Genomic DNA, 72,089 nt, shown 5'->3' with positions numbered 1-72,089 from the left:
ACCGAAAGTAAATAAGCGCTCGGGCGCTAAATAATAATACGGTAATAATAACATCGTTTATGTTAATATTGAGCTACTGTCCTGTGTTATTTAAATGTCGCTACTTAATTTTATCTTACTCGTGAATTACCTTACTTTCTTGATAACTGGTTTTTTTGTGTGTGATTTGTTGATTTTTTTTCTTCTAATTGGTATCCAAAGACTAGTGACATCAGTATTATTTAAAATGTAAATACAACAATGCAACCTCCCCGCCGCCTTAAATAAAAATATCCCTACTCCCATCATATAGAAAATTCTGTTCCCGAGGACTTGAGTTCCCAAGACCAAGGGTACAGTTTTTCCCATACGGACCGACGTAGACTGGTGATTAACCAATCCATTTTTCTATGCTCGTCTGCCTTTTCTGCTTTCCTGTAAATGGTAAGGAAAAAAATCCGTACCGTGATCCGTATCATAAAAAGTTGGACTAGCTACGAGAACATGATTAGCCAATCAGAGCTGAGAATTTAAGATTCCGGCCCGCTCAGATGCTTCTCTTGTTCTGGCTTTTATTATTTGCTATACTTTTAGCATTGAGAATTAACATTTAAGAAAATGTGAGCAAGAGCCCTCGTCAAAGATACCTTGTGTAGACAAAGTTGGCGAGTTTCATTCCAATACCAAGGCCGTTGTCATCTATTTTGCATTTGGATGATACTCCATACTTTTTAAACTCCTGCACTTTTCCATCACTTGTTGTGAAACACTTATTTCTGTTCTGTACAACAGACAGAGAAGAAGAGTAAAAGTGGTTGGCAATCAAGATTACAGTCTACCTTGTGAGTTAAAATCGCATCTGCAACGTTTTGAAAGCGATCACTACAAACCAAGCATAAAAAAATAGGCCGTTAAGACTACATATGGCTACTGATATAGCACAATTTATTGTAGCATCGAAAAGAACCAGGGGTTGAAAGGTGATGAGATAGCGTTGCAGAAGATTTGTTTCGCATGCAAAACAGAAAACGTGCAGCATCCCACATCCTTATGAGAGCCTTGTTCCACAAGAGAAAGATGATTCAAGAATATAGGGAATAATTGATACTCAACTACTAATGAAATGGTAACAAGTTATCATATTAATAATAAAATTATAAAAATTATAATAATGATGATGATGATAACAAAAGTAATAGTAATAATAACTTATAGGGGCTAGCTCAAGAACCTGACTATTCCTCTGTCGGTCTATCCCTTGGCTCCTATAATGATTAAACTAACCTTCTTTCAAGATTGATTTGCCAGTTAATTATAAATCATTTTCTCATTTCATTGCAATTCTATTTTTTGTGCGACTTTTGTTTCATACAATAAGGCATTCCGTGTTGTAGAATATTCCGCCATTCCACTATTCCATCATTCCATCGAATGGCGTCATCCTGATGAACTTAACGTGTCCTATTTCGAACCTTGCTCGCTTCGCAACTTTAGCTGCTCTTTTGAGCATTTGTCGCTGATTGAAATGGTAAATTGATCTCTTTCTTTCGGGTAAGTACAGTTTTCGTATTCAAAGTTTCCACGATGTGTAGATCAAACCTATTTAGATATTTCTGCAAGGAAAAATTCTTTTCTTTTTTTTTTCAATTACGTGCCGGAGACGCCACTGTGAAATTATTTTGAGGTGTTTATCATCTTTTGTGGTGTCACAGTTAGAACTGGAAAAATTCAGATCTACTGGTAATAATTCGCTGATTCAAACAGTAAAATTTTCTCTCTTTATAGAAAAAAGTTTTCCTCTTAATTTTCATGATGCGCCGATCAGTCCTTTTTGGACATTTCTGCAAGGTAAAGCTTTCTTTTCTCACGTGCCATCCTGAAATGATTGTGAGATGTTTATCGTCTTCTGTAGTACACTACGAGACAAACAATAACTTGGTACCGAAAAACAGTATGATCACCCGATAATATTCCGTGTAACATTCGAAGCGATTCGAAGAAATCGTCACAAGGAGTTGAACGATCGAAGATGTTCCGAAACAAACAAAAGTCAAGAGCGAGGAATATCAGGTAAAATTCGGCAGACTTCGTTACCCACACTCACTCAACAGGAAAACAATATGGCTTCGCCTCCATAGGAGGCAGTAGCCATAAAAAGTGTAATGCATTTTGGTTATGCCCATACAACCGAGTGTTTCTTTCGACTGAGTCGGATATCTCACACAACTACTACCAAGCGTTGATCAGCATTTTTCTCTATCATCACTTAATATCTTTTGGTATAATCGTTAAGTATTTAGAAGAATGTTCTAGTACATTCCAGACAGCTCCATTTTTCCCTTGTTATAGGATATGAAGTAATAATGTAGAATGTTCTAGGCTGCTGCGCCTGTTCATATATTGTATTAGTGAACCAGGTGCTTGGCTGTTGTTGCTGTGTTTTCTCGGTCAGCTTTCAATAAAGGTGTCTTGCAGAAAACAATAGAGCACGACATGGTGTGAGACAATAGGTATTAAAGCACGAACTTAAATTAACCCTTGTCAAGTTGGATTTCCGAGCTGGGAAACGTTATGGGAAGAGGCTAGAGCGAAGCACACCGTGAGAACATAAATTTTGGGGAAGTCTTGGGCCACTTAAATAGTCCTATGAATGTTAGGCTACGTTAAAAAAATCTTTTGTACTCACCCGAATACCAAAAATCTTCAAACCTTTCTTCTCCGCTGCACTTTTGCACTCATCAAATACATCCTGAATGCTTAGTTTCTTTCCACCAACGGTAGCGATTTTTCTTTTGAGGACCATTTTCGCTTTCTTCTTGTGCTCCGTGAAACATCCTTCAGATTTCCAGGCGACTACAAAAAAAGAATTTGGAAGAAGTCAATGGGCCAAAATGTTGAGCTCGAATTTGATGGAAAAAACAAACAAAGATATGGATGAAAACATCTGTAAATTGAAAAGTCTGACTTTTGAAGTCTATGTTTGGCTATGCATTGTTCAAAATTTCCACCTCAGGTCCCGGTAGAAACATATAGGACTGAAAAAAAAATATTGGTGAATCCTCAACTCTTGGGGAAAAACTTGAGTCCGGGTCTGGTAGAAAAAACAAACAAACAGATGGATGAAAGCATCTGTCCAACGAGAAGTCTGACTTTTTTAGTACATGTATGGCTATATATTGTTAAAAATTTCCACCCAAGGTCTCAGCAGAAACATAAGGACTGAAAAAAATTAATCTGGGTGAATCCATGATTCTTGTGGAAATACTCCGAATCCTACTTTGAAGGCAAACGGGATTAAACGATGCATGGTTAGAAGAGGATTTGATCTGTGGTAAAAATGTATCTGAGGTTTGTCAGCCGAGAGATTCCAAAATGAATTTAACAGTTGTTAAAGTAAGTAAAAAACTTGTCGGCATCCTGTTTGCTTTGGTGAAAGATACGTTTTGAGGGCTATTAAGTGCGATAGTCTGTAACCTTCGAACTTTCGTCGGCCACTTCATTTCATCGATTTGGCTGAAATTTGGCGTGAAGTCTTGCTTTAGGGTCCTAATCACGGAATGGATATCAAAAACTTCCAGTTATTTTTGCATGGCAAAAAAACGGGAAAGTGCACTTGGTTTGCCCATACATGCCCACCAATATAGCGCATCGAAAGTGATCTTTTAAATTCAACTCGAGTCCTATCGTAAAGATTTCTTGAAATCTCGTGACATTTATAAAACGATCTTTCCTTCCTCATAAAATTTATTTTAAAACATATGGCAAATGTCTGGTTTTACTAACAGATGATTCCAACATTTTAGGGTGGCTTTAGGCCACCTTGAACAGTGAAAAATTTACCCCAACTTAGTAACCTAACATCTCCAGTGTTACCTCGATCCAGGGGTTACCATTTACTTTAAACAACGTTTGTCTATAGATGAACAGATTTCATTAATAAAAAAATTGGGGAAATGAAACAGTGAAGGAAAAAAATTATCAACCCGTAATGACCTGGCTATGTTTGGGCCTGGTCCTAACAGCTCTTAGATCAATTCAACGTTCAGAAGAAAACAGTTTAAGTACATTTATCATCCAAAAAGTTTCCTAATATATTGGAAATATGTTTTAATTTACTATATTGTAATGATGTTCAAGCAAAATTGTTGCAATGGGATGACTTTTGGTAACAAATTAAACGTTTTGAGAACAAAGGATTTTGGAAAAGAAGCATTCTTATTCTGATATATTGATGATTGGTGATAGCAGCTGGTCATTTATTTGACTTAAATCGCAGCAAACTTAAGATTAACAATACCGTACTTACTTGTCGCACAAATGCGAATTAATCATGTTTGAAACAGGGGTATTTTGCCATTTCCTCAAGTTTACAGCATAAGAAAAACCCCAACCTTTTGGCAAGTCCGTTAGAATAATTTGCATTTATACCAAAAGTAAGCCTTAAATGCCAACGTAATACACTCTGGCACTGGCCGCACACACGAAATGGAATTTGGTTGGGGATAGACATCGACTTGAACTGGTGGGAATGTACAGGCAATCAAGTTTATTCTTGAGCCTGAAAATGGAAATTTATTGCTTTATCTGAGGATCCTGTTTGGACAAGGTAATTTTTTTTGTATTATTTTACTGTCCTTCATGCTTCGTTTACAATGTTGCCCACAACAAGTGCGAAAATTGAAATTTGTTTTGATTTTGTAGCAAAAACTGTTGGTATCATTGAGCTACAATATTGGAAATGTTTGTCGTTTTTAACAGATAGCCAAACTTATTATTTTAGTGATCAATTTTCCTCTTTACTTCAGTTTATTTCCTAGCTCTTTGCGAAGAGAATGCTCTAGAATAATGTTGGTCAAGTGTGGTTTCTCGAGGTTTGCTGAAGATAGTTTCGGACATACCATCGCCTCGAGCGATTGTAAATCCCTTCATAACATAGCTAGTAAATTTGTCTACTCAAATTCAATTGCGTGAGCGTGCTTCATATTCCTATTGTGCACGCTCATGACGTCAGCAAACAAATCCCTCGAGAAAAAAAATTTCTCCGCGATTTTTTACTTTAGGATTTTACTAAAAAAGAAATTAGTTTAGACGCTGGAGTTGCTCTCGGCTACGCCTCGAGCAACTCTTACACATCTTTCGTGCTCTCCAAACTTCCCGCGTGCTTCATATCTCGATGAACGCACGCTGACGTATGAACCAATTGTTAATTTACGGTATACTCGAGACATAAAGCCCGAACGTCGTTGATGCTCCTTTGAGAAGCGAAATTCAATTTCATTTTGGCTAGAGTAGGCACTGAGACAAATTTCATGCTTATGCGTCGATCAATTCAAAACTTCAACTCCCTTTCCCCCCTTTAAATCCTTGAAATTAGTTCCTTCAAATTCCCGTCCTCGGGGCCAAAATTATGTTCAAATGCCCTACCCAAGCTCATTTTTTTCAAAAAGGAAAACTCAGTGACCGTGACTTTCTACTTATTTACCAAGCTTAAGAACTCTAGACCTTGTAGACCTTTACTTCTGAGACATTCGCTCGCGAAAATGAAGTCTTTAACTCTCTTCACATTTTACGACAAAACACGTGTATTCCGCTGTAAATACTTGACATTTCCGGCTCAAATTCGCCACCCCAGTCAGGAAAGGTTCAAATTTCCTATCCCTGGGCACCGACGACAGTAAAATACCCGTCGGTTGCCCGGGGAAGGGGATGTTGAAGCTTCGAATTTATATGATGCGTTACTTTTTGGTCTTGGTCTACATATACTCCCTTTTTGAAAACGTCTGTGTCAGGGGTTGGTATTTGTTACTAAAATGAGATGCAAAACACGGCACTCAGTAAAACTTAAAGTCATGATTGGACTGACCGATTTAAAGAGAACACATTACGAACTTGTTACCATTATCAAGCTAAAAAAACGACATGCATCGTACCTATGCCACTTCTTTACCTCTCTCTTTACCACCAAAAAATAAATGAAATATGGTTTCTTAGTTTCTGTGTCATAGATGTCTTCGTTTTCGCTACAACCGACAGTTCAGTGATGAATGAGGATTTAATTCGAATTCGTTGTTCCGTTTTTCACATAGACTAGGTGTTAAGCTAGTTTAGACCCATGGAAAGGAGTTTTAGAAAATATCCTTCACGAATAGTCTCTCAAAGTAAAATAGATCTTAGAGTAAACTGAAGTAGCGATTACGTGCGCATTCCAACAAGGTGATGTTTATTTCAAACAACACTCAATTCATGTCATTGTCCTTCGTGAGAGCGCTCATGTACTCATTTTGCGCTCATCTTTAGTGAAAAAAAGAAAAATAATTGCAAGGAAGCATCCCGAAAGGTTGGATTTTCTTTATACCGATAAAAATATCTAAACATACCATAACAACATAAACGAAATTAAGACCCACTCAAAAACATGATGTAATTTACCAAATATCTAAACCGTTGGCGTGACAAGTAGGATCAACTGCAAAGTGTAGCTTACAGGCATCAGATTTGAGTAAATCACCAATCACCACCAAATGAACTTGGTTGGAATTCATGGGAATCTTTCCTTTTTCAAAAATTTTCGTTCTCAAAACGGTAGGCGAAATCAACCATTCCGAGCGTTAATGCCTGATCGAGTTTTTACATTCATTGGGTAATCAATATTTATCCCATTGCGGTAATGCCGCGCAGAGATATTTGCTTTTGCCTAAAATCAACAGTTACCTCCATAATATTCGGAAAACTTCCGGAATTTGATCTCATTCGGGACGAAATAAGTACTGTGAACAAACATTGTCACAGTACAGTAAATGGCACTTCTGGATCGAGGTATCGAGGTAACATTGGAAATACCAAGCAGAAACAACAAGAACGTTTTAATGCCCATTTCGTGGTTAGGACTGTAAAATCAGGCCAAATTTCAGCCAAATCGGCGAGGTTAAGGGGCCGCAATTTTTTGGAAAAGCTCGAAAGTTACACTCCATTGCTTTATTCCGAAACGCTATGATTGGCAGAGTAGTAGTCCATTATGATTGGCAAATTAGTAGTCTCTGCGCAAAAAATGTCTTAAACTACCGTTTTTATCGTGCCTGTACCTTGTTCACAATTTTGTCCATCATATCCGTCGGCACATTCGCAGCTGTAAGAGTCATCTCCAGTTACAGTGCAGACTCCCCCATTTTGGCAAGGGTTGTCTGTGCATGGGTTCACTAAGGTTCATAAGAAAACTTTTCATTAGGCGGCCTCGATTATTCATTTGTTGAGGTAACTGGATTTGTTTCTCAAAGGGAAAATTACCTTAAACATGAAAGGCTTTATCTCAGTAAATGAAATATGCAAAGGTATTTAAGTGCTGTTGACACATCAAAGTTAATGATTGGTGTCTAGAGAAAATTTTGTTTTTCGCTGGGGTAGACCAAACACACTTAGTTGACTATCAACTAAAACTGCGAATAGATTATTTTGAAATATTGGCATATGAACAAATCCCAACCTAAATCTTTAAAAACAGTATTTCTGGTAGTTGGCATTTTTTACTTTCTCCTTCAAACTCGTCAGTGCAAGTGCATGACAATGAATCAAGACCCGTCATTGTACATGTTCCACTACCTTTACATGGATGCGATTTACAGGGGCTCACTAAGGAAATGAAACATTATGACTGGCAGCGCAAAAGATGTCTAAATCGACCATTTTTATCGTGCCTGTACCTTGTTCACAATTTTGTCCAACATATCCGTCAGCACATTCACAGCTGTAAGAGTCATCTCCAGTTACAGTGCAGACTCCCCCATTTTGGCAAGGGTTGTCTGTGCATGGGTTCACTAAGATCCATAACAAAACTTTGCATTAGGCGGCCTTGGTTATTCATTTGGTTAGGTAAATGGATTAGTTTTCCAAACATAAAATTACCTTAAACATGAAAGGCTTTATCTCAGTAAATGAAATATGCAAAGGTATTTAAGTACTAGTGCTGTTGACACATCAAAGTTAATGATTGGTGTCTAGAGAAAACTTTGTTTTTCGCTGGGGGAAACCAAACACACTTAGTTGACTATCAACTAAAACTGCAAATAGATTATTTTGAAATATTGGCATATGAACAAATCCCAACCTAAATCTTTAAAAACAGTATTTCTGGTAGTTGGCATTTTTTACTTTCTCCTTCAAACTCGTCAGTGCAAGTGCATGACAATGAATCAAGACCCGTCATTGTACATGTTCCACTACTTTTACATGGATGCGATTTACAGGGGCTCACTAAGGAAATGAAACATTATGACTGGCAGCGCAAAAGATGTCTAAATCGACCATTTTTATCGTGCCTGTACCTTGTTCACAATTTTGTCCAACATATCCGTCAGCACATTCACAGCTGTAAGAGTCATCTCCAGTTACAGTGCAGACTCCCCCATTTTGGCAAGGGTTGTCTGTGCATGGGTTCACTAAGATCCATAACAAAACTTTGCATTAGGCGGCCTTGGTTATTCATTTGGTTAGGTAAATGGATTAGTTTTCCAAACATAAAATTACCTTAAACATGAAAGGCTTTATCTCAGTAAATGAAATATGCAAAGGTATTTAAGTACTAGTGATGTTGACACATCAAAGTAAATGATTGGTGTCTAGAGAAAACTTTGTTTTTCGCTGGGGGAAACCAAACACACTTAGTTGCCTATCAATTAAAACTGCCAATAGATTATTTTGAAATATTGGCATATGAACAAATCCCAACCTAAATCTTTAAAAACAGTATTTCTGGTAGTTGGCATTTTTTACTTTCTCCTTCAAACTCGTCAGTGCAAGTGCATGACAATGCATCAAGACCCGTCATTGTACATGTTCCACTACTTTTACATGGATGCAATTTACAGGGACTCACTAAGGAAATGAAACATTATGACTGGCAGCGCAAAAGATGTCTAAAACGACCATTTTTACCGTGACTGTACCTTGTTCACAATGTTGTCCATCATATCCGTCGGCACAGTCACAGCTGTAAGAGTCATCTCCAGTTACAGTGCAGACTCCCCCATTTTGGCAAGGGTTGTCTGATGTGCACGGGTTCACTAAGGTTAATAACAAAACTTTTCATTAGGCGGCCTCGGTTTTTCATTTGTTAAGGTAAGTGGATTTGTTTTCCAAACAGAAAATTACCTTAAACATGAAGGGCTTCATCTCAGGAAATGAATTATGCAAAGATATTTAGGTGCTGTTGACACATCAAAGGTAATGATTGGTGTCTAGAGAAAATTTTGTTTTTCGCTGGGGGAAACCAAACACACCTAGTGGACTATCAAGTAAAACTGCCAATAGATTATTTTGAAATATTGGCATATGAACAAATCACAAACTAAAGCTCTTAAAAAAGTATTTTTCTGGTATTTGGCATTTGTACTTCCCCTTGCAGGTCTTACTGAAGAGGGTAAGCAAAATCCACTCAATAAATGTTTTTTAAGTCAACACAAACTCGGTGAGTAGCAGAGAGAATTGATAGCCAGTTCTAAACCAGTTCTCGTTTAACTCTCCATATCAGCACAATCAGAAACTTCGCTTGTTTTTATGATCAGTGGCCTAGATTTTATGAGAAAAACAAACTCTTTCATAATGCTGAAAAGAGATTGTCGATGTTGTGAAAGGTTAGCGTCGAATGCTGTTTTGTTTCTTACAGCTACCCAATCTTGATAACAATCGTCTCCTAAAAACCCCTCTAGGTATTCAAAATTGCTCAGTTTTTGTAATTTTTATTCCTTACCGCAGTTAGCCCATTGTCCTTTGTACTCTCCTTCGTCTAATGAACACCACAATCTGTGATAACCGACCTTGGTACAAGATTGGTAAGTTATCCCTTTATACACAAAGGGAAAACCACAGCAACGACTTTTAGGATCGTCCGTCATCTTGGCAGGTGGACAAGGGAGCACTGTAGAGGAATCACAATAATTGTGTCACGTTCTTTTTAAATCAATCTACACGTGCACAAAAGCATTAGCTTAACATAGCTGATGCACTGTTAAAATTCCTTCACGCTTTTTGCAGGCGTCTCCTTTAAACTCGTCAGTACAAGTGTCTGAGAATGAATCAAGACCCGTCATTGTGGATGTTCTACTATTTTTACATCATCTGATTTGCAGGAGCTCACTATGCGAATGAAAAATTATGATTGGCAGAGTAGTAGTTCATTACGATTGGAAAAGTAGTAGTCTCTATTCGCAAAAAATGTCTGAAACGACTATACTTATCGTGCCTATACCTTCTTCACAATTTTGTCCTTCATATCCGTCGGTACATTCACAGCAGTAAGAGTCATCTCCAGTTACAGTGCAGACTCCCCCATTTTGGCAAGGGTTGTCTGTGCACGGGTTCACTAAGGTTCATAACAAAACTTTGCATTAGGGGGGCCTCGGTTATTCATTTGTTGAGGTAAGTAGAACTTTTTCCAAACAGAAAATTACCTTAAACATGAAGGGCTTTATCTCAATAAATGAAATATGCAAAGGTATTTAAGTGCTGTTGACACATCAAAGGTAATGATTGGTGTCTAGAGAACATTTTGTTTTTCGCTGAGGGAAACCAAACACACTTAGTTGACTGTCAACTATTGATATGTTGTTGATGTTGCGATGTTGTGAAAGGTTAGCGTTGAATGCTATTTTATTTCCTACAACTGGCCAATTTTGACAACAATTATTTCCAAAAAACCTCTCTGGGTATTCAAAACTGCTTTCGTCTAATGAACACCACAATCTCTGATAAACGACCTTGGTACAAGATTGGTAAGTTATCCCTGTATACACAAAAGGAAAACCACAGCAACGACCTTGAGGATCGTCCATCTTCTTGGCAGGTGGACAAGGGAGCACTGTGGAGGAAACAGAAGCATGAGAAAGAATCAAGATCCGTCATTGTGGATGTTCTACTATTTTTACATCTATGTGATTTGCAGGAGCTCACTATGCGAATGAAAAATTATGATTGGCAGAGTAGTAGTCCATTACGATTGGCAAAGTAGTAGTCTCTATGCGCAAAAAATGTCTGAAACGACTATACTTATCGTGCCTATACCTTCTTCACAATTTTGTCCTTCATATCCGTCGGTACATTCACGGCAGTAAGAGTCATCTCCATGAGGAAACAGAAGCATTTCATAATGCTTTGTTAAAATTTATACACGCTTTACGTAGGTGTCTCCATCAAACTCGTCAGTGAAAGTGCATGCGAATGAATCGAGACCCGTCTTTGTGCATAATCAGAAACTATGCCTGTTTTTATTAACGGTGGCTTAGATTTCATGGGAAAAAAAAAACTCTCGTAATCCTGAAAGGAGGTTGTCGGTGTTGTGAAGGGTCACCGTTGAATGCTATTTTGTTTCTTACAGCCGGCCAATTTTAATGGTTATCCTACGATAACTGAAGCACTGATCACCCCACTGATCAAATTGACTAGTGTTTTTTTGGAGATGTGTTCTTCAAACTCACAATGCATATGCAATTGAATGAATCAGGACCAAGGCAGTGTATCTGGTACTTTTCGAGTATATAATCTTGAGTTTGAGCACTTACCACAAAAAATATTCACACTCAAAACGATTAGTGTGAAGATATATGTTGGCGATGACTTCATAATTTCTTGTTGTACGCTCTGAAACCTGAAATTATGAGGGGATAAATTGCGTCAGCTCTTTTGCTGTTTTTTGTTTTGTTTTTGTTTTTTCATATAAAAAGCTGAATTCCTAGTCGACAATGGTATCGTTATTTTGTAAGTAAAGTAAAACTGTTTGCAGATCTTGCAATCCTGCTACCATATATCAGCAGATGATTTTTGCCTTTAGACAGCAAATTACCAGAGCAGCTGCGTATTTCGTTTAAATCATGAATAAATATCAGCAGAGCTCAAGCGCACAGAACAGGAAACCCCATGTGAAAGAAAACTTGGTGCCACATGAACTCGGTGAAAGACCGATTTGGATGATGGGAAGCATTCAAGTGCGAAGTTGTTCATTTGTTAGATTTTTGTAAAAGCGTGAGGGTTATAGTGTTCCGCCAACAAATGTTTAATCTTCCAAAATCAGTAAGCCATCATGCTCACTGATGCCTTCCAATAGCGAATATGTAAGTATTTAAAATAAAGTTTACCTCGTGAGAATCAGTGAGCGAGAAAGAGCGAGGAAGGGAACAGAGTTACGGAGACGAACAGAGTTAACCAGATTGAAATGAGTTTGTTGTAAGTAAGCTCGTTTTACAGAAAAGATACGTACGAAGACCGAGAAAAGACAGGTCGAGAGTCCTTAGTGCTTTTCGTAAAAGCGTACTCAAAATACTTTACCATCTGCTAGTACAACTTGTACAATACTGTTGTTGTTACTTTTAATGTCTCTTCTCTACTCCCGATAGGGTTTTGCAAGGCGTTTAATTGATACTGTTCATCACGGAAAAACATTTTCTATAAGATGCTTTAAAAGCGTTTGGTTGATAACCTTTGGTAATTCAGTCTCACTCTCTCATAGTTTTAATGTAAAAATAACAATTGAAGGGCTCGTAGGGTGACATTGAATGAAACTTACCTGCCTTTCTTTGCTTATCGGACTGTTACTAGCGGTATTACTAAAATGAGAGCCAGTTACTATATTGCCTAACGTATTGATGCACTACATATATTTGCATAACAAAATTTTGATAATTGCAGTAGTTTGTCATACACATGGGTCTGTTTGTTCGTGCCAGAATATGTTCCTTCAATTTCATTCTAACTACAAATAAATGTTCTAGTTATGGTTATGTTACTCACGGAGTGTTTTCGTTGTACAATTTGGCGAGCAAGAAACTCACATTTAGGATGCTTACCATTAGTCGGTACTAAGTTCTTTAGAAAGTTGATTTAAACAAAACAAATAGAATTTCGTATGAATTATTATTGAACCATTTCATCAGATTACTTGATTTAACCTAGTAATTGAATACGCTAGGCGGAGAGTTCAAATAAACAAAACCTTTTCATGAACGTGCCAGTCTAATTTTACAACTATTCAAATAAATTTCAGAAATTTTGATTGCAATTGATTTACTGTTCTAGGGCAATTATTTATCATTATGTAGCTTAAAAACGTCATTCAAAAATGAGATCAGAAAAAAAGCGAAATAAATTTGAAATGTAGAAGGGGGGGTTTTCAAAAATGAAAAAATACGTCAGACATGGGCTAAGAATTAGGTCAAAGAGAGGCAGGCTCAAAGAGGGAGAGAGCATGTCAGTTAGCATTGCCAACCTGTTGATCAAATTGAATACTGTCAAAAAGGGAGTATTACATTGATCTACACTTCATTGAGGAAAACTTAGAAATTTAACTCGAAAAGAGGAGTATCGCGGATTCCTTTATCATCTGGTCAGTACGAAATCTGCCTCATAAGACAGTTAACGGGCCAGTTATTTACACGACCACGGTGTTACCTAGTCAGCGCGCCTCACGCTTTCTCTATGAGAGGGTTGAATTAAATATATTTCCTTCCACTGTTAGCTTTCAGCCCTCTTGACACTGTTCACAAAAACAAATGTTCAGATAAAAGGCCCAGCTAAATTGAGGATTGTTGAGGACGCGGTTTCGTCAAACAGCGGCTAAATTTTGTTTCGATAACCGGCCATTAATATCTACCCACACTGACAAATACCTCGCTTTCGACTCTCACGCCTATTTGCCATGAAAAGGTTTGTAGTTAAAACGTTACTAAGGAGAGCTGAGAGGCGAGAAGCCCAAGTCTGCGCACTCCATTTCCGAACGCCCGATCCGAGAAGCAAAAAATCCAAGGTCAAAATAAGAGGGCGGCAACAAATCCAATGCAGAATCCAAGCACATACACCGTAGTCTCATTTCAATTCACTATAAACTCAATCTTTCCCGTGAAACATTAAGAGTGGTCGGAAAGATTCTCATCCAAACTAGTATGATTTCACAATGACTCTTATTTAGCAAGATAATCATCTCACAGCTGGAGCTTGGGCTGCCTGTGGCTCAACACGGTGTAAAGTATTTACATTACGAGATGTAAACAATTTTGTTATTTATACGTTATTAGGAGCCGTGTACAGATACAGAAACAAATGGCATAGAGAGGAAATATCTGAAAAAAGGAGATAAAAATGGACGAAATATCTTTTTCACTTAAAATAGTTCTGAATTGTGATGGTTGAACGGGCCCTTATCATCATCATTAGGCGTGGTTTCACCTCCTACTCATATCGCCAATAAAGGACGTAAATAAGCAGTTTTAGTTTGTCATATAACAGTTAGGATTGTTTGTACATGCCAGAATATATTCCTTCAATTCCGGTTTCATTAGGAACAAAGATCTTGGTTAAGATTTTGTCTTAAACACATTCAAGAGGCTTTCCTGGGTATCATGTTCTCTACAGGGTTAATTTTAACAGAACGAAACAACAAATGTAATGGAAGTTCTTACCAATTGTAAATTAAATATTTCATCAGAATGATAGATTTAACTTAAGAATTGACTGAGCCAGCCGGAGAGCTCTGGTTGATAAACGAACCTTTTCATCAGACCGGTGTGATTTTACGGCCACTCATATTCTTTAAAACAATTGATATAGGGATGACCCAAGGTAAATTAATTGCAACAAAAGCTAAGCAGAGCGAAATTGTTTTAACTTGGTTTGAAAAGAGCTTTTTGATTTGATCTAAAAAATTCATTGATTCCAATGGATGCTTTTTTGAAGTTTCAATATTTCTTTTCACTTTGCTTTGACTGAATATTTTCATGTGAATTCAACAACCTCAGTCAGGCTCAATTGATTCACGGCGGAAGCAGCCGAGACCCGACAAAAAATTACAAATTTTATCCATTTCATTCGCATTTCCCATTATTGTTTTGTTTTGTAGTTTCTAATCCAAGGCAAAACTTTACCAGACCCTCTACCCGCCAAATCCTCTTTTAAACATTAGCATTTTTTTTTGCACAGTTTTTATCGCGTAAAACATAAACTCCTAGATCAGTCAGGTTTAGCAAATACGCTAAAGAGTTCTCGATTCTCCATAAGGCTACATCAGTTTCCAAAGCTTTGTGTGATGAGATCTCGAGTTTACGAAGCTTAAAAACATTTGTAATCTCAACTTGGGAGTGAATACGGTCAAGTAAATAAAGGTAAAGAATGTTTACAGCAAGGAGAGTTTATACAGTCACCCATCTACGTACAAATCTTGTCCAACACTGCGTGAGTTGATCAAAGCTCTTCAAATCGTTTTCTAGAAGAGAGGTAGCCCGAAACTCTCGTGGTTTTAGGAGAGACTCAGGGGGACGATTATTTTTTAATTAAGCGAAAAGGATAATATATCTAAACAGTTAATAGGAAATCAACAGCAAAGCTTCAGTTAAACTTACCGAATAGTCTATCCTCAGCATGGGGTTTCTTGGAATACTTCTAAAATTCTCGCTGCAATTTTTTTATTGTAACTATCTTATTGTATTCATCATGTCCGTTTTATTTTGGCAGACATAAATCAAAATATTGCTATTACCAAATCACATTTTATATGTGATACATCTGTTGCCATAAAAACAAATATCACGGAGGATGAACTGCAGAAATAAAAAATAAATTTATAAAGTGGAGATTAAAAATAAAGGGAAAGTTATCTTTTTTACTTCCAAGGTTCTATTTTGTAATAATGTCATTAAAAGATCTTGCAATTTTCCGCAACAATCTTTTACGCTTAATGAATTATTGAGTGAATTAGCAGATCTGTACATCTGACCACTCAGTTTCATTTTATTTGTACATGCCAAGGTGTTCTCTTTCAAGAGAAGTTCTAATACTACTTAAATTTAAATGAATTTCCGGACTGCCACTGAGAATTCTGTATAGATGGTATCGTAACCGAGAAACAGAAGCTAAAACGAGTGACCGCCATTTTGGCTAAGTCGAGCCCTCTCTCCGATATGAGGGACCGGACGGCATTATCATTCCTTTTAGTTTACTCAACCTACTCAGTATCTCATGTTCTTAGATTTTTATCGTATTAAGGCGGCGAAGAATCATTAATTTTATCATGTATGAAACGATAACAAGAGGTAGCGATGAAACATGAAGCTCCCGTAAGGGGGGGTAGGTACCTCTCTAGGAAATTAGTTAAATTTTGGAAATGGCGACCAAAACAAATGCTTAATTATTTGATTCCTTAACTAAAGTTTAGATAGTAATAGCTAATCTTTTAAATCCTGTTTGACTTTTCGTCATCAATTAAAAAAAAAAGCTGTCTAAAGGCATCACCGAGGACTCGGTCTGTCAAGGCGACTTTCCAGAACCAAATCATTGCATACACCAAGAAAGCTAAAAATAAAAGGAAAGTTATCTTTTTCACTTCCAAGGTTCTATTTTCTATTCAGTTTCTTCAATGCAATTATCTAAATGTATTCATCGTGTCCGTTGTGTTTTGGCAGACATAAATCAAAGTATTTCTATTACCAAATTACATTTTATATGTGCTACACCTGTTGCCATAAAAACAAATATCACGGAGGAGGAACTGCAGAAATAAAAAGGAAATTTATAAAGCGGAGATTAAAAATAAAAAGAAAGTTATCTTTTTCACTTCTAAGGTTCTATTTTCTATTCAGTTTTTTTAATGCAATTATCTAAATGTATTCATCATGTCCGTTGTTTTTGGCAGACATAAATCAAAGTATTTCTATTACCAAATTACATTTTATATGTGAAACATCCATAAAAACGAACATCACAGAGGATGAATTGCAGAAATAAAAAGGAAATTTATGAAGCTGAGATCAAAAATAAAAAGAAAGTTATCTTTTTGACTTCCAAGGTTCTATTTTGTAATAGTGTCATTAAAAGATCATGCAATTTTCCGCGAGAATCCTCACCTATTTATACACTTAATGAATTATTGAATGAATTAGCATATCTGTATATTTGACCACCCAGTTTCATTTTATTTGCTCATACCAATATATTCTCTTTCAAGAGAAGTTTTAAAAAAAAGATTCTTTTCTAGAAGGTATGGTAACCAAGAAACAGAGGCTAAAACGAGTGATTTTTAGTCTCTAATAACCGGCATTTTGACTAAGTTCGATATGACGGACCGAAAGCATTTTCATTTGTTTCAATTCAACGTAACCAACTCCGTATCTTATGTTCCCAGATTACTATTGCTATTTACACGGCGAAGAATCATTAATTTTATCAAGTATGAAACGACAAGAAGACGTAGTGGTGAACATGAAGCTCCCGTTAGGGGGCAGGTACCTCTCTTGAAAATTTGTTAAATTTTGGGAACTGTAGCCAAACTCAACTATTTGATTCCTTAACCAGAGGTTAGATGGTAATAAACCACCTTTATAAAACCTGTTGAATTTTCGTCATCGACAAAAGCTGTAGAGAACATAGAATTCAGCAGATCATCAAATTTTAAGATAATTCTCGTGAAATGGTAAGTCAGAAAAAAATTATAAAGCAGTAGATTTTTTTTGTTTTATAAATAAAATGGTTGTTCTAAAAATTATTGTAGATTCAAATGATCACACAGTTCGCTTCAAAGAGCTGCTATGCAGCGAAAAATAGCAATATATCAGGCTATTAAGCTGTTCTTTTTTTCAACATTTGGTATAATTTAGGTCGTTGGTTGAGTCCCTGTAATGAATGCACAAGGCACTCCAACTAGAAAAAAAAAATTCCTGAATTAAGGCGATTATTCAATCAAAACCCATACTCCTTCGCTCTTCAAGATACATTGAAGAGTGAAGGAGTGAAGGATGAAGGTTGAAATGAATAGTCTGAAAGGAGTATTGGAAATCCTCAATCCTCAAAATAAGCATATCCTTCTTGACAATGATCTGGCTGATCTTCTTGAAATTAAACGACGTCGAAATAGTGGAACCATTAACAACCTCGAACAACCAGATAGTAAAGGAAGTGAAAGTAAATTATATCTCTATCTGTAACTCTAACGAGATTTCCAACGCCTTTAACGAATTTTCTTCAACTATCGGACCCAAAATAGTCCGCGAAATACCTTTAACTTCGGACGAAGGGTGTATTTATTTAAACAATATTCCTGAAAATTGCAACAAATTCTCAGGTTTTCGTCCAACTACTTCTGTGTTTTCTTGACTCAATCAATTTTCTGATTGAACAAGTTTCCTCTGTGAAATCCCTCGGCGGGAATACATATCGATGAAAATTTAACGTGGCATTCCCACATTGATGAACTGCGTAAAAAGATCGCTTGCGCTATTGGAGCCATAAAGCGAGTTAAGCCATTTATGCCTCGATCCACCCTTCTCAATGCATACAACTCGCTAGTTCAATCTCACTTTGATTACTACAGCCAAGTCTGGGGTATTTGTGGCAAACCATTATCTAACAAGCTACAAAAACTACAAAACCGTGCTGCACATGCAATAACTTCACTAAACTTTGACGTAAATGTCTATTCCTTGTTTCACAAACTCAGTTGGAAAGACTTGAAATCTCAGCGTCAAATTTAGAACGCCTTAATGGTTTTCAAGTCTTTTTCTGGTCTAGTTCCCGAATATCTCGCGTCGAATTTATAGAGCGAAATGAATCAAACTATTCTCTGAGGCACTCCGTAAACAACCTAATGTAACAATAGAGAGTCTGGTTCATTAAACCAATTTAAACACCTTCTCTATCATAATTTTTAAACACGACATTCATGGAAATCAGGTGTTTAAGTGGCACATTGCTGTTAGTTAATATAATGTAAGGATTAGAATTTTTAGGTTCTTAGGATATTAATCATTGTATTGGAATTTTTTTCCCGGTGAATTTTTTTACCTTGCATGAATAATGATTAAATAAAAAATAAATAATTACATGATCGTATTTGATGATCGTATATCGTATATTATACGATCGTGCATGATCGTATTTGAAGAGTACAAGAAAATTTTGGGAATGGAGAGAACCCGAAGGAGATTGGAAATGAAGATGGAGAGAAGTGATGAAACTAGGACTTTGAAAGGGGAATTAAAGAAGAAGCGTCAACAAAGGAGGACAGCAAGCAAACCATATTCAAAGAAGGGGAAAAAACAAAGAAACCGAACAGTAATGGTTCGTGTAAGGAAGTATCACATTCTGAATACGACTGATTATAAAGATAAACGAAAAATAAGTGAAATTAAACTCAGATAAATTTTTTAAGATGCGAGAAAATCTGTTTAAAACCGTTTAATCAAAAGTGAGCGCGCACTAAAATCCTGTCGATGATTCATAAGCCATGAGCGGCTGACATCAGGATATTTATTGTCAAAGATTTTACGGCACATTTCCTCTTTAATAAATTATTGAGAAATACTCTGCTAATAAAGTAGAAAAAGTCATTCAAAGCTGAGGGTAATAAACTAAGAGAAAAACAGCCGTCTCGCTCAATCGACATTGTCGACCGCACACAATTTGTTGCTGATGAATCAGTAACTGGGTGGAGAGGTTTTACAAGGCAATTTCGAATTGAAGGTGTTGAAGATCTTTTGGATCCAGACGGCGGAGCAGTAGGATTTGGATGGAGAGTGTCTATGAAAAACAGCCAAACCAGAAGTCTCAAGGATAATGAGAGACAACCGTCAGACTAAAATCAAGTTGACCCTGTCGTCTGAGATGGTAAGGGAAAATGATAATGGATTATTCTATCTTCAAGATAAATTTTTCCGCATCGAGGTTATCAAAAGTCTTAGGGCAACAGATGAATCCCAAGTATTGGATGTTTTATGCAAACCTTTGACAAAAGAATTCAGAATTTTAATCAAAGAGGAAGCAACTGGAGATATCAAAGAGTGAAATCACTTGACATCAATCCTGTGGAATACAGATCGTTGAACGGCAGCTCTTACATCAAACTCCCAATTTATCCAAAGGAAGAAAGCAGTATAAAGATCAAGAACAAGGATAATCAATGCTTCAAGTAGTGTATAGCAAGAGCACTTAATCCTCTCAAGTCACACCCTGACAGGATTTCAGACTTGAGAGGAAAGACAAGCCAATTGAATTTCACAGGGATCGAATTCCCAGTAAAATTGCGAGATATTGATAGGTTTGACAAACAGAATGAGGATATCGCAGTCGATGTGTTTGGTCTTAAAGGTACAAAAGTCTATCCTCTCAGGATCAGTGAGAAGAAGAACAGAGAATAGGAAGGAAAACTAATCATCGATCTTCTTATGATAAAAGAAGAAGGTAATCAGCATTATTGCTTGATCAAAATCAGTTGAAGGTTATTCTCGAGACAAGTCACAAAGCAAGATGGTTCATTGTCCTTCTGTCGAAGAGGTTTGAGTCACTTTCCAAGTAAAGAAAAATTAGCAATTCACGATCTATGCTGCTCAAATAATGAAGCAGGACGTATTGTGATGCCGGAAGTAAATGATGAAGGCATAAGACCGTATATCAAATTCAAGAATCACAATCGTTTTGTAAGAGTTCCATTCCTAATTTACGATGACTTTGAATAATTAACAGAATCGATAAACACATGCGAGCTCAGGAGTGATAAGAGCTTCACTAATCAGTATCAAAAGCAGAAACCATGTGGGTTCTGTTATCACATCGTTAGTCTGGATGATAAGCTTTTTTCACAAGAGCCAGTCATCTTCAAAGTAAAGAAGCCTTCGGTCGGCCCCTGCAGGGGCAGTGAAGATGAAGATGTTGGTCGGATCCTTTTAGAAAAGCTTGAAGAAAACATCAAGGAGATTTCTAAGTAATTGGACTTTGCCGAGAAGATGACCTCCACAGATGAAGATCGGCGTGATTTCAACGATCCAACGCACTGCTGGATTTGCTAGTGTTTATTTGACAATGACAATGACAGAGTGAGCCACCACTGCCATTTCACAGGGAGGTATCGTGGAGCAGCTCACTAAAAATGCAACCTACTATTCAAGAAGCCGAAGTTCACTCCTGTCATCATTCACAACTTGGCTGGCTATGACTCTCATCTATTCGTTAAAAATCTCGGCAAATCCGAAGAAAACATCAAATGCATTCCAAATAATGAGGAAAAATACATCAGTTTCAGTAAAGATATCGTTGTTGACTCTTTCGTCAACAAAGAAGGTAAAACAGTTGACGTAAAAAACCAGCTTTGCTTTCTCGACAGCTTTGGGTTCATGGCTTCTTCCTCGATAGTTTAGTCGAAAAACTGAGTTTTTAAAAAGGAAAGTCTTCCTAGACAAAATCGAGTTGGTCTCGCGGAAAGGTGTGTCCCTATATGACAACATGGATACTACCACTAAGTTTAATGAAACAGAACTGCCACCCAAAGAAGAGTTCTACTCTAAGCTTAACGACAGTGATATCTCACATGAAGACTACAAGAATGCAAAGAAGGTCTGGAAAGAGTTCAAAATGAAGACTATGGGTGATTACCATGACCTTTATCTCAAAACGGATGTTCTCCTACTGGCAAATATGTTTGAAGAATCCAGAAACGGTTGTCATAAGCTTGACCCTGCTTGGTATTTCCCCGCTCCTGGATTGGCTTGGGATGCTACCTTAAAGGAGAGTGATGTAGAGCTTGAATCACTCACTGATTCTGACATGCTGCTGATGACTGAAAAAGGAAATCGGGGAGGAATCTCTATGATCTCAAATCGTTTTGCACGGGTAAACAAGAAATACTTGGGTGAAGCTCATGATTAAACAAAGCCAACGAAATACATCACCTCAATACATCTCGATGCAGACAACCTTCATGGATGGGCAATGTGCCAGCCTCCTCTTGTTGGAAATTTCAAGTGGATAATATAACTGACTTTGACAACTGGAGAAATATTCATTGCATCCTCGAGGTGGATCTTGAGTATCCTAAAGTGCTCCATGAATTGTAAAACGATTATCCGCTTGCTCCTGAGATACTGAGGATAAATAAGGTGAAAAAATGATTCCAAATCTGAATGATAAGGATAGATACATAGTTCATCAGAAGACACTGAAACAATATCTTGATCTCGATTTGAGAATCAAAAAGATTCATAGAGGTACAAGTTTCGAAAAAGAAACTTGGCTTAAGAGCTATATCGAGCTCAATACTAATTTACGGGAGAGCGCGAAGAATGACTTCGAGAAAGATTTCTTCAAGTTGATGAACAACTCTGTCTTCGCAAAAACTGTGGAAAACATCAAGAATTGAGTAGGTGTGAGATTAGTCAATGATAGAAAGATAGCACTAGAACTTACAGCGAAACCAAACTACAAGAATTGCACGATATTCAATAAAGATTTGGTAGCGATTCATGTAAAGAAGACAAAACTTAAGTTGATAAGCCAGTATATAGTGGAATGAGCATCCTTGATATCAGCAGGACTCTGATGTATGACTTCTTTTATAACTACATCAAGAAGAAGAATGGCAGCTCTGCGGCCTGGCCGAAGGCTGGAGATCGTGCAAAGCTTCTCTTCACAGACACTGACAGCTTGCTGTATGAGATTGCGACTGAAGACTTCTATAAGGATATAAGAGGTGATGTTGAAGACAAGCTTGACATTAGTAATTACCCCGAAGATCGCGTGTCAGGGATCCCAAATGGTCGCAACAAGAAGGTCGTGAGAATGATGAAGGATGAAGCTGGTGGAAAGGTCGTTAAAGACTTTGTTGGATTGAGAGCAAACACTATAGCTACAAGATGTTTGAGGCAAAAGAGGAGAAAAAGTGAAAAGGTATTAAGAAGGTCGTAATAAAGAAGAATATAACTTATAAAGACTACAAGACTGCTTATTTCGCGGAAACATGGAAATGAGGAAAATGAATGTAATCGGATCACTTAAGCACGAGGTCTTCTCTGAGACGATAGACAAGATTTCTTTGAGTGCTAATAATGATAAGAGAATAATAAGAGAAGATAGGATATCAACTTTTACTCATGGTCACTACAACTCCGCGGCCCGGCTCGAAGAGCTTATCAATTAAATCGATAAGAAATATGAATATTGATAACATTCCATTCTAGCAAGTCATAAGGAAATCAGCGTTTGGGTCCTCACACAACAGATGACAAGCATCGCAAAATCATTTGGAGAGAACACTGCTGCCTTAGTTCTCTCCTACACACCATCTGCTAAGGAAATGAAGATCATTTTCAACAATTACGCGGGTGAGTTGATGAAAGATGAGCAGAATTAATTGATAGCAAAGCTCAAGAATGAAAAGTATTCACGTCTCAGATTCTCAGTTCGCCATCTTTCAGAATAAATTTTGACTTTTAACATATAAAATGGATATGAATGAAAAAGACGCTATTAATGATGTTCTCAACATTCTCGAGGTTGAACCAGAAAGTGAGCCGGGTCGCCTAGCAACTATCATCGAGAGCAACTCGCTGTTCTCATTGCAAGTAGAAAAGCGGAGGAGATGATTTGTGTATTTCTCACTAGGATCAATTTTTCAAACAAAACGTCATTACATAAGACATCTTAACGACAACTTGTTCTACCAACTGAGGTTTCAATGTAGCCCACTGAAGTTTGGTGGAATGTTATGCTCGTATTTTAAGACTTGTATTTATATAGTCACATCACACCGCTTAGGAATAAACGTACAAAATTGGCAGAAACAAAATAATGCTCTTAGAAGTTCCATACGGCTAAACAGCTCAAGGAACCAGCCGACAGACAAATGAGCATCACTGACAAAACTTAAGGCACAACTCTTCCAGTTTCCCGATTGACTACCATAACTGTTTAAACCAGTACGTGTATTGAAATCAGAAATTATGTAGAGTAGATTTGCAATTCAAAGGGGACGTTTTCAACTTGAATTTCAAAAAAATGCAATCAATACAGTACCCAAATAAAAAACCGATTCATTTTAGAGCAAACGAAGCTTGGGGGTGAATTTTCCAGTATTTGACATCACCATTCATGAGAGATATTCTGTTTGTGTCGTTATTTTTAATTGTATGACATGTTATGATTATCTGCGTGATCCCCTCGCGATTGAGGCGAGAAAAAGAGCTTTTGTCTGATGATAATGGTGGTAACCGCAAAACGTCATACTAGTTAAAACGGCGCTTTTCAGGAAATTAAAATATTAATAGTGCTTGAGTTTGATTGCAGTTTTCCTACATTTCGGCTCTCCGTTCACAATTTTTCAAAAGAATCGTCATCATAAAACACATCTTAACGTCAACTTCTTCTATTATTGGAGGTTTCTGTGGCCGTATTTCAAGATTTGTATTTTCGTAATCATGTTAAACCGCGTTAAATAGACGTATGCAATTGGCAAAAAATGGTAATAATGCTTTTTTACGTTCCCTCTTAATCAAGATAAACATGACAGAGCTGCTACTCAAACGCAAATACATGCGCCATATTTCGCATTGTCGTTTAGTTCCCGCCGTTAGCTCGCATGGCATGACGCATTGTGCACGTTGTGGTTTAGTCTGTTTTATTATATACTCAACAAAATATTGCGTTTCTGATTGGTCAATGATGAATGCATAAATAAGTTATAGAGTGCAATAGAGGTTATAGAGTGCAATACGGAGAAGTTGCCATGGAAACACCTCGGAAGCGCCAAATTTGAACACCAAATTATAAAAAAATCGAGAATATAATAAATAAAAAATCGTATGAACCTGCTCGTGCATTTCGTGATTTATGGTCACTCGTGATGTTTTGAAAGTTCTCAAATTGCACTCGCCTACGGCTCGTGCAATTTTGAGAACTATCAAAATATCACTCGTGCCCATAAATCACGCAATGCACTCGCGTTCATACGATTTCCTAGACATATTGTTCCGTCTCGTATGCACACTGTTGTTTAGTTAGCCTCATTGTCACACGGTTGGCGCATAATTAGCGCGGCTCCTTTGTTACCTTTTTTTGCCTGCTCGTTCGTTTTATATATGCTTCTTGTCTTCGGTCAATAAACGTCTTCTCTTGCTCAGAGTTTCGGCTCAACTTATTGGCGATGAACGAATACTCATATCTTCATTAATCGACATCAAAGTAGATCCGATAGATGCCAATTTAGGGTGTCGATATGTGTTTGAATAAAGGTTTTATTGCTTGGACGATGGTAATGGAAAATTTAAAATTTGACCGCATTAGCCATGAGGGGAACTTCATGAAAGGATGTGGGTGTTTGCCCAAGTGATAAATCGCCTTTAAACCACAGTTTAACGAAACATTGTACTCTCATTCAAAAAAACTTTGAAGAAAGGTTCGAAATCTGTCCTGGCCCAATTTTTTTTAAGCTTTTTACCCGCAATTACTCTAATACTTCTAACTGCCGCTCAACTACGAGGATCATTTCCTCACGTGAATGTTATGTAGTTTATTTTAAGATTTTCTGAGAACTTTGAAAATTTGAGGCGCAATTCACTCGCGGAGAAAGGAAAATGAAACAGTGTGGCTAAACCAAAGCGGTATGCGGCTGTCGAAACATAATTTCCTGAGAACAGTTACAAACTGTTCTTTCAATACTGTACTAAATGATTAAAATTTTTGATAATTATTATAATTGAAGATCTTAAGTTTATTTAAATTACTAAGGAAATTTTAAATGAGATTGAGTTACAGTAAAGCTTAAGCAAAGTAAATTCCGGCTTCCGATGGCTCTTCCCGCAATAATTTTGAGTATTCCATGGTAAAGAGAAAAAAATTACTGTTCATATTCCCTAGCCCATGGTCTACTGGGTGTAAGTTGTTATTTATTTATCTGTGGTTTTACTGAACATTTTATATCAATTTGAAAAAACTCAAGAGATGATTTTGTGATTTTTTTGGCGTGTTCATTTAGGGCTCTACGGAATTGATCGATTAGTCTCGCTGACGTTGTTGATTCTGACGTTTCTTCAATTCCTGCCCACGCACCTGCTTTTTTCTTTCTACTAATATTGGCGAATAATTGTGCGTTTCTGCGTTTCCAGGCGATGGATGGGACGCTTGTCACCGAACTATGTTTGCTGATAAGAAGGGGTACTGGCCGGGTCGGAATTACCACTCCGCAAAGAAGGGGCACAGGCCGAATCGGAATTACTACTCCGCTTGTTGGCGGTCTTCGTTAAATGTTGCTAGTTGCCATTTTTGGAGGCCACGTTGTTTTCATACCTAAAAGTACCTTAGTTTTGCAATTTTAATGAGTAAAGTCTAATGTTTTGTTTATCGTTCTCGTTTTGTGGCATTTTTTTGACGCAGACGAAAGTTTTTACTAGTTCGCGTGAAGCTCCACGAAGAGGATCTTATTTTTACATTTAAAAGATCTAAGGTGGACTCTACAGCGAAGAAATACGGGAAAGAGATTTTAGGTTTATAGTCTGGTGTGCGACTCGTGCCTCCTTTACCCGTTGCTCCCGTAGTCGCGAATATTTTAAGAGAGATTGCTAAAGTTGCACAGACTGCAAAAGTTACAAGTCGTCAATGATATCTGTTTTCTATCTGTTTTCTATAGGTTTACAAGAAACTTGGCCGCTGAGTTTGTAGAAATCCGATTATAACTTTCTAGCTTTATACTAATTACTTACTACTATTTGAACTTAAATGCGAAATAAAAGTCAGTTTGGTTCACCTGAGCATCCAACCATTAAGGTGCGTGGTTTTACATTTGCGGTATTTAAGGGAAAAATAATTTACTTCCGTCTGAGCATGGCGAACTAGAACTATAAACGTTTCTAAGTAGAAGTATTCAGATTTCCTGAGTCTTAATTCTTTTATGCTAACCATCTTGTGGGAGACTTCAATCGTCATATGATCACCCGTTCTATTGCCTGAAAACACCAACTATACTACGACATTAATCTTGACGACAACGTCAAAAGTCCCAATCATAAGCAACAAACAGATACAGAAAAAAAGTAGGTTCGCCCTTTGCGTCCAAAGAACTTATGGCCTGAGAATTCCTCTCAAGGAAAACAAGTTAATGTAGAAGGCTGCAATAGTTTCAATAAAAGATGACAAAAACTCTTCCCATTTGTGCCGCGTTTTTTATTTAGTTCAGATTAACCTTTTAATGAATTAAAACCCTTAACCCAACAAGATTTTTAATTTACTCAGGTAGAACTTCTAATTCCATCCAATCCATTTTGTGCATTGCTGCATTTCTGCATTGAGTCTATCTTTACAGCCTAAGGAAAAGATTAGAAAAGATGATTTAAAATAAAAACTCGATTTATCATGTTAACAATAGAAGTTTTATGTTCATGGCTGTGTGATAAATAATCGTAATACTGTAATAATTAGATTTACCGCTCTCGCTATAATAAGCGCACCCTCTCGCACCCTCTCTAATAAGCTCTCTCATCTATTAAATGTATCTCTCATTTTAAAATTTTGTGACAATTTCTTGGCTGCCGCTGGTCGTTCTATCCAGGAAGGTTCATGAAGGATCCAGGGGGAACCAGTCTGTTTTTATGCTTTTTAAAATAAATGTCAAAGCTTTGTTTTGAACAATATGCTGTTCCTCAAAAGATGAAATAACGTCCTGTCCCTAATAAGCCCCCTGTGTCCGATGGGCGCCCTCCCTTGTGGTATCAAAAGTAAATAAGCGTCCAGGAGCTAAATCGAATCATTACGGTAATAAAAATATCGTTTATGTTAATATTGAGCTACTGTGCCGTGTCATTTAAATGTCGCTACTTAAATTTGATCTTACTTGTGACTTGCCTTATATTCTTGATCATTGTTTTTTCTGTAGTGTTTTGTTAATTTTTTTCTTCTAATTTTCTAGAATTTAAATGCGACAGTGCAAACCCTTTCCCCTCCCCTTACAGCTTTTTTCCTATAAGGACTGACCTAGACTGGTGATTAACTAATCCAATTTTTTTCTCTGCTGGTCTGCCTTTTCTGCTTTGCTGTAAATGGTACGGAAGAAGTTCCATTACGTAGTCCTTATCATAAAAAAACTGGACCAGCTACGAGGACATGATTAGCCAATCAGATCTGAGAATTTAAGATTCCGGCCCGCTCAGATGCTTCAGTGAAAATAAATAGTTGTTACTTCTGTTGTTCTGGCTTTTATTCTTTGCTATATTTTTAGCATTGACAATTAAGATTGAAGAGAATGTGAGCAAGAGCCCCTATCCAGGTTACCTGGTGTAGACAAAGTTGGCGAGTTTCATTCCAACACCAAGACCGTTGTCATCTATCTTGCATTTGGATGATACTCCATACTTTTTAAACTCCTGCACTTTTCCATCACTTGTTGAGAAACACCTGTTCCTGTTCTGTACAACAAATAGAGAAGAAGATAAAAAAAATGGTTGGGAATCAAGATTACAGTCTACCTTGTGAGTTACCTTAGGAAAATCGCTTTTGCAACGTTTTTAAAGCGATCAATACAAACCAAGCCTAAAGGGGTGTATTGCAAATTTTGGTTATGTTTATACAACCGAGTGTTTCGTTCGACTGAGTCGGATATCTCACAAATTTGCTCATGGAAAATAATTTAATAGTCTTATGAATGTTAGGCGAAGTTAAAAAAATATTTTTCACTCACTCGAATACCAAAAATCTTGAAACCTTTCTTTTCCGCTGCAATTTTGCACTTATCAAATATGTCCTGAATGCTTAGTTTCTTTCCAGGGATGGTAGCGATTTTACGTCCGAGAACCATTTTCGCTTTCCTCTTGTGCTCTTTGAAACATCCTTCAGATTTCCACGCGACTGCAACAAAAGAATTGGAAGAAGTCATTGGGCCAAAATGTTGAGTTCGAATTTGGTGAAAAAAAACCCAAACATATGAATTAAAACATCTGTCAAGTGATAAGTCTGACTTTTGTAGTCTATATGTTTGACTAAACATTGTTCAAAATTTCCACCTAAGGTCTCACTAGGAACATAAAGGACTGAAAAAAAAATCTTGGTGAACCCTCAATTCTTGGGGAAAAACTTGAGTTCGAGTCTGGTGGAAAAAAAAATAAGTAAACAAATGAATGAAAGCATCTGTGCAGTGAGAAGTCTGACTTTTTTTGGTCCATGTTTGACTATAAATTGTTCAAAATTTCAACCTTATGTCTCGGCAGAAACACAAAGGACTGAAAAAAAACTAATCTTGGTGAATCCTTGATTCTTGTGAAAATACTCCGAATCTTACTTTGAAGGCAAACTGGATGAAACGATGCATGGTCAGAAGAGGATTTGATCTGTGGCGAAAATGTATCTGAGGTTTGTCAGCCGAGGGATTGCAAAATGTATTTAATGTTAAAGTAGGTGAAGTACTTGTCGGCATCCCGTTTGCTTTGGTGAAAGCTACTTTTTGAGGGTTATTTAGTGTCGTGTGGGTAGCAATGTTTTATGTATTAATCGTTAATGTACACTCTGTGCTTTATTTTTACGCTCAGACTTGATGAGACAGCGACTTACACTTGGAGACAAAACACGGAGAATCTTTAGGCTCCTATTCGAAACCCTTTATTTGTTCCATGAGATGGATAACTCAGACGTCGTTAATTGTAATGACTATAAAAGTTAATTGGCTTCGCCTAGAAAGCGTATAGATTTGAAGTATTAAGACATTTAAAATGAGAACGTAGTCTCACCAATTAGTTGGAAGGATGAAAAAGTTGGAAGTAATGGTAACTTCCGATGGCTCTACACCATTTACTGTTGAAATCCGACGCGCATATCAACGTTGCTTTCGCTCATGGAGTGTCTCTTAGTGCACATGGCAGTACAAATTACCCACAAAAAGATTTTAGGGGTAAAAAGGGGACTAAGCTCCTGGCCGTAAGTGATTTCCCAAGACCAAAAAGATAGTTAATTCAAAGACGCATCAAACCTTCATCACAGTTTTTCCCATCCCATCCTGCAGGACATGGCTGACAACTGTAACCATCTTGAGTAATCTTACAACTGGCTCCATTCTTACAAGGAGATGACTCACATTCATCAACTGTTGCAAAAGAATGTCAACAATAATCCATGATCACAAAATAACCCATCAAATCATAGCATCACAATGAGCTGTGAAAGACTAAATAAAAGAAACTCCTCAAATAGGATTCGGAAGAGTAGCAAAACGCAAAAGAGTTTTTGCTTAGGGTCATTTTCCGTTGACAGGAAGATAGACAACAACTATTATTTACTCGAATTGGTGGAAGAAAACCGAGCCTGCATTGGAAGGGGAACCTTTTGCGCTTTGCCATAAATCATTGAAGACATTACATTATCAAGTAAAGCATGAGCAAAAAATGTGAAATGAAAGTTGCACTTAAGCCTCTCTGGTACCAAAGATGAAATTCATATCCCTAACCGGAAAAGTGTATCCCATACGATCATGCCCGTGATACCAACTGCGTTCGTCGAGGATGCAGCTGGGGCTACACTAGTAGGATGGCTTATTGGTAAGACAGAATATGACTTTTGTCTCTCGTTAAGACATGATTTGTTCGAATGTTCATTTTTTAAAATATATATTGTGTGTTTTGTCCAAATGTTTATTCAGGGTTTCTCAGTATCACCTCATGAAATGTTCTCTAAAAAACTTTTTGAAAGACTTCCCTAAAATTTCCTACCTCTAAACAGTAGCATCTACATTTTTTAGTTCCAATAACAAACAGTACATTTTATGAAAAAAATGGCTATTCTAGCAGATGATCCCACAATAAGTTTTGTTTTGTATTCAAATTGGGGATGCTTATTTCTTACCGCAGTTAGCCCATTGTCCTTTGTAAACTTTGTCAAATGAACACCACAATCTGTGATGAGCTACCTTGGTACAAGATTGGTAAGTTTTTCCTCCATACTCAAAAGGAAAAACACAGCAACGGCCTTGAGGATCTTCCGTCTTTTTCCCAGGTGGGCAAGGGAGTCCTGTGGAAGAATCAGAATAAATGCGTCACGTTCTTTACAAAATTAATCTACACATGCAAAAAAGCATTAGCTTAACATAAATGATGTACTGTCAAAACGTTACTCACGCTTTTCGCAAGTGTCTCCTTCAAAGTCATCAGTGCATTGGCATGAGAATGAATCAAGACCCGTCACTGTGCATGTTCCGCCGTTTTTACATGGATGTGATTTACAGGGGCTCACTGAGGAAATGAAACATTATGATTGGCAGAGTAGTAGTCCATTATGGTTAGCAAATTTATAGCCTCTATCTGCAAAAAAAGTCTAAAACGATCATATTTATCGTGCTTGTACCTTTTTCACAGGTTTGTCCATAATATCCGTCAGCACATTTACAGCTGTAAGAGTCGCCTCCAGTTACTGTGCAGACTCCTCCATTTTGGCAAGGGTTGTTTGTGCACGGGTTTACTAGGGTCATAACAAAACTTTTCATTAGGCGACCTCTGCTATTTATTTGTTGAGGTAAGTGGATTTGTTTTCCACACAGAAAATTACCTTAAACATGAAAGGCTTCATCTCAGGAAATGAAATCTGCAAAGGTATTTAAGTGCCATTGACACATCGAAGGTAATGATTTGTGTCTAGGGAAAATTTTGTGGTTCGCTGAGGGAAACCAAACACACTTCGTTGACTATCAACTAAAACTTCGAATAGAATATTTTATTTTGAAAAATTGGCACATGAACAAATCACAACCTAACGCTCTCAAAACAATATTTAGCATTTTCACGTCCCTCTACAGGTCTTGGGGAAGAGGGTCACCAATATCCACTCCATTAATGTTTTTGAGGCAACACAAGCAGAGAAGTTGTTAAATAGCAGAGAGAATTGATAGCTAGCTCTGAACCAGTGTTCGTTTAACTCTCCATGTCAGCATAATCAGAAACTTCGCCTGTTTTTATCATCAGTGGATGTGGAGATTTTAAGGAAAAACAACTCTTCTGTAATGGCGAAAGGAGATTGTCGATATTGTGAAGGGTTAGCGTTGAATGCTCTTTGGTATCTTACAGGCGGTCAATAAAAGTGAGAATGGTTTCAAAAAAACTTCTTCACTGAATTTAAAATTGCCAAATTTGTAATATTTATTTCTTACCGCAGTTAGCCCATTGTCCTTTGTAAACTTCGTCAAATGAACACCACAATCTGTGATGAGCTACCTTGGTACAAGATTGGTAAGTTTTTCCTCCATACTCAAAAGGAAAAACACAGCAACGGCCTTGAGGATCGTCCGTCTTTTTCCCAGGTGGGCAAGGGAGCCCTGTGGAAGAATCAGAATAAAATGTCTTACGTTCGTCACAAAATAAATATACTCATGGGCAAAAGCATAAGTTTAACATTACTGATGTACTGTCAAAACGTTACTCACGCTTTTCGCAGGTGTCTCCTTCAAAGTCATCGGTACATTTGCAGGAGAATGAATCAAGACTCGTCATTGTGCATGTTCCACCATTTTTACATGGATGTGATTTACAGGGGCTCACTGAGGAAATGAAACATTATGATTGGCAGAGTAGTAGTCCATTATGGTTGGCAAATTAGTAGCCGAAAATTGTGCGGCTAAATTTGTAAAACTTGGCAGGGAAAAATTGGTTTGGAAGTCAGCGATGATACAGTTGACAGAGCTAACCGGGTAGGTAAGAAAGAGGAAGGAGCTAATAGAGCAATCTTTGTTTGCTTGAAAAGGCACAAGGATAAACTCACAATAATGAAGAACGGGAAAAATCTTAAGGATTCTGGCTTTTACATCAATGAAGACATAACCAAAAGTAACCAGAAACTATTTTATACTGCTCGAGTTAAGTGTGTTAATGCTGATGCCTCCTGGACCTCGGACGGGAAGATTCTTTAAAACCGAAGTCAGATGGTCGAAGATTTCATGTAGTTAATTAATTAGGCTTAACGTAAGTAACGACGAACCACAGGATTCACTTCAGGATTCAAAGAATGTTACCAGATTTATCATATTGCCTTAGTGCTAGTTTGTACCTTTCGTAAGTTTATGCTGCCCTCTAACTATGTGGTATTTAGTCTAATATATATTTTCAATTTGTCCCTGTTTATTGAAATCTTCGCTCTAATGTTTGTTTTTACTTTTATTGTGGCATGCAGGTAGAGGTAAGGTTCCATTTTCTGTTGATATACGATAATGGAGGTTAGTTTGGAGGCATATAGAGCGGCTATTGGGCTATTCAACTGTTTTCGGATGCGGTGTTTAAAGTTTGTTTATTCTTTGAACCACGCGGGCGCTACCTTGACTTTTTTATGGATTGCATTCTGTATCGTTCTTAGAATAGTTTTGTCTAATGATGTTGAACTAAATCCGGAATCTTTTTTCAAGTTCGATCACTTAAATGCCAGAAGTTTGAACGTGGGTGACAAGTTTGAAGAGATTTCTTTGCTGGTGAGAGATGATGAGTTTGATGTTTTTGCAGTCACGGAAACCTGGCTCAACAATCGCGTGTGCAGTGATTGTTTACAAATTGCAGGGTACAACCCTATTATCCGACTTGACAGGCACAACAGAATGGGTGGTGGAGTTGCATTCTTCACGGTTAGTACCCTCGTGGCTAAGCGTAGGTTAAATTTGGAATTTGCCGCCATAGAATTCCTTTGGATTGAATTCCGCATCACACCTTGATGTTCCCTGTGGTGTTGTTACAGGCCGCCCGACGATGACGATAGTGTTTTCCTTGCTAATTTCTTCGAATATTTTCAGCTGTTTCTTGATAAAATTCGTCAACCACCGAAACAATATAGGGTTGTTGTATTGGGAGATTTCAATGCTCATTACGACTCTACAAATCCATCAGGGAATAATGATGTAGGTAAAAAAATTATACAGTTTCTTAGAAAATAACAACTTGGCACAGCTGATAGCGGAGCCAACTCGTGTCACTTGTCACAGTTTGACGATATTGGATTTAGTTACCACAACTTTTCCAGGGCGTTTTAGTACTTCTGGGACTTTAAATCCCCCTTCCAGTTGTGACCATTCTGTTATCTTCTCAAATATGAATATCTTCGCTTACAGAAGTCGATCTTACAAAAGGCGGGTGTGGAATTTTAATAACGTTGACACTACAAATATGAATGGGGAATCAGACTGGATCTCTTTGTATGGCTACTTTCGTTTGATTATTGAGAAGTACATTCCACTGAAAACGGTAACACTACTTGCTAGGAATTAAACATGGATGTATAGTAAAGTGCGCCTGTCAATTAAGAGGCGGGACCGCCTGCTCCGATTCACAATAAACGCCCATTTCTAGCCGAACGTGGGAACTGGGGCTCAACGTAATCTTAGTATCTCACTTGTACGATTTGCCAAAAAAGCCTTTTATGAAAGAGTCAACAAGGATCTGAGCAACCCTGACATTAACAGTAAAAAATGGTGGTCAGTCGTTAGGAGAGTATGTGGTCGGGGAAATTCCTCATCTATTCCAACCATTGTCGAAAACATACGGCCCATATTTGATCCCAAGGAAAAAGCGTGTATCTTAAACGACTTCTTTGTGTTTCAGACTGAGCTTGCAGGCGCCAACACCATTTCTCCTGTTATCTCGCCCTATCAGACTCAACAGTTTTTATCTAGCTTCATCGCTACAGAAGAGCAAGTACTTCAACGAATTAGGGGCGTTGATACCTCTAAAGTATATGGTTATGATGGAGTTGGCAACAGGATTATTAAGATGTGCAGTGATGGTTTTATGTCTATTTCACTCGTTTTATCAATATGTCTTTTTCACTTCCCTGGGGTCAGTTCCCCAGTGAGCGGAAGCTTGCAAATGTTATTCCTATATAAGTGAATTCAGTAAATGGTTTGAACCCGGGGGTAACATGTAATAGTGTAGTTTGATCGTCCGGGTGAGTGTAGTCCTGAGAAGGACTGTTGTCGGTAGTGGTGACTGACGTTTCGACAACCTGAGCGGAAGTCATCATCAGAGTCAAGTGAAAGGTTGTTGTCAGTCAAATGTACTTAGTCCGGTTTGTGTACACTGATTGGTCAGTTTTGCCGTGATGTTATTGGCTGTAAGACTCAAGTGGCGTAGGTCAGTCGTGATTGGTCGGTTTGGATCCGTTAGTGAAGTTAGGTCGTTCTGTTCGGTTCTTTTGTAATGTTAATGTCGTGGATGAGTCGTTTGTATGGTGCCGGTAGTGTTTGACACCTGTTGAGGGGAGTCTGTTCCAAGTTAGTAAACCAGTTTTTCAGGGTCAGTCGTTGAAAGTAGTTGGTGCTGTAGTTTAGGCATTGCGCAGAGTCCCAGTCAATAGTGTGGTTCGTAAGTCGGTGATTTTCAGCAATGAGATTGTTGACATCGCCTTTCTTCGGCGCTCGTTTGTGTGCGGTCAGTCTAGTTGCGAGGTTTCTGCCAGTCTCGCCGACGTAGGAGGCGTGGCAGTCGGAGCAATTGATCTTATATACTGCTCCTTGTCTGTTCCTCGGTTCGTCTCTGTCTTTGATGTTAGTCAGTAACTGACGTAGTGTGGTAATAGGTTTGTGAGCGACGCGGATATTGAATGGTTGTAGGATGCGTGAGATGTTCTCAGATATGCCCTTTATGTATGGTATAGTGGCTGTGGTCGTAGGGGTTGCGTTGTCGTTAGTTTCGGTAGTAGTAGTAGTAGTAGTAGTAGGTCTGTGAGTGTTACGTTGGATGAAGTCTTCGTTGTAGTTGTTCTTTGAAAAAACACGGTGAAGGTACTTGTTCTCGTCGGATAAGCTGTCTGTCGTATTACATACTAATTGCGCTAGTCGGGTAAGAGACCTGATAGTAGTGGCTTTGTGTGATGTCGGGTTGTAGGATGACTCGTCCAGTAATCTGTCGGTATGTGTCAAAGTGAATTGCCGTCCTGTTTCTCTGCTGGCAAGTTTTTCTAAAATCTGTGAAAAGATTGTTTTCTTTTACTTGTACAATTTTTTCATGGAGATTTGTGTCTCTTCCCACTTTTAAAGCGAAAACTCGGTCAATTCTCTTTCCGCATACTTACAATAGGTTATACGATTGTTCTTTTACAAGGCGTGCATCTGTTGATCACACCCGCCTTAGACTTGGGTTTTCTTGTCTAATAATATACATGAAAAAATTACTCAGTTCTGATTGGTTAAGATAAATGCAGTTTTCAGGTAATTCAGTGCAGAAGAGGGTTACTTCAATGTAAAAAAAGGATTATAACATAGCGTGCGTGCTTGCCCTATATAAGCCCTATTGAGCCGCTATGAACTAAATCTTTTATTCGCCTCGAGCTACTCTTACGCATTTTTCGTGCTCTCCAAACTTCCCGCGTGCATCCTTAACTCGATATACGCGCGCTAAGCATGAACAAATTCTTAAACAAACCATACATTCTAATTGGTCAATAATGAAAGAAACTCACAGATAGCCAATCAAATGCGAGCCTTAGATGTCGCAACAAAATTTGAAAAATTGCGAGCGAAACAATGGCCGGTGTTTTGAGTAGGTTTTCACCACCGCAGCTGAAAAACAGCTCTAACAATGAAAACACTGCTAAAAGCACTTGTTTTTGGTTGTTGGTTTGGAAAAAGTGGTGTTTAAAGAAGGGAATTGCCAAGGAAATCGAAAATTACGTGGTTAAACCTCGGAAACGACGATTCCATTTCACTGAAAGTGATTCGGACACAGACCGAACAATTCCTTGAACTGTTTAGCCGGACTTTAAACTTTTTTGCGCCTTAAAGATGTGAAGATATCATTGTATATTATTGTTTTGATCGTATACGGTTTAAATAAATTATTTTGACACTTGATGCGCGCTTTGCTTCTGCTTAATTAATTATGATAAGCTCTCTCGTATTTTTTTATACGTATTACTAACACGTAATCACATAATTTTTCTAGTGCAATTTTTTCAAAGGCCACAAGTTGCACTCGCCCAACGGGCTCGTGCAATTTTGTTAGTCTTAAAAAATTTTACTCCTGCTTATTTATTTCAAATTGTACTCGAAATCATGTGATTACCTATACTAAGAGAATATCTCTTCAAAATTAATAGTTGTGTGTCGCTTATTTGCGAGTGCAGTTTTGACTCTGAATCGGTGAAACACTTTTTATTGTGTTTCCCGAGGTATGCCGCTCAACGTGAGGTCCTCCTTACCTCTACTGCTAATATTCTAGGTGAAACATGGTCATCCGGCGGTGATGCTAGGAAACTAAATTTTTTATTGTACGGTGATGAGTCTGTAAATTACGACGTCAGCTGTGCCTTTTTTCGCGAAGTACAAAGTTTTATAATTAACACTAATCGCTTCTCTGAGGCCATTGTTTGATTGTTTAATTAATATATTCCTAGCTTAGTAAGTTTAACTCGTTGTATTGCAACTTGTGCGTGTTGGTTATGAGTTTGTTCCTGTGTGAGCCTGAATAAATTGATTTTATATTTGTAACACTGTAATCCCCCTCGTTATGCCTTGGCGCTTTTGGGGAAAACAATGATAAATATGTTTAAATAATAATAAAAGAAATTAATAGCCTCTATGTACAAAATACCATATTTATCGTGCTTCTACCTTTATCACAGGTTTGTCCATAATATCCGTCGGCACATTTGCAGCTGTAAGAGTCATCTCCAGTTACTGTGCAGACTCCCCCATTTTGGCAAGGGCTGTTTGTGCACGGGTTTACTAGGGTTCAGAACAAAAACTTTGCTTTAGGCGGCCTCGGTGATCTATTTCTGAAGGGTTAGCGTTGAATGCTATTTTGCATCTTACAGGCGGTCAAAAAAAGTAACAATGGTTTCAAAAAACTTATTTATTGAATTTAAAATTGCCATATTTTTAATATTTATTTCTTACCGCAGTTAGCCCATTGTCCTTTGTAAACTTCGTCAAATGAACACCACAATCTGTGATGCGCTACCTTGGTACAAGATTGGTAAGTTTTTCCTCCATACTCAAAAGGAAAAACACAGCAACGGCCTTGAGGATCGTCCGTCTTTTTGCCAGGTGGACAAGGAAGCCCTGTGCAAGAATCATAAGACTGTGTTACGTTCCGCGAAAGAAAATCTACAAATGCATAAATCGATTATCCTACGATAGTTGAAGCACTGACTTGCGTTTTCTGCAGCTGTCTCCTTCAAACTCATCAGCGCATATGCATTAGAATGAATCAGAACCAAGCCAGTGTATTTCATACTCTCTGAGCATATAATCTTGAGCTTGAAACATGCATTTAGTACCTACCAAAAACAATATACACACTCAAAACGAGTATTGTGAAGATATATGTCGGCGATGACTGCATATTTTCTTGTTGTAGACGCTGAAAGGGAATAAAATTGCGTCAGCTTTTTTTTTTTATTTTCACATAAACAGCTGAACTCCCAGTTGATAATTACATCGTTATTTTGTTAGTAAAGTGAAACTATTTGCAAATTTTGTGGTCTGATGGAACAATCCTGCTACAATGTATCAGCAGATAATGTTTGCCTTTAGACAGCAAATTACCGGAATAGCAGCGTATCCCGTTTAAATCACGAATAAATATCAGCAGAGCTCAAGCGCACAGAACAGGAGCCGCATGGGAAAGAAAACATGGTGTCATATGAACTCAGTTAAAGACTGATTTGGTTGATGGGAAGCATTCAAGTGTGGAGTTGTTTATTTGTGAGAGTTTCGCTTAAGCATGAGGGTTATAGAGTTTTGACAACAAACGTTTAATCTTCCAAGATCAGTTAGCCAGCATGCCCACTTATGCCTACCAATAGCGAATATTTAAGCATTTTTAAAAGCATTTAAGAGAGTTCAATTAGAAGTCAGTAAGAAATGGAAGAGTGAGAAGCGGTGAGTGAGAAAGAGCGAGGAAGGGAACGGAGTTAGGGAGACGACCAGAGTTAACCAGATTGAAGTGAGTTTGTTGTGGGTATTACTAAGGTCGTTTTATAGAAAAGATATGTAAGAAGACTGAAAAAAGACAGGTCGAGAGTTCTTGGTGCCTTTAGTAAAAGCGTACTTAAAATACTTTTACCATCTATAAGTACAACTTGTACAATACTGTTGTCGTTACTTTTAATGTATCTTCTATTCTCCCGATAGGTTTTTGCAAGGCGTTCAATTGATACTGTTTATCACGGAAGAACATTTTCCATAAGATGCTTTAAAATCGTTTGGTTGATAACCTTTGATAATTCAGTCTCACTCTATCTTAGTTTTTTTAGTTTTAGTGGGACATTGAATGAAACTCACCTACCTTTCTTTGCTTACCGGACTGTTACTAGCGGTATTACTAGAATGAGAGTCAGGTACTGTTTTGCCCAACATGGTGTAAAATATTTGCATTACAAAAATTTAATAATTACAGTTGATTTTGTCATACCACATGGGTCTGTTTGTTCGTGCAAGAATATGTTTATTCAATTTCAGTCTAATCACAAATAAATGTTATAGTTATGGTTATGTTGCTCACGGAATGTTTTCGTTTTACAATTTGGCGAATAAAAATGTACATTTAGGATGCTTATCATTAGTCGGTACTAAGGTCTTTAGAAAATTGATTTAAACAAAACGAATGGGACTTATTAAGGATTTCGTATCAATTATTATAGAATCATTTCATCAGATCATTGGATTTAGCCCAGAAACTGACTAAGCTAGCAGGAAAGTTTAAATAGACAAAACCTTTATATGAAAGTGCCGGTCTAATTTTATAACAATTCAAATAAATTTCAGAAGTTTAGATTGCAATTAATTGATTCTGAGGCAATTATTTATCAATGTGTAGCTTAAAAACGTCAATCAAAAATTGAAACATTTCCTCTTTTTCGAGAAAAACTTAGAAATTCAACTCGAAAAGGGGATTAACTTGGATTCCTTCATCATTTGGTCAGCATAAAACACACCCTATAAGACAGGTAAGGGCCGGTTATTTACACGAGGGCTAAGCAAAACCATGGTTTTACGTGATGAGTGGGCCTTACGCTTTCTCTGTAAAAGGGTTGATTGAAATAAATGTCCTTCCACTGTAGGATTTCAGCTCTCTTGACACTGTTCCCAAAAACAAATGTTCAGATAAAAGGCCCAGGTAAATTAAGGATTGTTGAGGAAGCGGTTTCGTCAAACAACGGCTACAATTTGTTTCGATAACTGGCCATTAATGTCTCCTTTATTTTTCTACACTTGTAATGAACATTCGAAGAAGACTTTGATTACGTAATCGTTTTGTTTTGATTTAAAGTAGGAAAAAAGTTCTGTCTTGTTTCTTTGTCGAGTTTACGCCCCAATTTTCCTAGTGTACTATTGTACAATTGATAAACCAGTTTGCAATTGTACACGTGAATTATACCCTTATAGTGGTACGCGCCTTCAGTATCGAGTCAGTTGGAGCTAGGAGATCGACGGAGATAGATCAGAGATTCTTTTTATACGACATTGTTCCAGTTACGTAACGTTGCAGTTTCCCTAACCCCGTAAGGACAGGATCAGACTTAAGTTCTAGTCTGTTGTATTAAGTTTCCTTTAATGAGGTAATGAGCGATTGAATTAAACTTACCACTGGGTCTTTCCTTAGGGGAATATTTATTGCAATATTGATAAAATAAGAGCCGCATGTAGTTAATGTTTTACCCAACACGGAGTAACATATTTATATTACAAGATGAAAACAATTTTTGTTATTTATACGTTACTAGGAGCCGTGTAAAGATATAGGAGCAAATAGCATAGAGAGGAAATATCTGAAAAAAGGAGATAAAAATGGACGAAGTGTCTTTTTCACTTCAAATAGTTGTGAAGTATTATGGTTTAACGGCCCCATTAGGGGTGGTTTCACCTCCATCTCATATTACAAATAAATAATATGTAAATAAGCAGTTATAGTTTGTCATATAACATAGGATTGTTTGTACATGCCAGAATATATTCCATCAATTTCAGTTTCATTGTGAACAAAGATCTTAGTAAAGATTTTGTCTCATACACATTCAAGAGGCTTTCCATTGCTGGGCATCATGCTCTCTACAGGGTTAATTTTAAAAGAACGAAACAGGAAATATAATGGGAGCTCTAACCAGTTGCTAATGGATTATTTCATCAGAATGATAGATTTAACTGAGCCAGCCGGAAAACACTGGTTGATAAACGAACCTTTTCATCAGGCCGGTCTGATTTTGCCACCATTCATATTCCTTTTTAAAAATTGATATAGCGATGACTTAAGGTAAATTGATGGCAACAAAAGCTGAGCAGAATAATACTGTCTAAACTTGGTTTGAAATAAGAGAGTCCAGTGAATGCTTTTTTGGAGTTATAATATTTTTTTCACTTTCCTTAGAATGAACATTTTTATGTGAATTCAAAAACCTTGCGCTCAATTGATTTACGGCAAAAGTAACCGAAAGCGAGACCAGACGAAAACTTACTAATAAATTTTATCAATTTCATTCGCGTTCCCCATCATTGTCCTGCTTTCGAGTTTCTAATCGGAGGCAAAACTTTACCACACCCTCTACCCCGCCAAGTCCTCTTTTAAACATCAGCATCTATTATTTTGCACAGTATTTAACGCGTTAAACATAAGCTTCTCAATCAGCTAGGTGATACGCACATATGTTATAGAATTATCTTCAAGGTTACATCAGATTCCAAAATTTTGCAGATTGAGTGCTTAAGTTTATGAAGCATCCAAAAATTTGTGATCTGAACTTGGAAGTAAATACCGTCCAGTAAGTAAAGGTAAAGAACGTTTACAGCAAGGATAGTTTATACAGCCAACCGTCTACGTACAAATCTTGTCTAACAGAGCATGTGTAGATCAAAGCTCTTGAAATTGTTTTCTTGAAGAGAGGTGGCCATTAAAACGCCCGAAACTCCTGTGGTTTAGGAGGAACTCTGGGGGACGATCATTTATATTTTTTAATTAAGTGAAAGGAACAATATCTGAAGAGTTAATAGGAGATCAATTGTAAAGCTTCAGTTAAACTTACCGAGTAGTCTATCCTCAGGATGGGGTTTCTTGGAATACTTCTAAAATTCTCGCTGCAATTTCCTTAGAGAAATTATCTAATTGTATTCATCGCGTCTGTTTTATTTTGACAAACAAAGATCAGAATATCTGTATTACGAAAGCAAATTTTATATGAGATACATCTGTTACCATGAAAACAAACATCAAGGAGGTTGAAATACCGAAAAAAAAGGAAATTCTTCAAGCGGAGATTAAAAATAAAAAGAAGGTTATCTTTTTCACTTCCAAGGTTCTATTTTGTAACAGTGTCTTTAAAAGATCATGCGATTTTCCGCAAGAATCCTCACCTATTTTTACGCTTAATGAATGGTTGAATGAATTAGCAGATCTGTTTATCTAGCCACCTAGTTTCATTTTATTTGCACATTTATAAGCCATTTTCTTTCTGGAGAATTTTCAATACAAATTGAATTTAGATGAAATTCCGGACAGCCACTGAGAATTCTTTCTAGAAGGTATAGTAACCAAGAAACCGAGGCTAAAAGGAATGATTTTTAGTCGCCAATAACGGGCATTTTGTCCGGTATGAGCGACCGAGACCATTTTCATTTTTTTCAGTTTAATGTATCCTACTCCGTATCTCGTGTTCTCAGATTACTATTGTAATCTACAGGGCGAAGAATCATAAATTTTATCACGTATGAAACGAAAACAAGACGCAGTGATGAACATGAAGCTCCCGTTAGGGGGTAGCTACCTCCTGAAATTGGTTAAAATCGTTGGCCAAACTCAACTATGTGATTCCTTAAGCAGAGGTTAGATGGTAATAAACTACCTTCATAGAACCTGTTTGAATTTTCGTCATCAATAAAAGCTGTGTAGAGTTATCACCGAGGACTCGACTTTCCAGAACCAACGCATCCAGAACGCAAGATACAATCCATATCATCGAATGTTGAGTGTTGTTGAATACATAAAATAACTTTGAGCATAGATGTATTTGATTCTATGTTGGTTTATGAATTAGAAATAGAAACGGAAGAAAGACATCTTAGAACATGATAATAGAACAAAACATGGTGTGTTTAACATCCACAACCAGAGGTGGACGATGAGCTCACGTTCATTAATCTTTAACCAAGACCATGGAATTCAGCAAATCATCAGATTTTAAGATAATTGTTGTAAAGTGGTTTGTTAAAAAAAATATATAAAGCAGTATAAAGTATAAAGTATAAAGCAGTAGATTTTTATTGTTCTATAGATAAAATGGTTCTTTTGAAAATTATTGCAGATTCAAATGATCACACAGTTCGCTTCACAGAGCCGCTATGCAGCGAAAAATAGCATTATATTAGGTATTTTTGGTATAATTTAAGTCGTTCTGGTTAAGTCTCCGTTATGAATGCACAAGGCACTCCAACTAAAGAGAAAATTCCTGGGGGTGATTATTCACTCAAAACCCACACTACTTCGCTCTTCAAGATACACTGAAGAGTGAAGGATTGAAGGTTGAAATGAATACTCTGAGAGGAGTATTGGAAATCCTCGATCCTCAAAATAAGCATATCCTTCTTGACAATGATCTGGCTGATCTTCTTGGAATTAAACGACGTTTTCAAACCATCAACTTATCCAAAAGGTTTAAATCATAAACCAACTACCTTGTCAACTGTGATCTTTTGGATAAGAATGAAAACGCATTCAATGGAGAGTCCTCAAGCGTTCTTGGATGCTTCGAGATTGTCGAGCAACCCCACAGACAGGGTTCGGACGAATGCTGTTATCAAATACCATCTTTAGACTTTGACTATTCATTGTGTCTCACCTCTGTGTTAGATCAACTATTGTATTAAAACAGTTAATGGTTTCTACTTGTTATAACGTGAAGGTCCGTCTACTGTATCGTTCGTTACAAGGGTTAACTATTATTTTAAATACCCAACTCAACGGAAAATACCATCGAGGAACGACATCACATCTATGCAAATTTTCGTGACCGACGAGAATAACGAGATCTTAAACTTCAATGGCCTTTCCTTTGAGGTTTGAGCTAGAGATAGTTTAATGATTTAAAAATGTCTTCCGAAAATATTTTGCGAAGCCCCATGAATCAAGAGCCGCTTTGTGGCCCAAGTGCTCCAAAACTTTATCCACCAATACCGGAGGATAATATTACAATGCAGGAAGATTATAGAAAACAACTTTGAAGATTGTCAAAAAGAACTTCAGGATGAAATTTCCCATCACACGAATTATAAAAAATAAGTATGGAAAAGTGAGACGCATCTGTCACACAACATCCACTAGGACTGGTGTCATTCCTGCCATTTTGTCATCAAGCGGTCTGACAGTTTATCTGAGTGACCGCCTCTGGCAGGTCTCGCTGCTTTATTGGCTCCATATCAACAGCATTTACGGTCAGGTGCAAAACGCTTAATTCGAAAATCACGAAGCACGAGAAAACAACTTAAATCGTTGAAGCAAAGGACCTTACAGTAAGCAGGTTTTTTTCAAAAGCAATCAAAGATGGATCAATTTCTGATGTTGATTTCGACTTGATTTTGCGTCAGATCGCTCAGTATTATACGTTAAAAAACCAGCTTAGGAGAAAAGCAAACTAAGTTGACTTTGACGTTATTAGGGAGCAGATTAAAGGAGAGTTTAAAAAAAAAATTAAGATCACTCGTAAACATAACGAAACAAGGTTTGAATTTGAAAAGACAACGAACGGGTTGAATATTGTATTTACAAAGGATACGCAAATTCAACACAACTAAGTATTTAACCAGTAGCAAAAGATGATTAAATATTTAAGATATCAGCTGATTGATTTCAAAGGTTCTGATTGGTTTATTTTTTGCCTATAATTAAACCAATTGGTCGAAGAGTTGGCTAATTATTTGATTTTGGTTTTGGTTTTCACACAACGAATGGTTGCCTCTTCGAGGCCCGGCCCTTTAGGGCTTGCCGTTCCGACGCAGGCCCTTTGGTGCTTGCCTTCCTCAGAGGAACTTACCATGAAAATTCAAACAGTCTGTTAATAAATTTAAGACTCAGTCAGAGTCTTTGAATCACACATGAGAGAGCGAAAAGAGTTTCAATTTGACATTAATCAAGCAATGTATAATCTTGAGAGTAAGGATATCCGTCAGACGGAGAGAGAGTTGGATAATTGACAACGAAGTTCACTCAGGTAGTCCGGGTCCTGCTTCTAGTTTTTTACAGCTAAACGTGGTTACAAAATGGTCTGTTTGAACATTAACAGTCTTGTCAAACATGTTGACGAACTTTGAGTTCTTCTTGCTGAGTTTTCATAGGATATCCTGGAAATTAATGAAACTAAACTTGACGAACCATAAAAAGTTCCGAACTCCATATACCAGGCCACGAATTTATCCGTCGTGACAGAAATAGACATGGTGGAGGGGTAGGTTTTTACATAGAGTCTTCAAATTCTTGTATAGTGCGCTCCGATCTAAACGCAATTAATCTTGAAAATTTAACTATAGAAATTCATAAACATAACTCTAAACCATTTTTAGTAACGACATGGTACAGACCTCCTTGCTCTCCAACCGATCTATTTTCGAGTTATTGGTCATTTATAGGCAAATCAGATTCTCTTGACCTAAAGTGCTATTTGTTTGGTGACTTCAATTGTAATTTGGTCTCTCTTATCGCTGATGCAAACACTCATCGTTAGCGAAAGATTTCGGATTTATATGGGCTCAAACATCTAATAAATGAACCAACGTGTGTTACAGAATCTATACACATATATTTGATCTATACACTGCAATTAAACAGACAAGGTAGGCTGTTCCGGAGTCTCTCATATTGCCATCAGTGGTCATAACCTCTTCTAAGTTTATCGGAAACTCTCTTCTGATTTGCCATCTTAAGGACACTCTTCCATCTCTTACAGAAATTTTCGAAATTTTGATGGTGGAAATTTTCGAAATGAAATGTCTCAGCAATACTGGTCGTTAGATGAATCAGAAGATCCAAATTTGGCATGGTCTTACTGGAAAACAAAATTTTGGCGCGTTGTTAACTCACATGCTCCTTTTCAAACTAGACGTACTAAATTGAATAAAACACCCTGGATTAATTCAGCCTCGAAGAAAGATATGCGCTGTCGCGATGCTGCTAAAAAGGAAAGTGATAAGAACAAAGAATCCTAAAGACTGGGCCAATTACAGACTGCTCCGAAATCGAATCAGCAATAAAGTGAAAACCACTAAGGCATCCTATTATCACGATAGTTTTATTCAATCCGAAGGAAATGCTGGAAGGACTTGGAGAACCATTATCAACCTCATGTCTCGTGGTCAGAACAACCAGATAGTAAAGGAAGGGAAAGTAAATGATATCTCTATCTGTAACTCTAACGAGATTTCCAACGCCTTTAACGAATATTTTTCAACTATTGAGCCCGGACCAGCCCGCGAAATACCTTTAACTTCGGACGAAGAGTCTATTTATTTAAACAATACTCCTGAAAAATGTAACAAATTCTGTTTTCGTCCAACTACTACCAGTGTTGTCTCGACTCATCTAAATAGATTGTCAAAAACTAAAGCTACAGGGCTAGATTATATCTCTGCCAGGTTAATTCGTTAGTGTGCTGATATTATTTCAGGCCCGTTATGCGATCTTTTTAATAATCCCTGATGTCTGGCACATTTCCTGACGACTGGAAATGTGCCAGAGTGATTTAAACGACTGCCGGCCTAACTCAGTCATTTCCGTATTCGCCAAAGTGTTCGAGAGGATTGTATAGGATCAGTTATACAACTTTCTAAATAGTGAAGAAATCATCTCTAAACAACAATCTAGTTTCAGGTATTAACACTTAACTGTTACTGCTCTTCTTGAAGCCATTGACAGTTGGGTGTTTAATATCGATGGTGGCTACGTCAGTGCCGTAGTGTTTCTCTGGTTTTTAAGTGGCACATTGTTGTTAGTTAATATAATGTAAGGATTAGAATTTTTAGGTTCTTAGGATATTAATCATTGTATAGGAATTTTTTTTACCTGGTGAATCTTTTTTACCGTATATAAATAATGATTAAATAAAAAAATAAATAATTACATGATCGTATTTGATGATCGTATATCGTATATTATACGACCGTACATAATCGTATTTGAAGAGTACAAGAAAATTTTGGGAATGGAGAGAACCCGAAGGAGATTGGAAATGGAGATGGAGAGAAGTGATGAAACTAGGACTTTAAAAAGGGGAATTAAAGAAGAAGCGTCAACAAAGGAGGACAGCAAGCAAACCATATTCAAAGAAGGGGAAAAAACAAAGAAACCGAACAGTAATGGTTCGCATAAGACTCACTTTCTGAATACGATTGATTACAAAGATAAAAAAAAGTAGGTGAAATTAAACTCAGATAAATTTTGTGAGGTGCGAGAAAATCTTGTTTAAAACTGTTGTTCATGTCCCTGCAAGTTTGAAATAACTTAACATGTAACAAAGAAACTTCTCATAAAAACAGGTACGTGTTCTCACGGCAATCTTCTTTCACAATTACTAGATAAAATAAATTTGGTTTTTGTTGTTTTTCAAAATATTGAAAAATATCATGATCATGTTGTTCAACATTGTCGTTTTATGTGCTTTCTACGCCAAAATGTATAGGAGAAATTGATGAAGTCGTTTTTGAGGCAGTTGAAGCTTAAGTAGGTAGATATAAAGCCGAATGTTTGATCATCTTGTTGCAACAGACAAGTTTCCTTGTTGGTCGAAGAAAATAAATTTGAAACATCAAGATCAAGAGTCAAATGAAATTTTTCTTTTAAGTTCATTCACTATATAATCTTCAAGATTCTGAACGTCATATTTTATTCTTATAAGGGACACACCATATGTTTTACACCTGTAATTCTTCATCTCATCTCTCCTCCTCTGGCTTTCGAATTGCTTGCATATTTGATGAATTGTATAATTTTAAATGCCGTCAAATTCAGAAGCTAATTTTAGTGTATCACGAAAGCCACCTAATGCAAGCTAAAATCCTGTCGATGATTCATAAGCCATGAGCGGCTGACATCAGCATATTTATTGTCAAAGATTTTCCGACACCTTCCCTCATTGATAAATTATTGAGAAATACTCCGCTAATAAAGCAGAAAAGTCATTCGACGCTGAGGGTAATAAACTCAGAGACAAACAGCCGTCTCGCTCAATTGACATTGTCGAATGCACACAATTTGCAGCTGATGAATCAGCAACTAGGTGGAGAGGTTTTTCAAGGCAATTTCGAATTGAAGGTGTTGAAGACCTTTTGGATCCAGACGGCAGAGCAGCAATATTTGGATGGAGAGTGTCCATGAAAGACAGCCAAACCAGAAGTCTCAAGGATAATGAGAGACAACCATCAGACTAAAATCAAGTTGATTCTGTCGTCTGAGATGGAGAGGGAAAATGATAATGGTCACTCTAGCTTCAAAATACATTTTTGCGTATCGAAGTCATCAAAAATCCTAGGGCAACAGATGAATCAAAAGTATGGGATGTTTTGATGCAAACATTTGACGAAAAAATTCAGAATTTTTAATCAAAGAGGAAGCAACTGGAGATATCAAAGAGTGATATCACTTGACATCCATCCTGCGGAATACACATCGTTAAACGGCAGCTCTTGCATCAAACTCCCAATTATTTCCAAAGGAAGAAAGCAGTATAAATATCAAGAACAAGAATAATCAATGCTTCAAGTAGTGTATATCAAGAGCACTTAATCCTATAAAGTCACACCCTGAGAGGATTTCAGACTTAGGAGGAAATTGAATTTCACAGGGATCGAATTCCCTGTAAAATTGAGAGATATTAATAGGTTTGACAGACAGAATGAGGGTATCGCGGTCAGTGTGTTTGGTCTTAAAGATAAAAAAGTCTATCCTCTCAGGATCAGTGAGATGAAGAACAGAGAAGAGGATGGAAAACTAATCATTGATTTTCTTATGATAAAAGAAGGTAATAAGCACTACTGCTTGATCAAAAACATTGGAAGGTTACTCTCTAAACAAGTCACAAAGCGAGATGGTTCATTTTTCTTCTGTCGAAGAGGTTTGAGTCACTTTCCAAGTGAAAAAAAATTAGCAATTCATGATCTACGCTGCTCTAACAATGAAGCAGGACCTATCGTGATGCCGGAAGTAAATGATGAAGGAATAATACCGTATATCAAATTCAAGAATCACAATAGATTTGTATGAGTTCCATTCGTAATTTACGATGACTTTGAATAATTAACAGAATCGATTGACACGAGTGAGCTCATGAGTGATAAGAGCTTCGCTAATCAGTATCAAAAGCACAAACTGTGTGGGTTCTGTTATCACATCGTTAGTTTGGATGATAAGTTTTATTCACAAGAGCAAGTCATCTACAGAGCAAAGAAGCCTTCGGTCGGCCCCTGCAGGGGCAGTGAGGATGAAGATGTTGATCGGATCCTTTTAGAAATGCTTGAAGAAAACATCAAGGAGATTTGTAAGTAATTGGACTTTGCCAAGAAGATGATCTTTGCAGATGAAGATAGGCATGATTTCAACGATGCAACGCACTACTGGATTTGCAAGTGTTTATTTGACAATGAGAATGACAGAGTGAGGGACCACTGCCATTTCACAGGGAAGTATCGTGAAGCAGCTCGCTACAAATGCAACTTACAATTCAAGAAGCCGAAGTTCACTCCTGTCATCATTCACAACTTGGCTGGCTATGACTCTAATTTATCCGTTAAGAATCTCGGCAAGACCGAAGAAAACATCCAATGCATTCCAAATAATGAGGAAAAATACATCAGTTTCAACAAAGATATCGTTGTTGGTTCTTTCATCGACAAAGAAGGTAAAATAGTTGAAGTCAAAAACGAGTTTCGCTTTCTCGACAGCTTTGGGTCCATTGCTTCTTCCCTCGATAGTTTAGTCGCAAAATTGAGTTATTAAAAAGGAAAGTCTTTAAAGACAAAATCGAGTTGGTCTCGCGGAAAGGTGCGCACCCATATGACTACATGGATAGTACCACTAAGTTTAAAGAAACAGAACTGCCACTCAAAGAAGAGTCCTACTCTAAGCTGAACGACAGTGATATCTCGACTACGAGCATGCAAAGAGGGTCTGGAAAGAGTTCAAAATGAAGACGATGGGTGATTACCATGACCTTTATCTCACAACGGATGTTCTCCTACTGGCAACGATGTTTGAAGAATCCAAAAACGGTTGTCATAAGCTCGACCCTGGTGGTATTTCACCGCTCCTGGATTGGCTTGGGATGCTACCTTGAAGGGGACTGGTGTAGAGCTTGAATCACTCACTGACTCAGTGGATAACTGACAACTAGAGAAATATTCCATGCATCCTCAAGGTGGATCTTGAGTATCCTAAAGAGCTTCATGAATTGTAAAACGATTATCTGCTTGCTCCTGAGATAATGAGGATAAATAGGGTGGAAAAAATTATTCCAAATCTGAATGATAAGGACAGATACATAGTTCGTAAGAAGACGCTGAAACAATATCCTGATCTCGGTTTGAGGATCAAAAAGATTCATAGAGGTACAAGTTTCGAAGAAGAACCTTGGCTTAAGAGCTACATCGAGCTCAATACTAATTTACGGGCGAACGCGAAGAATGATTTCGAGAAAGAATTCTTCAAATTGATGAACAACTCTGTCTTCACAAAAAGTGTGGAAAACATCAAGAATTGAGTAGGTGTGAGATTAGTCAATGATAGAAAGATAGCACTAGAACTTACAGCGAAACCAAACTACAAGAATTGCACGATATTCAATGAAGATTTGGTAACGATTAATGTAAAGAAGACAACTTAAGTTTGATAAGCCAGTATATTGTTGAATGAGCATCCTTGATATCAGCAGGATTCTAATGTATGACTTCCACTATAACTACGTCAAGAAGAAGTATGGCAGCTCTGCGGCCTGACCGAAGGCTGGAGATCGTGCAAAGCTTCTCTTCACAGACACTGACAGCTTGATGTATGAAATTGCGATTGAAAACTTCTACAAGGATATGTGCGGTGATGTTGAAGACAAGCTCGACACTAGTACTCACCCCGAAGATCGCGTGTCAGGGATCCCAAATGGTCGTAACAAGAAGGTCGTGGGAATGATGAAGGATGAAGCTGGTGGAAAGGTCGTTGAAGAGTTTGTTGGATTGAGAGCAAAACTCTACAGGTACAAGATGTTTGAGGGAAAAGAGGAGAAAAAGTGTAAAGGTATTAAGAAGGCCGTAATAAAGAAGAATATAACTTATGAAGACTACAAGAGTACTTATTTCGCGGAAACATGGAAATGAGGAAAATGAATGTAATCATGATGATAAACACGAGGTCTTTACTGAGACGATAGACAAGATATCTTTGAGTACTAATGATGATAATAGAATGATAAGAGAAGATACAATGTCGACTTTTACTCATGGTCACTATCACTCCGCGGCCCGGCTCGAAGAGCTTATCAATTAAATGAATAAAAATATGAATCCTGATGACATTCCATCCATCACATTAATAGTCGGACCTTCTAATTAAGGAAAGAGAAAGACACCTGATTAATCTGTTGAGCAGCGAACTCATTCAGAACTTCGATTACACTGTCCTGATTTGTACAACATTCGTCCACAACGAGACGTATGATAATTTCGGAGATTCGCATAAAGACATTTATTTTAACTCCTCAGCAAAACCAGACTGATGACTGGCTCAATATTATTAGTTATGTGTATGAGCGAACTGACACACTGATCATTCTCGGTGATTGTGCTTCTTCTAGGGATGTGACGCAGAGGTCGAATGAAATCGTGAATTTGGCATTCAGCGCAAGTCATAAGGAAATCAGCGTTTGGGTCCTCACACAACGGATGACAAGCATCGCAAAACCATTCAGAGAGAACACTGCTATATTATTTCTCTTCTACACAACATTTTCCAAGGATATGAAGATCATTTTAAGGATAACGCGGGTGAGTTGATGAAAGATGAGCAGTAGAAATTGATATCAAAGCTCAAGAATGAGAAGTATTGAGTATCAAGCGAAGGAGATGATTTGTGTATCTCTCACTAGGATCAAGTCAAGAAGCTTTCTGAACAAGATGTTGAGATGTACTTCAAGAGATATGGAGCTTCGTTGTCTTTAAAGACTTTGATGGAATAGTTGATACATTTCTTCAGCTCCTATGTAAAGCATTAGCTCATTTTCTCTCTGTTGATAAAGGAAAACTTCTGAAGGACTTGAACGATAACTTCATAGTTAAGAGAGAACTCGGAATGATCGCAGGCGGATCGAGTCTAAAGAAGGGAAGGCACATGGCAATCGCAAGTGTTGCTCTTCTCACTGCCAAAAAAGTTACAGTCAACGATAAGAACTTGTGTTAGTACTTGATAAGAACTTGATGAGAACTAGATAGGAACTTGATAACAACTTGATAAGAACTTGATAATAACTTGATAAGAACTTGATAAGAACTTGGTAAGAACTTGATAATAACTTGACAACCACTTGATAAGAACTTGATAACAACTTGATAAGTACTTGATAACAACTTGGTAACAACTTGATAAGTACTTAATGAGAACCTGATAAGAACTTGATGAGAACTTGATGAGAACTTGATGAGAACGTGATGAGAACTTGATGAGAACTTGATGAGAACTTGATGAGAACTTGATGAGAACTTGATGAGAACTTGATGAGAACTTGAATAAGAACTTTAAAATTATACATTAACAAATAAAACGGATGGTAAAGAACACTGCAGAAGCACCGGCTTCCGTAGCGGCTCAACAGGTGACGACAATTTTTACTAGTTCGCGTGAAGCCTTACGAAGAGGTTCTTATTATTACATTTAAAAGATCTAAGGCGGACTCTACAGCGAAGAAATACAGGAAAGAGATTTTAGGTTTATAGTCTGGTGTGCGAGTCGTGCCTCCTTTACCCGTTGCTCCCGTAATCTCGAATATTTTGAGTGAACATATTCTCAACGATATCTGTTTTCTAGAAAGCACTTCTATAGGTTTACAAGAAACTTGGCCGCTGAGTTTGTAGAAATCATTAAAACTTTCTTGCAGTATATTAACTACTTACTACTATTTGAACTGAAATGCGAAACAAAAGTCAGTTTGGTTCACCTGAGCATCCAACCATCAAGGTGCGTGGTTTTATATTTTTAGTATAAAAAGGGAAAAATAATTTACTTCCTTGTGAGCATGGCGAACTAGAACTATAAACGTTTCCCAGTAGAAGTTTACAGATTTTCTGATTCTTCATTCTTACTTTCTAACCATCTTGTGGGAGACTTCAATATTCATATGATCACTCGTTCTATTTCCTGAAAACACCAACTATACTACAACATAATTATATAATCTTGACGACAACTTCAAACATCCCAATCATAAGCAACAAAGAGATACAGAAAAAAAGTAGGTTCGCCTTTTGCGTCCAAAGAACTCATGGCCTGCGACTTCCTCTCAAGGAAAACAAGTTAATGTAGAAGGCTGCAATAGTTTCAATAAAAGATGACAAAAACTCTTCCCATTTGTGCCGCGTTTTTTATTTAGTTCAGATTAACCCTTTAATGAATTATAACCCTTAACCCAACAAGATTTTCAATTTACTCAGGTAGAACTACTAATTCCATCCAATCCATTTTGTGCATAGCTGCATTTCTGCATGGAGCCTATCTTTACAGCCTAAGGAAAAGATTAGAAAAGATGATTGAAATAGAAACTCGATTTATCATGTGAACAACAGAAATCTTATGTTAATGGCTGTGTGATAATAATGATTCGATTTACCGCTCTCGCTATAATAAGCGCACCCTCTCTAATAAGCACCCATCGAATTTGCTTTTGTCAATAAGCGCCCCTATACCAATAAGCACCTCTATTGAGAAAGTATCCTCATTCCAATAATACATGTAATGATTGAGATCAACCGTGGTTCATCTTCCTTTAATTGCGCACTTAAAGCCTCATTGCAGGAATGGTGGTCTTCGTTTCAGTCTCTCATCTATTAAATGCATATCTCATTTTAAAATTTTGTGACAATTGCTTGGCTGCCGCTAGTCGCTCTATCCAGGAAGGTTCATGAAGGATCCAGGGGGAACCAGTCTGTTTTTGATCCTTTTTAAAATAAATGTCAATGGTTTGTTTTGCACATTATGCTGTTCCTCAAAAGATGAAATAACGTCCTGTCCCTAATAAGCCCCCTGTGTCCGATGGGCACCCTCCCTTGAGGTACCAAAAGTAAATAAGCGCCCAGGAGCTAAATTGAATCATTACGGTAATAAAAATATCGTTTATGTTAATATTGAGCTGCTGTGCCGTGTTATTTAAATGTCGCTACTTAAATTTTATCTTATTCGTAACTTGCCTTATATTCTTGATAATTGTTTTTTTTATAGTGTTTTGTTAATTTTTTTTCTTCTTATTGGTATCCAAAGACGAGTGAGGTCAGCACCCCCCCCCCCCCCCTTACAGTTTTTTTCCCATAGGGACTGACCTAGACTGGCGAATAAATAATCCAATTTTTTCTCTGCTGGTCTGCCTTTTCTGCTTTGCTGTAAATTGTACGGAAAAAGTTCCATTACGTAGTCCGTATCATAAAAAAAAATGGACCAGCTACGAGGACGTGATTAGCCAATCAGATCTGAGAATTTAAGATTCCGGTTCGCTCAGATGCTTTAGTGAAAATAAATAGTTGTTATTTCTGTTGTTCTGGCTTTTATTCTTTGCTATACCTTTAGCATGAGAATTAACATTGAAGAGAATGAGAGTAAGAGCCCCTATCCAAGTTACCTGGTGTAGACAAAGTTGGCGAGTTTCATTCCAACACCAAGACCGTTGTCATCTATCTTGCATTTGGATGATACTCCATACTTTTTAAACTCCTGCACTTTTCCATCACTTGTTGTAAAACACCTGTTCCTTTTCTGTAAAACAAATAAAGAAGAAGATAAAAAAAATGGTTGGGAATCAAGATTACAGTCTACCTTGTGAGTTACCTTAAGAAAATCGCATTTGGAACGTTTTTAAGAGAGGATGTCAGCCTCCATCGAAGAAATTGGAAATATTGTGGCAAGTCGCTCAAAATTCGTTTTCACTCCTACTTTTATATTTTGTAGCCCAATATGTTTTAATAATTGTGGTGTAGTTTTTTTGTGAAAATTTATTTTAATTTTCGAGAAATGACTTTTTTCGTTCGACCGCTTAAATATGCAAATGTTCACCGTGAATATTACCTAAGTTGTGTGACCTCATGTAACGATTCCACTTGACCTCCGTCATTTCTGTCAACATAATACTTTGTTTTATTACCTAAACTTAGTGCCCTGTCTTTATTGAAGCTGGCAAAGAAATATTTATTTTTGGTGAATATTTTTGTCCGACATACTTTTCCCATGTCGAAAAGTAGCATCAAACAAAGAGTCACACAACTCGGGTAATATTAACGGTGAAAATTTGCATATTTGAGCAGTCGAGCGAAAAAAAGTTATTTCTCGAAAACTGAATTAAATTTTTACAAAAAACTACACCACACCACCACTACACCACAATTATTAGAACATATTGGGCTACAAAATATGAAAGTAGGAGTGAAAGCAAACTTTGGGTGACTTGCCGCTCTTTGTTTGATGCATGCTGACATTAGCTCTTAAAGCGATCACTACAAACCAAGCCTAAAGAGGTGTACTGCAATTTTGGTTATGCTTATGCAACCGAGTGTTTCGTTCGACTGAGTCGGATATCTCACACACTTGCTTATGGAAACTAATTAAATAGTCTTATGAATGCTAGGTTAAGTTAAACAAATCTTTTGTACTCACTCGAATACCAAAAATCTTGAAACCTTTCTTTTCCGCTGCAATTTTGCACTTCTCAAATATGTCCTGAATGCTTAGTTTCTTTCCATGGACGGTGGCGATTTTACGTCCGAGAACCATTTTCGCTTTCCTCTTGTGCTCTTTGAAACATCCTTCAGATTTCCACGCGACGGCAGCAAAAGAATTTGGAAGAAGTCAATGGGCCAAAATGTTGAGTTCGAATTTGGTGGAGAAAAAGAAACAAACATATGGATGAAAACATGTCAAGTGATAAGTCTCACTTTTGTAGTCTATGTTTGGCTAAACATTGTTCAAAATTTCCACCTAAGGTCTCAGTAGGAACATAAAGGACTGAAAAAAATCTTGGTAAACCCTCAATTCTTGTGGAAAAACTTGAGTCCGAGTCTGGTGGAAAAAACAAACAAACAGATGGATGAAAGCATCTGTCCATTGAGAAGTCTGACTTTTTTAGTCCATGTTTGATAATAAATTGTTCAAAATTTCAACCTTAGGTCTCGGCAGAAACATAAGGGACTGAAAAAAAACTAATCTTGGTGAATCCTTGATTCTTATGGAAATACTCCGAATCCTACTTTGAAGGCAAACTGGATGAAACGAGGTATGGTCACAAGAGGGTTTGATCTGTGGCGAAAATGCAACTGGGGTTTATCAGCTGAGGGATTCCAAATGAATTTAACAGTTGTCGGAATCCTGTCTGCTTTGGTGAAAGCTACTTTTTGACGGATATTTAGTGTCGTGTGGGTAGCAATGTTTCATGTATTAATCGTTAATGTATACTACGTGCTATATATTTACGCTCAAACTTGATAAGACAGCGACTTAAACTTAAAGACAAAACACAGAGAATCTTTAGGTTCCTCTTCGAAACCCTTTATTTGTTCCATGAGAGGGCTAACTCAGACGTCGTTAATTGTAATGACTATAAAAGTTGATTGGCTTCGCCCAGAAAGCGTATAGATTTGAAGTGATTTGAAGACATTTAAAATGAGAACGTTGTTTCACCAATTAGTTGGAAGGATGAAAAAGTTGGAAGTAATGGTAACTTTCAATGGCTCTAGACCATTTACTGTTGACATCCGACGCGCATATCAAAGTTGCTTTCGCACGTCGAGTGTCTTTTAGCGCATATGGCAGTACAGACTACCCACAAAAAGAGTTTATTCCTAAAGCCTAGATTAGCGAGTAAAAGAACCGGTAGCATTGCTCTAGTTCAAACTGAGCTTGCCAGACAACGCGAAGATCGTCCGCAGGACCTACACAGGCAAATACCATACTTAGGAACACAGACACCATAGGCAACCGAAAAGGTTTGGAGAAACAAAATTTTCATTCATTCTCTTACAAAAAAACAATTGAGGAGACTTTCCTTTGGAAGAGGACTAAGCTGCTGGCCGTAAAAGATTTCCCAAGACCGAAAAGATAGTTAATTCGAAGACGCATCAAACCTTCATCACAGTTTTTCCCATCCCATCCTGCAGGACATGGCTTATAACTGTAACCATCTTAAGTAATCTTACAACTGGCTCCATTCTTACAAGGAGATGACTCACATTCATCAACTGTTGCAAAATAATGTCAACAATAATCCATGATCACAAAATAACCCATCAAATCATAGCATCACAATGAGCTGTGAAAGACTAAATAATAGAAACACCTCAAATAGGATTCGGAAGAGTAGCAAAACGCAAAAGAGTTTTTGCTTGGGGTCATTTTCCGTTGACAGGAAGATAGACGACAACTATTATTTACTCGAATTGGTGGAAGAAAACCGAGCCTGTTTTGGAAGGGGAACCTTTTGCGCTTTGCTATAGATCATTGGAAACATTACATTACCAAGTAAAGCATAAGCAAAAATATGAAATGGAAGTTGCACTTAAGCCCCTCTGGGACAAAAGGTGAATTCATATCCCTAACCGGAACAGTGTATCCCATAAGATCATGCCCGTGATACCAACTGCGTTCGTCGAGGATGCAGCTGGGGCTACACTGGTAGGATGACTTATTGGTAAGACAGAATATGACTTTTGTCTCTCGATAAACAAAATTTTTTCGAATGTTCATTTTTTAAAATGTAAATTGTGTTTTTTGGCAAAATTCTTAACACTTTCGCCCTAGGGTATGCCGAATTTTTATTCAGGGTTTCTCAGTAGCACCTCATACAAGGTTCTCCAAAAAACTTTTTGAAAGACTTCCCCAAAATTTCCTACCTCTAAACAGTAGCATCTACATTTTTTAGCTCCAATCACAATCAGTACAAAAAAAAACTGGCTATTCTAGCCGATGATCCTACCATAAGGATTGTTTTGTATTCAAGTTTGGGATGCTTATTTCTTACCGCAGTAAGGCCATTGTCCTTTGTAAACTTTGTCAAATGAACACCACAATCTGTGATGAGCTACCTTGGTACAAGATTGGTAAGTTATTCCTCCATACTCGAAAGGAAAAACACAGCAACGGCCTTGAGAATCGTCCGTCTTTTTACCAGGTGGACAAGGAAGCCTTGTAGAAAAATCAGAATATTTGTGTTACGTTCTTTACGAAATAAATCTACACATGCACAAAAGCATTCGTTGAACATAACTGATGTACTGTTAAAAGTTTACTCACGCTTTTCGCAGGTGTCTCCTTCAAAGTCATCAGTGCATTTGCATGAGAATGAATCAAGACCCGTCATTGTGCATGTTCCACCATTTTTACATGGATGTGATTTACAGGGGCTCACTGAGGAAACGAAACATTATGATTGGCAGAGTAGTAGTCCGTTGTGATTGGCAATTTAGTCGCTTCTATGTGCAACAAATGTCTAAAACGACCAAATTTATCATGCTTGTACCTTTTTCACAAGTTTCTCCATAATATCCGTCGGCACATTTACAGCTGCAAGAATCACCTCCAGTTACTGTGAAGTCTCCCCCATTTTGGCAAGGGTTGTTTGTGCACGGGTTCACTAGGATTCATAACAAAACTTTACATAAGGCGGCCTCGGTTATTTATTTGTTGAGGTAGGTGGATTTGTTTTCCACACAGAAAATTACCTTAATTAAACATGAATGGCTTCATCTCAGGAAATGAAATATGCATAGGTATTTAAGTGCTAATTACACATCAAAGGTAGTGATTAGTGTCTAGTGAAAATTTTGTTGCTCGCTGAGGGAAACCAAATACACTTCGTTGACTATCAACTAAAACTTCCGATAGACTATTCTGAAAAATCGGCACATGAACAAATCACAACCTCAAGCTCCCAAAACAGTATTTAACATTTTTACTCCCCCCTACATGTTGTACGGAGGAAGGTAGCCCATATCCACCCCAGAAATGTTTTTAGGTCAGCACAAGCTTGTTAAGTAGCAGAGAGAATTAAAAGCTAGCTCTGAACAAGTTTTCGTTTAACTCTCTCTGTCAGCATAATCGGAAAAGTTGCCTGTTTTTATCAACAGTCGCTTAGATTTTATGGAAAAACAATCTGTCTTATAATGCTGAAAGGAGATTGTCGATATTGTGAAGGGTTAGCGTGGAATGCTATTTTGTTTCTTACAGCCGGTCAATAAAGGCAATAATCGTTTCAAAAAACTTATTTATTGAATTTAATATTGCTAAATTTGTAACTTTTATTCCTTACCGCAGTTAGCCCAATTTCCCACGTAAACTTCGTCAAATGAACACCATCCGTTGGTACAAGATTGGTAAGTTACTCCTCCATACTCAAAAGGAAAAACACAGCAACGGCCTTGAGGATCGTCCGTCTTTTTGCCAGACGGACAAGGGAGCCCTGTGGAAGAATCAGAATAATTATGATAACCTCCGTGCAGGAGAATATACAAATCCATAAGTCGATTATCCTACGATAACTGCAGCACCGATCAATTCACTGATTTAATTGACCTGCGTTTTCTGACCTGCGTTTTTTGCAAGTGTCTCCTTTAAACTCATGATGAGAATGAACTAGGACCAAGACAGTATATTTCATACTCTCCGAGCATATAATCTTGAGCGTTAGACTTTAATTCCCTTCGTCAGAGCGTTTAGGTTCCTAACCGCTCTGACGAAGGGCTAACGCTCGAAACGTCAGCTTTTTTACCCTTTACGGTGGCTAATTTACGTTTTCAACCCAGTTGTTAACACTAAATTACCTGCTATACTCTCCCACCGACGCAGCACCACAGTTTCTTTAGAAACTTACCCCTTTATTCATATAATCTTGAGCTTGAAAACAAGAATTAAGCACTTACCACAAAAAATATTCACGCTCAAAACGAGTAGTGTGAGGATATATCTTAGTGATGACTGCATATTTTCTTGTTGTAGGTGCTGAAATAGAATAAAATTGCGTCAGCTCTTTCTTTTTTATTTTCACATAAACAGCTGACATCCCAGTTGATAATTGCATTGTTATTTTGTTGGTAAAGGGAAACTATTTGCAGATTTTGTGGTCTGATGGAACAATCCTGCTACCATGTATTAGCAGATGATATTTGGCAGCATATCTCGTTTAAATCACGAATAAATGTCAGCAGAGCTCAAGCGCACAGAACAGGAAGCCCCATGTGAAAGAAAACATGGTGCCATATGAACCCAGAGAAAGACTGATTTGAGCTGATGAGAAGCATTCAAGTGTGAAGTTGTTCATTTGTGAGAGTTTTTTTTAATGCATGACAGTTATAGAATACTAACAACAAATGCCTAATCTTCCAAGATAAGTTAGCCATCATGCCCACTCATGCCTACCAATAGCGAGTATTTAAGCATTCAGTTGAGAGTTTACAGTTTACAGTTAACAGTCAGTAAGAAATTGAAGAGTGAGAATCAGTGAGTTAGAAAGAGTGAGGAGGGGAACAGAGTTAGGGAAACGACCAGAGTTAACCAGATTGACGTGAGTTTGTTGTAGGTATTACTAAGGTCGTTTTACAGAAAAGATATATAAAAAGACTGAGAAAACACAGGTCGAGAGTCCTTGGTGCCTTTAGTAAAAGCGTACTTACCCTACGATAAAAACTTAAATACTTTTACCAGCTATAAGTACAACTTGTACAATACTTTTGTTGTTACTCTTAATGTCTCTTCTCTACTCCCGATAGGGTTTTGCAAGGCGTTCAATTGATCTTGTTTATTACGGAAAAACGGTTGCTATAAGATGCTTTAAAATCGTTCGGTTGATAACCTTTGGTAATTCAGTCTCACTTTATCTTAGTTTTAATGTAAAATAACGATTGAACGGTACTTAGTGGGACATTTAAATGAAACTCACCTACCTTTCTTTGCTTACCGGACTGTTACTAGCGGCATTACTAAAATGAGAGCCAGGTACTGTTTTGCCCAACATGGTGTAAAATATTTGCATTACAAAATTTTGATAATTACATTTTTGTTCGTTTGTCATGCCACATGGGTCTGTTTCTTCGTGCCAGAATGTGTTTTTCCAATTTCTGTCTAATTATTAATAAATGTTATATTCATGGTTATGTTACTCACGGAATGTTTTCGTTGTACAATTTGGCGAATAAGAAACGCACATTTAGGATGCTTTCCATTAGTCGGTACGAAGTTCTTTAGAAAACTGATTTAAACAAAACGAATAGGACCTATTAGGGATTTCGTATCAATTATTATAGAATCATTTCATGAGATCATTGGATTTAACCCAGAAACTGATTACGCTAGCAGGACAGTTTAAATAAACAAAACATTTATATGAACGCGCTAGTCTAATTGTGCAAATATTCAAATAAATTTCAGAAGTTTAGGTTGCATTTGATTGATTGTTGGACAATTATTATCAATACGTAGCTTAAAAACGTCAATCAAAAATTTGAAAAATTTACTCTTTGTCGAGAAAAACTTTCATTTCGAGAAGTTGAAAGTCCTCTTTACTTTTCTACACTGGGGAGCTTTCTCTACGATATCAGAGGTTTGGGAATTCATATGTCTTCTCGAGGTGTAGTTTTTTTTTTGAGATATCTCGTAATTAACTAATTCAGAATAAAGAGAGACGCGAAAAAAAAGAAAAAGAAAGATAAAATAATTGTATAAAGTCAAATACATCATGTCGGTATTAAACTTCCCAATTAAGGGAAGAATCGAAATTGAAATATGAAGATGCGTTTCTTTCATGATGAGTTATACTTTTAATATGCATAAGAGCAACTTGTACTGAACTTTTGGCGTCACTTTTCACTTCTTTTCTGCACTCCAGTTAGTTTTACAGGTGATCATTTAAAGCTGTATGTGACGGAAATAATATATTTGATATGCAATGCTTTAGTATCCTTTCATTGAAGCCCGATTTAGAAATTCTTTGTTTTTTTCGATGGTGAGAATAACATTTTAATAGCAGGTAATGTGCGAGTGAATTAAACTTACCTCTGGGTCTTTCCTTGGCGGACTATTTATTGCGATATTGATAAAATAAGAGCCGCATATAATATTTATTTTACGAGATGCAAACAATTTTTATGTTATTTATTAGTTACATGGAGCCGTGTACAGATATAGAAACAAATAGTACAGAGAGGAAATATCTGAAAAAAGGAGATATAAAATGGACGAAATATCTTTTTCACTTCAAATAGTTGTGAAGTATTATGGTTTAACGGCCCCTTTATCATCGCCATTAGGCGTGGTTTCACCTCCTCATATTACCAATAAAGGACGTAAATAAGCAGTTTTAGTTTGTCATAGAACATAGCATTGTTTGTACATGCAAGAATAAATTCCTTCAATTTCAGTTTCATTGTGAACAAAGATCTGGGTTAAGATTTTGTCTTATACACATTCGAGATGCTTTCCATTGCTGGGCATCATGCTCTCTACAGGGTTAATTTTAACAGAACGAAACAGAAAATGTAATGGGAGTTCTTACCAATTGCTGATGAAATATTTCATGAGAATGATAGATTTGTATAAGCCAGCCGGAGAGCGCTGGTTGATAAACGAACCTTTTCATCAGGCCGGTCTGATTTTACCACCATTCATATTCCTTTTTAAAAATTGATACAGCGATGACTTAAGGTAAATTGATTGCAACAAAAGCTAAGCAGAAAAAAAACTGTCTAAACTTGGCGTGAAAAGAGCTTTTTGACTTGATTTAAGAAATCACAGAGTCTAGTGAATGCTTCTTTGCAGTTTCAATGTTTCTTTTCACTTTGCTTACACTGAAAGTTTATAAGTGAATCGAAAAACCTTGCGCTCAATTGATTTACGGGGAAAGCAACCGATAGCGAGACTAGACGAAAACTTACAAATTTTATCCGTTACATTCGTCTTCCCTATTATTGCTCCGTTTTCGAGTTTCTGATCCGAAACAAAACTTTACCGGACCCTCTACCCCGCCAAATCCGCCTTTAAAAATTAGCGTCCTTTTTTTAAAACTGTGTTTAGGGCGGTAATCATAAACTCCTCGATCAGCCAGATGATAGGCAAATATGCTAAAGAATTCTCGATTCTTCAAGGTTACATCAGATTCCAAATTTTGCGGAATGAGTTCTCGAGTTTACGAAGCGTTAAAAAATTTGTGATCTGAACTTGGAAGCGAATACAGTCCAGTAAGTAAAGGTAAAGAACGTTTACAGCAAGGAGAGTTTACACAGCCACCCATCTATGTACAAATCTTGTCCAATAGAGCATGTGTAGATCAAAGCTCTTGAAACTGTTTACTTGAAGAGAGGTGGCCATTAAAACGCCCGAAAATCCTGTGGTTTAGGAGAGACTCAGGAGGACGATTATTTTTTTTTAACTAAGTGAAAGGGATAATATCTGAAGAGTTAATAGGAGATCAAATCGTAAAGCTTCAGTTAAACTTACCGAGTAGTCTATCCTCAGGATGGGGTTTCTTGGAATACTTCTAAAATTCTCGCTAAAATTACTTAAGAGTAATTATTTAATTGTATTCATCACGTCTGTTTTTTTTTTACCAATACGGATCAGAATATTTGTATTGCTCAAGTAAATTTTATATGAGATACATCTGTTGCCATAAACAACATCACGGAGGTTGAAATGCAGAAAAAAAAAAGGAAATTCCTAAAGCGTAGATAAAAAGAAAGTTATCTTTTTCACTTCCAAGGTTCTATTTTGTAACAGTGTCTTTAAAAGATCATGTAATTTTCCGCAAGAATTCTCACCTATTTTTACGTTTAATGAATCATTGAATGAATTAGCAGATCTGTTTATCTGACCACCCAGTTTCATTTTATTTTCTTCCAAGCCATTTTCTTTCGGGAGAATTTTCAATACAAATTGAATTTAAATGAAATTCCGTACTGCCACTGAGAATTTTTTCTAGAAGGCAAGATAACCAAGAAACAGAGGCTAAAAGGAATGATTTTTAGTCGCTAATAACCGGCATTTTGTCCAGTTTGAGGGAACGAGATCATTTTCATTTGTTTCAGTTTAACGTAACCTACTCCCTATCTTAGATTACTATTGTTTTTTACACGGCGAAGAATCATTAATTTTATTATGTATGAAACGACAACAAAACGTAGCGATGAACATGAAGCTCCCGTTAGGGGGGTTGGTACCTCTCTAGAAAATTAGTTAAATTTTGGATATGGCGACCAAAACAAAATCTTAATCATGTGATTCCTTAACTAGAGGTTAGATGGTAATAGGTAATCTTTTAAATCCTGTTTGAATTTTCGTCATCGATAAAAGCTGTGTAGAGGCATCACTGAGGACTCGGTTTATTAAGACGACTTTCCAGAACCAAATCATTGCATTGCACGTTTATTCACCTTGAAACAAGAACATGGAATTCAGCAAATTATCAGATTTTAAAAAAATCTCGTGAAGGTGTACGCTAAAGAAAATTATAAAGCAGTAGATATACCAGGCAATCTAGCAACCTTTGTGACATTATTTTGTGTTAAAGTATGGAGCCTTCGCTGCAAAAATAAAAAGAAAGTTATCTTTTTCACTTCCAAGGTTCTTTTTTCTATTCAGTTTCTTTAAAGCAATTATCTAAATGTATTCATCGTGTCCGTTGTATTTTGGCAGTCATACCGTGTTTCTTTACCTATAAGCCGAGCGATTTTTCAGTATTTGACATAAAAGTTTGGGAGATTTTTTCACAAGAAACGGGGTTCGGCTTATAGTCGAGAGTTTGGGATTCAAAAACAAATATAAATTTAATGTTAATGCGAAATGACCGTAAATTCCGTGACTGCAGCGCTCTTCACTTGACATGCTTTAAAATTGACATGACAACAACGTATTTCTGACCACCAATCAGATTCTTTGCTTCCCACCCATTGAAAGACGATCTCATCCAACTCGGCAAAGACTCTTCTCATTTCACATTACAAATGAAATGTTAGGTCTCTATGCTGTGAAAACCACTCCATCGCTTGCTCATCTAGTTCGGAACACTTGGGAGCGAAACGGCCCATTTTTGCACGTTTTGCAGACATCTTAAGCTTGCCAGAAAGAATAGTCGCCTGGTCTCGTCTCCAGCGTCGCGCCATGGACTCGCTAAGTCCATAATCTCGAGCAATCTGGTTTCAGGTCTTTACACTCAACTGTTACTGCTCTTCTTGAAGCCACTGACAGTTGGGTGTTTAATATCGATGGTGGCTACGTCAGTGCCATAGTGTTTCTCGACTCAACAAGGGCATTCGCCACTGTAGATCAGAAGATATTACTAACTAAAATGAATCGGTGTGGTAGTTAAGGGAAAACTCATGATTAGTTAAATCGTATTGGACGAATCGCACACAACGGTGCTCAGTTAACGGTTGTCTCTCTGACTTTACCATTCTTAAATGTGGTGTGCTACAGGGAACGATCCTTGGCCCTCTATTATTTCTACTTTATATTGACGATTTCCCTAATTGTCTATCGTTCAGCGTACCTAGAATGTATGCTGATGACACCCACATTACTTATGCTGGTTCTGATTCACATTTGATTCAGTCTAGTACATCTAACGACCTTGAAAAGCTTAGCATATGGCTTGTGTCTAACAGACTTATCTTGAACGCTACAAAAACTGAATTTATGTTGATCGGTTCCAGGCAACGATTAAGCACCCTGTCTGATACACTCGAACTTTCCATAGATAATGTTCTGATTGAACAAGTTTCCTCTGTGAAATCCCTCGGCGGGAATACATATCGATGAAAATTTAACGTGGCATTCGCACATTGATGAACTGCGTAAAAAGATCGCTTGCGCTATTGGAGCCATAAAGCGAGTTAAGTCATTTATGCCTCGATCCACCCTTCTCAATGCATACAACTCACTAGTTCAATCTCACTTTGATTACTACAGCCAAGTCTGGGGTATTTGTGGCAAACAATTATCTAACAAGCTACAAAAACTACAAAACCGTGCTGCACATGCAATAACCTCACTAAACTTTGACATAGATGTCGATTCCTTGTTTCACAAACTCAGTTGGAAAGATTTGAAATCTCAGCGTCAAATTTAAGAACGCCTTAATGGTTGTCAAGTCTTTTTTTCAGACTTGAGAGGAAAGAGAAGCCAATTTAATTTCTCAGGGATCGAATTCCCAGTAAAATTGCGAGATATTGATAGGTTTGACAAACAGATTGAGGGTATCGCGGCTGACCAATGTGTTTGGTCTTAAAGGTACAAAAGTCTATCCTCTCAGGATCAGTGAGAAGAAGAACAGAGAATAGGAAGAAAAACTAATCATCGATCTTCTTATGATAAAAGAAGAAGGTAATCAGCATTATTGCTTGATCAAAATCAGTTGAAGGTTATTCTCGAAACAAGTCTCAAAGCAAGATGGTTCATTGTCCTTCTGTCGAAGAGGTTTGAGTCACTTTCCAAATAAAGAAAAATTAGCAATTCACGATCTATGCTGCTCAAATAATGAAGCAGGACGTATCATGATGCTGGAAGTAAATGATGAAGGAATAAGACCGTATATCAAATTCAACAATCACAATCGTTTTGTAAGAGTTCCATTCCTAATTTACGATGACTTTGAATAATTAACAGAATCGATAAACACATGCAAGCTCAGGAGTGAGCCACCACTGCCATTTCACAGGGAGGTATCGTGGAGCAGCTCGCTACAAATGCAACCTACGATTCAAGAAGCCGAAGTTCACTCCTGTCATCATTCACAACTTGGCTGGCTATGACTCTCATCTATTCGTTAAAAATCTCGGCAAGACCGAAGAAAAAAACATCAAATGCATCCAAATAATGAGGAAAAATACATCAGTTTCAGCAAAGATATCGTTGTTGACTCTTTCGTCAACAAAGAAGGTAAAACAGTTGACGTAAAAAACGAGCTTTGCTTTCTCGACAGCTTTGGGTTCATGGCTTCTTCCTCGATAGTTTAGTCGCAAAACTGAGTTTTTAAAAAGGAAAGTCTTCATAGACAAAATCGAGTTGGTCTCGCGGAAAGGTGTGTACCTATATGACAACATGGATACTACCACTAAGTTTAATGAAACAGAACTGCCACCCAAAGAAGAGTTCTACTCTAAGCTGAACGACAGTGATATCTCACATGAAGACTACAAGAATGTAAAGAAGGTCTGGAAAGAGTTCAAAATGAAGACGATGGGTGATTACCTTGACCTTTATCTCAAAACGGATGTTCTCCTACTGGCAAATATGTTTGAAGAATCCAGAAACGGTTGTCATAAGCTTGACCCTGCTTGGTATTTCCCCGCTCCTGGATTGGCTTGGGATGCTACCTTAAAGGAAACTGCTGTAGAGCTTGAATCACTCACTGATTCTGACATGCTGCTGATGACTGAAAAAGGAAATCGGGGAGGAATCTCTATGATCTCAAATCGTTTTGCACGGGTAAACAAGAAATACTTGGGTGAAGCTCATGATTAAACAAAGCCAACGAAATACATCACCTCAATACATCTCGATGCAGACAACCTTTATGGATGGGCAATGTGCCAGCCTCCTCTTGTTGGAAATTTCAAGTGGATAACTGACTTTGACAACTGGAGAAATATTCCTTGCATCTTCGAGGTGGATCTTGAGTATCCTAAAGTGCTCCATGAATTGTAAAACGATTATCCGCTTGCTCCTGAGATACTGAGGATAAATAAGGTGAAAAAATTATTCCAAATCTGAATGATAAGGATAGATACATAAAAGTGAAATGTGATCATCGCAGTAAATTTTCCAATTTAAGCAATTGGAAAGAAGAAGCCTGAAAAAAATCAGGGCTTCAACGGGATTCGAACCCGTGACCTCCGCGACGACAAGCGTTCATCAAACATAGTTCATCAGAAGACACTGAAACAATATCTTGATCTCGGTTTGAGGATCAAAAAGATTCATAGAGGTACAAGTTTCGAAGAAGAAACTTGGCTTAAGAGCTATATCGAGCTCAATACTAATTTACGGGCGAGCGCGAAGAATGACTTCGAGAAAGATTTCTTCAAGTAGATGAACAACTCTGTCTTCGCAAAAACTGTGGAAAACATCAAGAATTGAGTAGGTACGAGATTAGTCAAAGATAGAAAGATAGCACTAGAACTTACAGCGAAACCAAATTTCAAGCATTGCACGATATTCAATAAAGATTTGGTAACGATTCATGTAAAGAAGACATAACTTAAGTTGATAAGCCAGTATATTGTGGAATGAGCATCCTTCATATCAGCAGGACTCTGATGTATGACTTCCTCTATAACTACATCAAGAAGACGTATGGCAGCTCCGCGGCCTGGCCGAAGGCTGGAGATCGTGCAAAGCTTCTCTTTACAGACACTAACAGCTTGCTGTATGAGATTGCGACTGAAGACTTCTATAAGGATATAAGCGGTGATGTTGAAGACAAGCTCGACACTTGTAATTACCCCGAAGATCGCGTGTCAGGGACCCCAAATGGTCGCAACAAGAAGGTCGTGAGAATGATGAAGGATGAAGCTGGTGGAAAGGTCGTTGAAGACTTTGTTGGATTGAGAGCAAACACTACAGCTACAAGATGTTTGGGGCAAAAGAGGAGAAAAAGTGAAAAGGTATTAAGAAGGCCGTAATAAAGAAGAATATAACTTATAAAGACTACAAGACTGCTTATTTCGCGGAAACATGGAAATGAGGAAAACTTTTACTCATGGTCACTACCACTCCGCAGCGCGGCTCGAAGAGCTTATCAATTAAATCGATAACAAATATGAATATTGATAACATTCCATTCAAGCAAGTCATAAGGAAATCAGCGTTTGGGTCCTCACACAACAGATGACAAGCATCGCAAAATCATTTGGAGAGAACACTGCTGCCTTAGTTCTCTTCTACACACCATCTGCTAAGGATATGAAGATCATTTTCAACAATTACGCGGGTGAGTTGATGAAAGATGAGCAGAATCAATTGATAGCAAAGCTCAAGAATGAAAAGTATTCGCGTCTCAGATTCTCAGTTCGCCATCTTTCAGTATAAATTTTGACTTTTAACATATAAAATGGATATGAATGAAAAAGACGCTATTAATGATGTTCTCAGCATTCTCGAGGTTGAACCAGAAAGTGAGCCGGGTCGCCTAGCAGCTATCATCGAGAGCAACTCGCTGTTCTCATTGCAAGTAGAAAAGCGGAGGAGATGATTTGTGTATTTCTCACTAGGATCAATTTTTCAAACAAAACGTCATTACATAAGACATCTTAACGACAACTTGTTCTACCAACTGAGCTTTCAATGAAGCCCACTGAAGTTTGGTGGGACGTTATGCTCGTATTTTAAGACTTGTATTTATATAATCACATCACACCGCTTAGGAATAAACGTACAAAATTGGCAGAAACAAAATAATGCTCTTAGAAGTTCCATACAGCTAAACAGCTCAAGGAACCAGCCGACAGACAAATGAGCATCACTGACAAAACTTAAGGCACAACTCTTCCAGTTTCCCGATTGACTACCATAACTGTTTAAACCAGTACGTGTATTGAAATCAGAAATTATGTAGAGTAGATTTGCAATTCAAAGGGGACGTTTTCAACTTGAATTTTAAAAAAAATTCCATCAATCAATACAGTACCCAAATAAGAAACCGACTCATTTTAGAGCAAACGAAGCTTGGGGGTGAAATTTCCAGTAATTGACATCACCATTCATGAGAGATATTCTGTTTGTGTCGTCATTTTAATTGTATGACATGTTATGATTATCTGCGTGATCCCCTCGCGATTGAGGCGAGAAAAAGAGCTTTTGTCTGATGATAATAGTGGTAACCGCAAAACGTCACACTAGTTAAAACGGCGCTTTTCAGAAAATTAAAATATTAATAGTGCTTGAGTTTGATTGCAGTTTTCCTACATTTCGGCTCTCCGTTCACAATTTTTCAAAAGAATCGTCATCATAAAACACATCTTAACGTCAACTTCTTCTATCATTGGAGCTTTCTGTGGCCGTATTTCAAGATTTATATTTTCGTAATCGTGTTAAACCGCGTTAAATAGACGTATGCAATTGGCAAAAAAAGGTAATAATGCTTTTTTACGTTCCCTCTTAATCAAGATAAACATGACAGAGCTGCTACTCAAACGCAAATACATGCGCCATATTTCGCATTGTCGTTTAGTTCCCGCCATTAGCTCGCATGGCGTGACGCATTGTGCACGCTGTCGTTTAGTCTGTTGTATTGTTCCGCCTCGTATGCACACCGTTGTTTAGTTAGCCTCATTGTCACACGGTTGGCGCATAATTAGCGCGGCTCCTTTGATACCTTTTTTTGCCTGCTCGTTCGTTTTATATATGCTTCTTGTCTTCGGTCAATAAACGTCTTCTCTTGCTCAGAGTTTCGGCTCAACTTATTGGCAATGAATGAATACTCAAATCTTCATAATCGACATCAAAGTAGATCCGATAGATGCCAATTTAGGGTGTCGATATGTGTTTGAATAAAGGTTTTATTGCTTGGACGATGGTAATGGAAAATTTAAAATTTGACCGCGTTAGCCATGAGGGGAACTTCATGAAAGGATGTGGGTGTTTGCCCAAGTGATAAATCGCCTTTAAACCACAGTTTAACGAAACATTGCACTCTCATTCAAAAAAACTTTGAAGAAAGGTTCGAAATCTGTCCTGGCCCAATTTTTTTAAGCTTTTTACCCGTAATTACTCTAAGACCTCTAACTGCCGCTCAACTGCGAGGATCATTTCCTCACGCGAATGTTATGTAGTTCATTTCAAGATTTTCTGAGAACTTTGAAAATTTGAGGCGCAATTCACTCGCAGAGAAAGGAAAATGAAGCAGTGTGGTTAAACCAAAGCGGTATGCGGCTGTCGAAACATAATTTCCTGAGAACAGTTACAAACTGACTTTAAGAATTTCACTGTTCTTTCAATACTGTACTAAATGATTAAAATTTTCGATAATTATTATAATTGAAAATCTTAAGTTTATTTAAATTACTAAGGAAATTTTAAATGAGATTGAGTTACAGTAAAGCTTAAGCAAAGTAAATTCCGGCTTCCAATGGCTCTTCCCGCAATAATTTTGAGTATTCCATGGTCAAGAGAAAAAAATAACTGTTTATATCCCCTAGCCCATGGTCTACTGGGTGTAAGTCGTTATTTATTTATCTGTGGCTTTACTGAACATTTTATATCAATTTGAAAAAACTCGAGAGATGATTTTGTGATTTTTTGGCGTGGTCATTTAGGGCTCTACGGAATTGATCGATTAGTCTCGCTGACGTTGTTGATTCTGACGTTTCTTCAATTCCCGCCCACGCACCTGCTTTTTTCTTTCTACTAATATTGGCGAATAATTGTGCGTTTCTGGTAAGGCCGACCAGGCGATGGATGGGACGCTTGTCACCGAACTATGTTTGCTGATAAGAAGGGGCACTGGCCGGATCGGAATTACCACTCCGCAAAGAAGGGGCACTGGCCGAATCGGAATTACCACTCCGCTTGTTGGCGGTCTTCGTTAAATGTTGCTAGTTGCCATTTTTGGAGGCCACGTTGTTTTCATACCTAAATGTACCTTAGTTTTTGAAATTTTAATGAGTAAAGTCTAATGTTTTGTTTATCGTTCTCGTTTTGTGCCATTTTTTTGACGCAGACGAAAGTTTTTACTAGTTCGCGTGAAGCTTCACGAAGAGGATCTTATTTTTACATTTAAAAGATCTAAGGCGGACTCTACAGCGAAGAAATACGGGAAAGAGATTTTAGGTTTATAGTCTGGTGTGCGACTCATGCCTCCTTTACCCGTTGCTCCCGTAGTCGCGAATATTTTAAGAGAGATTGCTAAAGTTGCACAGACTGCAAAAGTTACAAGTCGTCAATGATATCTATTTTCTAGAAAGCACTTCTACAACTTTACAAGAAACTTGGCCGCTGAGTTTGTAGAAATCCGATTATAACTTTCCAACTTTATACTAATTGCTTACTACTATTTGAACTGAAATGCGAAATAAAAGTCAGTTTGGTTCACCTGCCCATCCAACCATTAAGGCGCGTGGTTTTATATTTGCAGTATTTAAGGGAAAATAATTTACTACCGTCTGAGCATGGCGAACTAGAACTTTAAACGTTTTCCTGTAG

General features: G+C 37.5%; 2 protein-coding genes, 1 long non-coding RNA gene and 2 pseudogenes across 11 annotated transcripts in view; 2 read left to right on the top strand and 3 right to left on the bottom strand.

The window, feature by feature from the left end:
- Window positions 1-15,427, bottom strand: part of LOC149040087 (uncharacterized) — a 16,191-nt gene extending 764 nt beyond the window's left edge. Inside the window, exons 1-11 of one of the 2 annotated variants that reach the window (XM_089183133.1) lie at window positions 15,354-15,427; window positions 11,529-11,614; window positions 10,787-10,828; window positions 10,220-10,333; window positions 9,722-9,889; window positions 8,919-9,035; window positions 8,298-8,411; window positions 7,677-7,790; window positions 7,062-7,175; window positions 2,666-2,832; window positions 627-760 (exon numbers count right to left, since the gene is read on the bottom strand). In XM_089183133.1, the coding sequence (XP_089039259.1) occupies window positions 627-760; window positions 2,666-2,832; window positions 7,062-7,175; window positions 7,677-7,790; window positions 8,298-8,411; window positions 8,919-9,035; window positions 9,722-9,889; window positions 10,220-10,333; window positions 10,787-10,828; window positions 11,529-11,589 (1,145 nt within the window). In that variant the 5' untranslated portion in view covers window positions 11,590-11,614; window positions 15,354-15,427. The remainder of the gene's footprint in view (window positions 1-626; window positions 761-2,665; window positions 2,833-7,061; window positions 7,176-7,676; window positions 7,791-8,297; window positions 8,412-8,918; window positions 9,036-9,721; window positions 9,890-10,219; window positions 10,334-10,786; window positions 10,829-11,528; window positions 11,615-15,353) is intronic. The other variant, XM_089183134.1, reaches the window with a different exon arrangement.
- A 6,854-nt stretch (window positions 15,428-22,281) lies between these two features.
- On the top strand, window positions 22,282-22,909 carry LOC149040086 (uncharacterized; annotated as a pseudogene).
- A 3,995-nt stretch (window positions 22,910-26,904) lies between these two features.
- On the bottom strand, window positions 26,905-59,358 carry LOC113681658 (uncharacterized). Of its 8 annotated transcripts, XM_089183125.1 has the most exons (14): window positions 59,215-59,358; window positions 58,426-58,539; window positions 58,200-58,313; window positions 37,601-37,765; window positions 37,316-37,429; window positions 32,156-32,269; window positions 31,883-32,047; window positions 31,084-31,197; window positions 30,858-30,971; window positions 30,586-30,750; window positions 29,717-29,830; window positions 28,436-28,602; window positions 28,030-28,163; window positions 26,905-27,065 (listed from the first exon to the last, which is right to left on the bottom strand). In XM_089183125.1, the coding sequence occupies exons 3-14, from the start codon at window positions 58,264-58,266 to the stop codon at window positions 27,059-27,061; spliced, it is 1,440 nt and encodes a 479-aa protein (XP_089039251.1). In that variant the 5' UTR covers window positions 58,267-58,313; window positions 58,426-58,539; window positions 59,215-59,358; the 3' UTR covers window positions 26,905-27,058. The 8 variants fall into 8 exon arrangements, with proteins under 8 accessions (XP_089039251.1, XP_089039255.1, XP_089039253.1 ...); XM_089183129.1 differs by lacking the exon at window positions 29,717-29,830; XM_089183127.1 differs by lacking the exons at window positions 58,200-58,313; window positions 58,426-58,539; window positions 59,215-59,358 and adding exons at window positions 37,988-38,066; window positions 41,725-41,854.
- Window positions 50,537-51,209, top strand: LOC149040085 (uncharacterized; annotated as a pseudogene).
- On the bottom strand, window positions 53,279-55,810 carry LOC149040084 (uncharacterized). Its single transcript, XR_016179913.1, has 3 exons — window positions 55,572-55,810; window positions 54,544-54,677; window positions 53,279-53,436 (listed from the first exon to the last, which is right to left on the bottom strand). It is a non-coding gene; the product is annotated as an uncharacterized LOC149040084 (long non-coding RNA).
- Window positions 59,359-72,089: the final 12,731 nt, after the last annotated feature.

Source organism: Pocillopora damicornis, chromosome 9 (genome assembly GCF_964200805.1).
Source record: "Pocillopora damicornis chromosome 9, jaPocDami1.2, whole genome shotgun sequence".
Taxonomy (NCBI): domain Eukaryota; kingdom Metazoa; phylum Cnidaria; class Anthozoa; order Scleractinia; family Pocilloporidae; genus Pocillopora; species Pocillopora damicornis.
The sequence above is the reverse complement of the archived record's forward strand: the minus strand, read 5'-3'. Positions and strand labels throughout refer to the sequence as shown.

Bases quoted from the DNA above. Each gene is read 5' to 3' on its own strand.
- LOC113681658 (XM_089183125.1), bottom strand. From the start codon at position 58,266: ATGACGGGTCTTGATTCATTCTCATGCAAATGCACTGATGACTTTGAA. The intron at 32,270-37,315 runs GTAGAAGCACGA...TCATTTCCTCAG, and splicing joins TGGACAAACCTGTGATAAAG to TGAGCCCCTGTAAATCACAT. The intron at 30,751-30,857 runs GTGAGTAACGTT...ATTCTTCCACAG, and splicing joins AGGAGACACTTGCGAAAAGC to GACTCCCTTGCCCACCTGGG.